Genomic DNA, 72,089 nt, shown 5'->3' with positions numbered 1-72,089 from the left:
CTCAGCCTGGTCCAGTCCACACAAGAGACCCACGACCTGGACGCTACGGTGCTAATAAGCAATGGTCACATAAACACCACCCTATACTCGAAACCTATGGACCGTTATTCCTACCTACATGCCTCCAGCTTTCACCCAGATCACACCACACGATCCATTCTCTACAGCCAAGTTCTACGATACAACCGCATTTGCTCCAACCCCTCAGACAGAGACAAACAACTACAAGATCTCTATCAAGCATTCTTACAACTACAGTACCCAACTGCGGAAGTGAAGAAACAGATTGACAGAGCCAGAAGATTACTAAGAAGACATCTACTACAGGATAGGCCCAACAAAGAAAATAACAGAACGCCACTAGCCATCACCTTCAGCCCCCAATTAAAACCCCTCCAATGAATCATCAAGGATCTACAACCTATCCTGAAGGATGACCCATCACTCTCACAAATCTTGGGAGACAGGCCAGTCCTTGCCTACAGACAGTCCCCCAGCTTGAAGCAAATACTCACCAGCAACCACACACCACACAACAGAACCACTAACCCAGGAACCTATCCTTGCAACAAAGACCATTGCCAACTGTGTCCACGTATCTATTCAGGGGACACCATCATAGGGCCTAATCACATCAGCCACACTATCAGAGGCTCGTTCACCTGCACATCCACCAATGTGATATATGCCATCATGTGCCAGCAATGCCCCTCTGCCATGTACATTGGTCAAACTGGACAGTCTCTACGTAAAAGAATAAATGGACACAAATCAGATGTCAAGAATTATAACATTCATAAACCAGTCGGAGAACACTTCAATCTCTCTGGTCAGTCAATTACAGACCTAAAAGTCACAATATTACAACAAAAAGACTTCAAAAACAGACTCCAACGAGTGACTGCTGAATTGGAATTAATTTGCAAACTGGATACAATTAACTTAGGCTTGAATAGAGACTGGGAGTGGATGGGTCATTACACAAAGTAAAACTATTTCCCCATGTTTACTCCCCCCCCCCCAGCCCCCCCACTGTTCCTCAGACGTTCTTGTCAACTGCTGGAAATGGCCCACCTTGATTAGCACTACAAAAGGTTTTCTTCCCCCCCTCCCCCCCCGCTCTCCTGCTGGTATTAGCTCATCTTAAGTGAGCACTCTCCTTACAGTGTGTATGGTGACACCCATTGTTTCATATTTTCTGTGTATACAAGTCTCCCCACCTTATTTTCCACTGAATGCATCCGATGAAGTGATCTGTAGCTCATGAAAGCTTATGCTCAACTAAATGTGTTAGTCTCTAAGGTGCCACAAGTCCTCCTTCTCTTCTCCAAAGTGTTATTCACACTTAGCTCTCCGTCCTTCACCCTCCTTTCCCAGCAAACTAAGCTGGAGAATACAGGCCGGAAGCAGGAGTCAAAGAGCGAAGGTAGAACGTGAACTAGAGTTTTTCACACGGGAATCTTGCCACAGTTTGCACTCACCTAAAGAAAGGACAAATCGTACTTCTTGAACACACTGCTTCATTTCCAAAGTGTCTGGGGTTTCTGAATACCAATGCCACGTTTTGCAGGAAGCAGGAAATGGGAGTCACTCGTCCTAAATTCACAGGCAGAGCGTGGGAATCCTCTTTACAGACTCTAGTGGATTCATCTTTAGCCAAACTCCAAGTTACTTGCACTTGCCCATTCATAATAAAACATCCCGTGTACAGAGAGTGTCTCAGTTAAAGAATTCCCTTTGAAAAAAAGAAGGAATCGTGGTTTTCTGAGCGCACTGAAAGTTAACACCACCGGTGTCTGGTTCATTCCTGTGTCAGACAGTCATTCTGCGCCTCTGTGTTTCGATACATTTGTTCCAACTGAAATCAAATTCAAGATTACAACAGGACAGAACACAACCTGTCCCACAAGCCGTGTCACCATGTAGCATCGCATCATCTTCCTTCCTTCGGCCCACGTCTGCGAAAGACAGACCATTAACTAAGAGGGGAAAAGTTCAGGGGAATCATTTCACATATAAGTTTTGAAAGGGCCAGGCCTAGAATATCACAAAAGAAAGTGTGGAGAGAGCTAATATAGACTGACTGCTCCCTTCCAGCACAGCTGCCCTCACTACACACTTCACCACAGTGACACAGCTGTGAAGTGTTGAATCCTGGTCCATTCAGCTCAAAGGCAAAACTCCCGTTGATGCAATGGGACTGGGATTCCGTCCCCAGTGATGGAAAGATGTGTCAGACTCATAGCACAGGGACAGAACTGTTTGCCTTGCAAAATGAAGGATTTCAGGATCTCTCAATACTTCTGCATGTCGCTCTATGAGAGAGAGAAAGAGAGAGAGAGAGGACAGTAAAGGGAAGGAGAGAGAGGGAAATGCAGTGGGGCATCAAAGGAATATCCCATACTTTTCTTACTCAGGTAGGCCTATCTATCCTTGTTCTCTATAGGTTAAATTCAACCCTAGGCAGATATGTCAATACAAAGTTTATAGACCACTTAATTCCTCAATATTGAGTTGAAGGGATTCAAGTGGTCCAGAGATCTGCCTATGGGCCCTCGGAACAGTAGGAAATTTAACCCACAAAATCATAGTGGTTAATAAGTTTTTAATTGTGAAACGAATGAACCATTGGAACAAGTTATCAGGGTAGTGGTGGATTCTCCGTCACTGATAATTTTTAGATCAACATTGGTAGACATTTTTCTAAAAGATCTGCTCTAGGAATTGTTGGTGGAAGTTCTGAGGTGTGTGTTACACAGAAAATCTGACTAGATGATCACAATGGTCCCTTTTGGGCTTAGAATCTATGAAACCTGTGGAGTAAAACTCAGGGAAATATCAGTTATTTGGGATTGATGTTCATGTCTCTCTTATGTAGAGCGATGCATGCAAATTATCCCCTTACATTTCCTGTTTAAAGCCAGCGATTCCCCTGACCCTGCAGCTCTGGGGTTCAGAGTCCGCAGCCGGTGTCTGCCCAGAGACCAGCCAAACCCCACCAGAACTCTCCCCACAGTCGGGAACATGGCACTGTGGTTATTTTTCCTTCTCATTGAAACAGCTTTCACAGGTACATCGATTTCCCACAGGGTTTGTTACAATCTCACTTGGGAGCCAGGGTCTCTAGGAATCTCATTGTGTCTATTTTCAGGGACTTTTTCACAGTCTCAGCTGGTGGAGTCCGGAGGGGATGTGAAAGAGCCCGGAGACTCTCTCCGCCTCTCCTGCAAAGCCTCCGGCTTCACCTTCAGCGATTACTGAATGAGCTGGGTCAGACAGGGCCCTGGGAAGGGACTGGAGGGGATCGGGGAAATACAGCCAACTGCAACTACCAGCAACTACGCACAGCCCTTCAAGGGCCGCTTCACCATCTCCAGAGACAATCCCCAGAACCTGGTGTATTTGCAGCTGAGCAGCCTGAGACCTGAGGACACCGCCCTGTATTATTGTTGGAGAATCCCGCAGTGAGCACAAAGCTCGTGCGGACCGGACGAAAACTGATTTGGAAGCGGGTGCAATCTTCCCAATGGACAGCAGGGGTCAGTAGTGCATTACAATTCAAAGATGTCCTAACGCCAGTAACACTGGAAGGAACAGGTCTGAATAACACCTCAACATGAAGAGGGAAGATTTGGAGAGAAGGGCAGTTGACAAACAAGGGTGGAAAATGTGGGTAGCCCAATGTGCAGCAAAGCACGGGATGGACTAAGATCTAAGGTAATTCAGTGATTTACAGGGTAAAGATTATAGGGCTTCTTCTTCTTCTTCTTCTTCTTCTTCTTCTTCTTCTTCTTCTTCTTCTTCTTCTTCTCTTCATCCCTAAGCATCTTTACAGGGAGCAGTACAGTGTCACCATCCACGTCTGCCTCTCGGTCTGACGGACCCTGACAGTATTTGCCCTATCGGTATCCTGTCCTCTGTTTGTCGTCTACAGTGTCACCATCATTTCAGTCTCTTTGATTGCAGCGAATCCTGCTCCCTGACTTCACATCCTATACTCCTTCCATCTTCTTCATTGGTCTGGAAATCATGACACCTTACACGGGACATCTTCCAAAGAAATCTCACCTCTACTGCCTCCAGCCTTCTGATCTCCGCTTCTTTCAATGCAGCTGCTTCTAGACCACACCACGTCGTGCTGTTTGCAGACTGCTTTGGTGCATTTTCGCTTGAGTTCCAAATGTCATGTTCGTAGGGCACATAGACAGCACATATTGTGAGACATTTCATATGCATCAGTAAAATAAGATAAATCTTCAGCTGGCCTCGAGCTTTGTCCTCCCCTTAGAGCACCGGCCATAGCAGTTCAGCCAGTGATTCCGGTGTGACACCCAGAGCTGCTATCAGGGGGCTGCAACAATTTGTATCGTGGGGGTGCTGAGAGCCATTGAACCGAACTTTCCCGTGCCTCAGTTTACACGGTTATAAGCACTGGAGAGAATCACGTTTCCTTTCTTTGCCTGAGAGCCATGGCTGGAAAATCACGATGTAAGTGTTGGTGATATTATCAATAGCATCAGCAGAAGCTAAAACAGCACCAGGTGGACAGGACTCTCTGCCTTCCACGTCCCATCCTCAGGCTCAAAGGGCACCGATTGGTGCTTTGATGAGCCAATGTCCTGACTAATCTTCTGCAAGACCCTTTACTCCCACCACCGGGCCCAGGGAAATCAATGGGGTCACACACACGGGGAATAAAGCCCGCAGGATTTGATTATTTCATGCCCGCATACGGATCTGCACAGGAATATTTTGCTAGTCTTGTTGCTCACCGGGGTGTGTCATTAAATCAGAATTGCTGAGTCTCTGTAGGAATCATCCTCATTAGCTCTGGCTCTATGATAACTCCCTTCCCTGTTTTGCAAACACTTGCACGGAAATTTCAAGCCACAGCGGCAGAATTGTCGGGACTCAGGTGTGTGTACACAGGGCGTCCTCCAGCGAACACGGGACTAACCAGCCGGTGGTTCTGGGTGTGTTTGTTTGTTTCTCTGACTTTCATGGGCTTCCCATCAGTCTGTAGCAGGGCTGGAGTATTTACAGCGCACTGCCCACAACAACGTAGCGTGACTCAAGTTACCCAGCTCAGAAACCAGTCACATTTCCCCTGGTAAGGAGAATCCACCCGATGAGTGGCTGGAAATGTTCCCGTGAGGTTCTGAAAACACCCCCGGTCATTGCCATGATCTTAGGAGGCTAAGAGATATTCCTCCATTTTAGGCCGTCTCATGGCCACATCCCATGGCATCTGGGGACCTCCTGGTCTTTCATGAGTTTGTCCTCACAAGAGCTCTGTGAGGGAGGAAAGGGCCGGAGTGTCCGAGGTGCGGGTGGGGGCCTGAAACACAAGGGGACACGTCACACTTGCCCAGGGTAACCCAGGGAGTCTATGGAGGAAAAGGGGGATGGATCCCCATGCCCGTAACTCCAGGCTGGATCCCTACCCACTGACGTCTGACTGCGCCTCCCTGAATCCCCAAACCGAGCTTTTCAGAGGCCGCTCTTAGGGAGCTTGTCTCTCTTATAAGGAGGGGGATATGCAAATAGTAGTGACAGGTTCCTGTTTAAATCTGTCCCTCTCAGTGCCCGGGCTGCAGCCGGAGGGACAATCCGCAGGCCCTGGGTCTCTGCAGTTACCGGCCAAAAGTCTGAAAACTTTCCCCGACAGCAACGCGGAAAATGACACTTTGGCTCCATTTGGTTTTCTTTGTAGCGGCTCTGGAAGGTAATTTATCCCCCGTTAATACACAGGAGGGGTCGGGTATCTGGGACTATTGCGGCCGCTATCGATGTGGGGTGGGACACTTCTTTCTTCTGTCGTCTCCCACCGACTGATGTACAAAGTGCACCGTGTGGCTGGTCTCCCACTGTTCCCTGTTCACTTTCCACTGAACCCGGGGCTAATGACTGGTTTCATGTGGCGACTGAGCTTTAATTCCAATCTGCCATTTCCCTTCTCCCCCAGGGGCCCGCTCGCAGGTGGTTCTGACCCAGTCGGGGCCAGCGCTGAAGAAGCCCGGAGAGTCCCAGAAACTGCAATGTGCCACCAGCGGGTTCACTCTCAGCAGCACCTGGATGGGCTGGATCCGACAGGAGCCGGGACAGGGGCTGGAGTGGCTGGCTTGGTATTACAGCGAGGGAAGCAAGTACTACGCCTCCTCGGTCCAGGGCCGGTTCACAGCCTCCAAGGACAGCACCAACTTCTACCTGCAAATGACCGGCCTGAAGCCCGAGGACACCGCCCGCTATTACTGTGCGAGAGACACAGTGACACCAAACCGGTTTGTGATCGCACAAAAACCCAGGCTGCGGAATCGCCCTTCTCCCGGCGGCCGCGCGGGGGCAGCAGCGACACCCCCCGCTTCGGGCTCGGGCAGGAGACCCGGCCCCCGGGGGAACGGGACACAAACCTCCCGCCAGTTTAACCCTTCCGTTCCCGGACTCTGAATGACCCATTTCCCTACCCCAGAGATGGAGGCGGGGAGTGGAAATGGGCCATGCAGGGTCCGGGCGGGGCTGGGGGCAGAGATCACCCGGCGCCGGAATAAACCCTGCTCCGCTGCGCCGGGGGATGGGGCACCGTCGGGACTTTCCAAAGAGACTCGAGCATTTTTTCCATCCATTTGACAGCTGGAAATCACAGCCCTGGTGTGAACGGTGCAACTCAGGATCCTGCCCACAATACAGTGCCCCCATGTCACAGAGTTACCATGGAGATAAACGGCCCCGCCCCTCAACCCCCAATGGCATCACTCAGCCCAGCGCTGGCCCGCCGGGCATTGGGGACAGTCAGGGGGCTAAGGGCTGTGGACAGGGACACGGTGGGATTTCATGGGGTCGCTCAGGGTGAGGCGGCTGCCGAGGGAGAAGCAGAGGCCGGTGGGGCGGAGGGATCTTTAAAAAAGGGAAGAAGGAGGATCCTGGGAACTACAGGCCAGTCAGCCTCACCTCAGTACCCGGAAAAATCATGGAGCAGGTCCGTAAAGACTCAGTCCTGAAGCACTGACATGAGAGAAAAGTGATCAGGAACAGTCAGCATGGATTCACCAAGGGAAGGTCATGCCTGACTAATCTAATCACCTTCTATGATGAGATTACTGGTTCTGTGGATGAAGGGAAAGCAGTGGATGTATTGTTTCTTGACTTTAGTAAAGCTTTTGACACGGTCTCCCACAGTATTCTTGTCAGCAAGTTAAAGAAGTATGGGCTGGATGAATGCACTATAAGGTGGGTAGAAAGTTGGCTAGATTGTCGGGCTCAACGGGTAGTGATCAATGGCTCCACGTCTAGTTGGCAGCCGGTGTCAAGTGGAGTGCCCCAGGGGTCGGTCCTGGGATTGGTTTTGTTCAATATCTTCATAAATGATCTGGAGGATGGTGTGGATTGCACTCTCAGCAAATTTGCAGATGATACTAAACTGGGAGGAGTGGTAGATACGCTGGAGGGGAGGGATAGGATACAGAGGGACCTAGAGAAATTGGAGGATTAGGCCAAAAGAAATCTGATGAGATTCAATGAGGATAAGCGCAGGGTCCTGCACTTAGGACGGAAGAACCCAATGCACAGCTACAGACTAGGGACCGAATGGCTAGGCAGCAGTTCTGCGGAAAAGGACCTAGGGGTGACAGTGGACAAGAAGCTGGCTATGAGTCAGCAGTGTGCCCTTGTTGCCAAGAAGGCCAATGGCATTTTGGGATGTATAAGTAGGGGCATAGCGAGCAGATCAAGGGACGTGATCGTCCCCCTCTATTCGACATTGGTGAGGCCTCATCTGAAGTACTGTGTCCAGTTTTGGGCCCCACACTACAAGAAGGATGTGGATAAATTGGAAAGAGTCCAGCGAAGGGCAACAAAAATGATTAGGGGTCTGGAACACATGACTTATGAGGAAAGGCTGAGGGAACTGGGATTGTTTAGTCTGCAGAAGAGAAGAATGAGGGGGGATTTGATAGCTGCTTTCAACTACCTGAGAGGTGGTTCCAGAGAGGATGGTTCTAGACTATTCTCAGTGATAGAAGATGACAGGACAAGGAGTAATGGTCTCAAGTTGCAGTGGGGGAGGTTTAGTTTGGATATTAGGAAAAACTTTTTCACTAGGAGGGTGGTGAAACACTGGAATGCGTTACCTAGGGAGGTGGTAGAATCTCCTTCCTTAAAAGTTTTTAAGGTCAGGCTTGACAGAGCCCTAGCTGGGATGATTTAATTGGGGATTGGTCCTGCTTTGAGCAGGCGGTTGGACTAGATGACCTCCTGAGGTCCCTTCCAACCCTGATATTCTATGATTCTATGAGAGACAGGGGGGCACAAGGGTCACAGAGCGCAGCTCCCACTGAGTGAGATTCACCATCTCCAGAGATGTTTCAGAGTAACAGCCGTGTTAGTCTGTATTCACAAAAAGAAAAGGAGTACTTGTGGCACCTTAGAGACTAACCAATTTATTTGAGCATGAGCTTTTGTGAGCTACAGCTCACTTCATTGGATGCATACCGTGGAAACTGCAGCAGACTTTATATACACACAGAGAATATGAAACAATACCTCCTCCCACCCCACTGTCCTGCTGGTAATAGCTTATCTAAAGTGATCATCAAGTTGGGCCATTTCCAGCACAAATCCAGGTTTTCTCACCCTCCACCCCCCCCCCCCCCGACAAATTCACTCTCCTGCTGGTGATAGCCCATCCAAAGTGACAACTCTCTACACAATGTGCATGATAATCAAGTTGGGCCATTTCCTGCACAAATCCAGGTTCTCTCACCCCCCTCCCAAAAACCACACACACAAACTCACTATCCTGCTGGTAATAGCTCATCCAAAGTGACCACTCTCCCTACAATGTGCATGATAATCAAGGTGGGCCATTTCCAGCACAAATCCAGGTTTTGTGCTGGAAATGGCCCACCTTGATTATCATGCACATTGTGTAGAGAGTTGTCACTTTGGATGGGCTATCACCAGCAGGAGAGTGAATTTGTGTGGGGGGTGGAGGGTGAGAGAACCTGGATTTGTGCTGGAAATGGCCCAACTTGATGATCACTTTAGATAAGCTATTACCAGCAGGACAGTGGGGTGGGAGGAGATATTGTTTCATATTCTCTGTGTGTATATAAAGTCTGCTGCAGTTTCCACGGTATGCATCTGATGAAGTGAGCTGTAGCTCAGGAAAGCTCATGCTCAAATAAATTGGTTAGTCTCTAAGGTGCCACAAGTACTACTTTTCTTTTTTCAAATAAATTAGTAATACCCCGAAAGTTAAAGAGACGGTGAAATAATAAATGAGATTAAGACAGAGAATGTCTGCGAATGAAGGCTCTGTTTAGATGACCAATGAATGGTTAGGGAGGTGCCAGCCTAGGAATTCAGTGTCGCTTGGCTGAAGAAGGCACCAAGTGGAAACAACCGGAGGACCCCGGGGGAGCAAACTGGAATCCACCGGACTAACCCAAAGGATGAGAAACCTGATAAGCACCTGACAGCCACCATGGAGCTGTCATGACAGCCAGCATGATGAAGCAGCGCCCATGGACTGGCATAGGAATAAATTCCTATCAAAATAGACTCTGAGGACTGGGAACTTGGAGTCTGGTTCTGCCACCACCCTCCAGGAGCATCGGATGCGCGTCTAACAGGGCCTCCGCTCCAGTCTCCTGTACAGGCCGCCTGGCCAGGACTCTGTCAGGAGCAGCTTTTAGGCTGGTAACTATAACTACTATGCAGAACTTGCATGAATGAATGTATGTATGGATATGTGGATAAATAAGGAATAGTAGTGATCTAACATTGTGTGTTTCTATCTTTTTATTATATTTACAATAAATGCAGCATTTTGCCTTATCCCCATTTACAAGCTCCTGTTGGTCTTATTTTATTAGTGTAACAAAATGGCAGGGCAACAGTCTATTATTCCTATTAAGATTAATGTGATTTATTATATATTTCTATTCCCAGGTGCCCAGTCACAGATCCAGCCCCTGGACCCCCAAGCTTATGTGCAAAACCCGGAGACTCTCTCCGCCTCTCCTGCAGACCCACTGGGTTCACCCTCAGCAGCTACTTAAGGAGATGGGTCCACCAGGCTCCCGAGAAAGCACTGGAGTGCATAGGAGAAATATACCGAACTTCAACTACCGTCAACTACGCACAGCCCTTTAAGGGACAAAAACACACACTCGGGGAAACGAAAACAGTTAAGCACTAACTAGTAGGTGATTTTTACTTGCTTCTCTCAGGCATGAGAGAGTAGTTCCTCCTCCTGTTCCAAGTAAAGTCAATTGTTATTTTGTATTATGACCCGTAGGAGCCAGGGTCATGGACCAGAGCTCTATTGTGCTAGGCACAAACACAGACCAAACAGCCCCAGACAGCTTATGAAGTCAGTGTAAGACAACAGATGGGAAGAGACACATGGGGGCGGGGACAAGGAACCACTAAGACAATATTGATCAGCGACCTCAGCAAAAGAGCCCCCTAACAGTCAAGTATTTTTCTAAGCTTCATGGGAAAGATGTATTTTAGGGGAGCTTTGAAGGGAAACACTGAGGTAGCTTTGCCCAAGTTCCCCCCACCCCTCCCCTCCCCTCCCCTCCCCTCCCCTGCCCTCCCCTCCCCTCCCCTCCCAAGGCAAGGGGCAGCCGCGGGGGAAAGCAGAACTGTCCTTCTTTAAAAAGTTAACAAATGGACAAAGGAGGCTCAGGTAGGAAGATGGGAATTGTCACAGTGGATGAGAACAGGCACCGAACGAGTCCATTCCCCTGCCTCCTCTAGCGGTAAACACCAGCTGCAGGAACGTTGCAACGGGCAGTTCTGGAATAACCTGAACACAGGAGAATTTTCCTCTGGACCTCTCCATGTTTGTATATTGGTTTCTGCCATAAATCAGTTTAATCTGAACAACGCAAAGCCAATGTTATTAATAGTGGCATCTTAGACCAAGACAGAAGGGGGGGGGGGGAGCATTACAGTGAAACCTAAAGCTAGATCTAAAATTATCAAATGTTAGAACACTTATGAAGATTTTTAAAGGGTTATTCGCCATTAGCCTTTCCCTTATTTTAGCTCATGCGCACAGAGCACCCGCTGGAGTCGCAGGGACATGGTCAATTCTCAGCAAATGTTTGGTGTTCTGAGAAGTCAAGAAAGAGGCACCGGGAACGAACCCCGGAGAGCCATTTGGACCTCAAGCGGCAACGTAGATTGCACGGTCATCACTAATGGGGAGGTCTGTCACCTGCCCTAAAGTTCATGGGCAGACACAGTTACTGTGGTCGGTGACCCTGTCTGGGCCTAGCTCCGAGCCAGCTGCGTGGCCTGCCAGTGGATTGAAAGGGGAGAGTCGTGACGGCCCGCAGCGAGTGATTACAAACATTCTCTAAGGAACGGGCATACCCACAGGTCTTGTAGTAAGAGCGGAACAGCTGAAAGAGAAACAGCTGCCAAATCCAGGTGCGTGTCAATAGCCACTATTGCCACGCGATTAATTTAATCTAGGAGAGGTGTTTTAAAGCGCGCCTCACCTCGGTATCTCTGCGTCTCACATTCATGAGCGAATCTTAACGTAGAGAAATAAAATTCCCATTGGACAAGCGGGGAAACAGTTTCAATGAAACCTTTCAATGACCTGAGAGCCTAAATCCAATTTTTAGAAGGGGCTTAAATTTCACAGCCTAAATGCCAGAGACAGGGATTAGGGTTTAGGTTCCACAAAAATGTAATTACCCCAAACCCGACTCCCTGAGGCTCCTTTGATTTCAGGGGGATTTGGGTCAGGGCGCTACCCCTCCCCCTCCCTCATCCTTCTCCCAGAGCCGGAGGGCAGCTCATGAGATCAGCCGGGGAAGGCGTTTGACGTGTTTAGTGGGGAGCGGGGCATGCAGGCCAGGGAGACAGGGTCCTGTTCAAATCTCTGCCGCTGTCTGCCCAGGCTGCATTAGCAGCACAGAGGCTTTGTTTAAGTTCGTCACCCTCTGTGTCGTGCTGTTAAACTGGCCAGGAATCCTCAGGAGGGGAAGGGGGCGGGAAGGGATGGAAGGTTTTTAAACAGTGTTTTTGATTCGGTTTCTCCCCCTTGGTCCGAATTACCCATGGCATCCATACTGCATCACGTCAAGGCCAGATCATGAGAGCAATGCCTCTGCTTGCCCTGACCAGCGGATGTCTGGATTCTGCTGTCAGCCCAGCTCTGCAGCCTGGCGGGAACCAGGAGTTGTCCCCGTGTACCGAGAATTCTTCTTTGCAGCCGAACTAGTCCAACGTGCACTGTGATAACTGGAACCGGAGCAGCCAAACAAATGCCTCATTTTCCAGCTTTGTGGATGAGAGAACTGTAAGTGAAGATTCTAATGATGACCTTAAACCAGCTGCCTCAGGAATCTGCCAAGAACTTTGCTGAAAATATCTTCCTCATCTTAACCAGGGAGGAGCTAAGACGTAACCCACATCTGCCCAACTCTATTCGAATGACGCTCCTTCTGATCTGACAGCTCCGGCCTTGCCAGTTTCATCTAGAACAATTCACAAACTTGGGACCTAATCCTGTAAACGCTTCATCATTTGATCAATCCCATTGAAGACTGTCAGGGTTCCCTCCTCACTCTGAACTTTGGGGTACAGATGTGGGGACCTGCATGAAAGTCCCCCAAAGTTTATTTTTACCAGTCTAGGTTAAAAACTTTCCCAAGGCACACTTTTTTTCTTGTTCTTGGATGCTATGGCTGCCGCCACTAAGTGATTTAGACAAAATTCAGGAAAAGGACCACTTGGAGTTCCTGTTTCCCCAAAATATCCCCCCAAGACCCTTCACCCCCTTTCCTGGGGAGGCTGGAGAATAATATACTAACCAGTTGTTTACAAAGTGAGAACAGATCAAATCCTGGTTCTTAGGAAGCTGAAAATCAATTAGGTTCTTAAAAGAAGAATTTTATTTAAAAAAAAGTAAAAGAATCACACCTGCAAAATTAGGATGGACGATAACTTTTCAGGGTAATAAAAAGATTTAAAACACACAGGATTTTCCTCTCAGCTTAACTTCAAAGTTACAAAAAGAGGAATAAACCTCCCTCTTAGCATAGAGAAAATTCACAAGCTAAACAAAAGATAATCTAACACATTTCCTTGCTTTACTTACGATTTTTGTAATCTTAGAGGCTCATTTCAGGTATGGTTTCAGGAGATGGCTTTTTCTGCCCTGGTCCCTCTCTGTCCGAGAGAACCAGACAAAGAGCACAAACAAAACCTCCCCCCACAGATTTGAAAGGATCTTCTTTCCTTTTTGGTCCTTTTGGTCAGGTGTCAACCAGGTTATTTGAGCTTCTTAACCCCTTACAGGTAAAGGAGGGATTTTAGGCTACCCTTAGCTGTAGGTTTATGACAAAGACAATGGGACTATTTGCATGTCTATGTACCACTTTTGTGGTAAGAGTTTCAGGAGTCCGTTCTGTTCCTATAAAGGAAGTTGAATCTCCCATTTAAATGCAATGTTTGGGTACAATACCATAATGCAGTTTAGGATTCAGCTCTACTTAAGATTTGTCTTTTAATAAGTCATACATACGCTGAAATGACTCTTCACCCAACTCCCATATTCCATATAAACAGACTGAAATTCTACATATTTGGAGGGAAAGTGAGTAGTTAAGCATGTTGATGCTTGTATATACAAACACCCATTTCATCCCTGTACTGGAAAATATAGCTGAACTTAATTTTTGTATGGAATTTGAAAAAAGTTTAACAGCCCTGATTGTTTTCTGTGGTAATCAGTGTGAACCTGGAAAAATTACATGCCTTCTAAGAGAAAAGAATCAGTCCACATTTACTGGGGAAAAAAAATTCCTTCCAACTGGTGTTCAGAAGAGTGCTACAAGACACATACATGACCTCATGAGCAGAGGGCGGAGAGGATACCCTCCCACATTATGACCAGCAATAAGAATAAGAATAAAATCTCAAAGAGGCAGAGGTTCACAGATTTGCAAACCTAAAAAGCTGTGTTATGCTTTAAACCACCTCAGCCCATGCCAGGTTTATGAACATTAGAAAGTTAACTGGAAAGGAACACTGCAGCCCATTAACCTGAATGTGGGCCAGCCAGTCTGCCCTCATGGACTAAAGGTGCAGTCACACCTGAACAGCTCAAAATTAACTTTGCCCTTTTAGGCTACATGGAGAGTCCTGTCACTGGCTCCATGTCTGTTGTTACATAAAATAAAACTCCAGATAAAGATAAAAAAGATAAAACTCCAGTGGGGCCTGGTGCTGGCACAGAGGGTCTCAGGTAAGTGGTGTGATTTTTCAGAATCTCTTTTGGGAGTAGTCATGCAGGTGAAATAGCTGGTACTTATGATTATGCTATTTCTATGCATGTCTATTCATCTTGGTATCTGAAGTTATGAAAATTAGCTATGTTTACTACATGTTTGCTCCTGTGGTAACGCCCACAAGATATTGATCCAGCACATGAAGGGAAAGTTGAATGGACACTGAGCTCACAATGAACCCTGAAAAATGCCTGTCTACACTTAATGGACTTTTGGTGAATGTTCTAATAAGAATATGGGTGGGGGTGATGGACATGTAACTTTCCCATGTGACTCCAAACACCATCTTTCACAGTGAGAACAGATTTCCCTTTACTTACCCCTTGGCAGAAGCTAAAAGGCCCTGGCCTCGAAACCTCCCCATTTTACCTCTTTTCTGCTCCACCCTCTGGACTATGAGCATATACTAATGGGAGCATTCTAACCAAGGGACTGAGGACTTGAAGGTAGTCTGGAGCCTTCATATTTCCTTGACCCATTGTGGGGCATTGCACTCCACATGATTTTATAAAAAATATGCTAATGAGTATGAATATAATGTAAGTGGAATATGCTTTCTGCAAAAGGTCTCTTGTAAGGTATCATTACAAAGCTTATAACCTACTGAGTGTGGTCATCCTATTTGTCTAAATGCATCACTCTTCAGAATTGTGCTTCAATTTAAAATGGTATCCTGGATAGAGATGGGTTTAAACAAATTCTTACATGCTTTCATGAATCAAGGCCTAACAAATTGTACTAGGGTTCCCCTGAAATCATTTCCATCCTTGAAAATCATCCACAGACCTGCCATCTCCCTTAAGCAATTTGGAACATCCCAACCCTGCACTGCTATGGGATTTTACATTACAGTCTTTGCAACAGATTTCCCACACTTATATATTACTGAGCTGTGTGCCTGAGTGCACTGTATCTTACCTGAGAAACAACAGGTCCTCCACCAATTAGAGAGTGTGAGACTGAGATTTTCAAAGGAACCCAAAGTTGTGAAGTTCCAGCTCCCTTGGGATTTGAGTGTTTGCCTTGCTTAAGACCTTTTAAAAAATCCACCCTGCGGCATAAACACAGCCGCAAGGCAGAGCTTTTAAGGTCTATGTATTGTTGTTTTTGTATTATTTTATCCAGCATTTCCACAGAAACGTTAGTTTGACATTTTTATCTATATTATTGCCTATTTATAGTGGGTGTTGAAAATAATAGGAATGGTAATACTAAGAAGAAGAGTGATAGAACACTTCTATGCAACTGAATTGTTTTATTCATATCATTAGTCCCACTCAAAGCAAGGCAAGTACTCTCAGTTGCAGAGGCCTATAAACACCTGCAGGATTATAACCCTAATCTGTAGATTCTTTCAGGGTGCCGACTGTCCATTCTTACTGTATGACTTAGCCCAGAAGTCCGAAAAACTGAATTCTGCTAAAACATTCTAAGCAGGCTAGGCGGGGATCCACACCCAACTCTCATTCATTTTAAGGTAGTAATCTAATAATAATTCTGTCTCCTAGTCCAGCATTGCAAGGAAGAATTTCAAACATAGGGGCTGGAATTAGGGGTTCTGGCTTGAAGGTGGTTCCTTTATATACAGAGTTTACAGTTTGGCTCAATGTCTCTCAGCACCCCCACTATAAAAACTGTTCCAGCACCCCTGGTTTCAAATGAATATTTGCTCCCCATGTAAGATCTGATCCGATGTCAATCGCAGTCAAGGCCACATCCCCTCTGATTTCAGGGAGGCTTGGGTCCGAACGTTACACACATTCCCCCTTCCTTCTCCTGGAATTGGAGGGCAAGACATTTGATTGCTCAGGGAAGGAGTTTGTGTCTCTTATAAGGAGCGGGATATCCAAATAGGGGTGACACTTTCCTGTTTAAATCTGTCCCTCTCTCTGTCCAGGCTGCACTTAGAGAAACCATCCACAGCCCCCTGGGTCTGTGCAGTTACCAGCTGATCCCCTGAGACCTTTTCCCTTCAACTCCAGGGAAAATGAGACTTTGGCTCCATTTAGTGTTCCTTGTAGCAGCTCGGAAAGGTATCTTCTCCCCTGGGAACCATTGGCAGGGCAAGGGAGCAGTCTATTATCGCTATTACGATCAATATGATTTACAATATCTTTCTATTCCCAGGTGCCTGGTCGCAGATCCAGATCCCAGAGTCCCAAACTAATGTGCAAAAGTCTGGAGACTCCCTCTGCCTTTCCTGCAAACCCACCGGGTTTCTCCTTCAGCAGCTACAGGATGAGCTGGGTCAGACAGGCCCCTGGGAAGGGACTGGAGTGGATCAGGGAAATACACCCAACTTCTACTACCATCAACTATGCACAGACCTTCAAGGGACGCTTCACCATCTCCAGGAACAACCCCAACAACCTGCTGTATCTGCAAATGGCCAGCCTGAAATGCTAGGACACCGGTCAGTATTCCCTGTTCTGTTCATTCCCTCTGGGGCACCTGGCATTGGCCATTGTTGGAAGACAGGACACTGGGCTAGATGGACCTTTGGTATGATCCAGTCTGGCCGTTCTTATGTTCTTAAAATTTGTGGTGAACCGACACTAGGATTTTGTACACCATAATTTTGTTGCTGTTTGCGCAGACCATTGAATGGTGCTTCTGCAGCACATCGTCTGTCCTGAACAATTAAAGACTGAACTGCAATGCATAAACACATGCGCTGCGGGACTAGATAAAGCTTTGGTTTTGCTTCCTGACTAATTTCAGGATCCTTCCTCTAGACCTGGTGGATCAATCTGAATTCTGCTGTTTAGGATCCTGCCCAAAGAAAAGACCAGACCACAAGAATATCTGGCATACCCACAAGTCTTTGCATTGAGGGGGAACCAAGGTGAAAAGCTGAAATAGAGACAGCTGCCAAATCCAGCTGCCTATTAATAGCCTCTATTCTACACGTGGCTAATTCAATCTAGGCATTTTAAAGCCCCCATCAATGCTGCATTTAGGATTCCTTAGTGAATCTTAAGGTAGAGAAATATAATTCCCATTGTGCAAATTGGGAACAGTTTAAGTGAGCTGGGAGCCCAAGGCCAACTTTCGATAGTAACTTAAATTTAGGAGCCTAAATCCCAGAGACAGTGATTAGGATTTCGGTTCCCAAGTCATTTAGTTATCCCAAATCCGACTCCCTGGGGCTCCTCTGCCAATTCTCGCTGAATAATCTGTGTTGCTGAAAGACAGCACAGCCCCACTGCAGGGGTCATTCTGCACTGAAGATGATGGTGATGATTGAAAGGACTGCAGCTTCCTTTCTTGCTTTCTCTCTTTTCTGCTCACTCCATTCTTCCTCAGTTTCTGCTTTGACAGCCCATTTCCGAAGCTATTCAGGACCGGGTTCCCAAATTGTGCTGGACTCCACACAAACACGTGGGACCGAATCCGATGTAGCTCCAAGCCACTCAAAAATCCCCTGGGGTTTCAGTGGGATTTGGGTCAGAGCGCTGCACACATTTACCCCCCTCTCCTGGAATCGGAGGGCAAGAAATGAGATCAGCAAGGGAAGGAGTTTGTGTGTGTTATAAGGGGCGGGATATGCAAATCAGGGGGACAGTTTCCTGTTTAAATCTGATCCTCCCTCTGCCCAGGCTGCACCCAGAGAGACAATTCGCAGCCCCCTGGGTCTGTGCAGTGACCAGCCAGTCCCCTGAGAACTTTCCCCTCCAGCACCAGGGAAAATGAGATTTTGGCTCCAGTTAGTGTTCCTTGTAGTGGCTTTGGAAGGTATTTCCTCCCCTCACACCCATTGGCGGGGCAGGGGAACAGTCTCTTGTTGCTCTTAATACTAATGATAATTTCATTATGTTTCTATTCTGAGGTGCCCGGTCCCAGGTGCAGCTGGTGGAGTCGGGAGGGGATGTGAAGAAGCCTGGAGACTCTCTTCGCCTCTCCTGCAAAGCCTCCGGCTTCACCTTCAGCAGCTACTGGATGTACTGGGTCAGACAGGCCCCTGGGAAGGGACTGGAGTGGATCGGAGAAATACACCCAACTTCAACTACCATCAACTATGCACAGCCCTTCAAGGGACGCTTCACCATCTCCAGGGACAACCCCAACAACCTGCTGTACCTGCAGATGACCGGCCTGAAATCCGAGGACACCGCCCGGTATTACTGTGCTAGGCACACAGTGAGCAGAAAGCTATTAAGCAGGAAGCAAAAACCGAGCTGAAATGGTAACAACTCTACCAACACTCTGCAGAGGGCAGCAGTGAATTAAAATTAAATACTGTTATAGTAAATTATTTAAGGAGTCAGTATTAAAGGGCATGTTTGTGCACATATCAGCATGTAAGTATTTAGGGATTTCTATGTGTTTTAGTAACATGAGACAAATATTCTTTCAGATCTTGAATAGCCACGGACATTACTGAGAATTAAGTGTGAAGTTAAATCCATGGCACTATGAATTGTGCTGAAATGGATAAGGTGTCCTGCACAGAGATGGGGTTAAGCAAATGCCTAAGTGCTTCCCTGAATGAAGGCCTAAGAAATTGGTCTAGGGTCTAGATGAAATCACGAATTAATTTGCATCTTTGAGAATCATCCCCTGCCCTACTATCTCCCTTAAACTCTTTGGAATATCCCAACCCCAGACTGCTGTGGGATTTTACATAACAATATTTGCAAGAGATTGCCCACACTTAAATATTGCTGAGCTGGGCTCTGAGCGCTCTGTACCCCGCCTGAGAAACAATAGGTCCTCAACCCATTAGAGAGTTTCCTCCCGGTTTTCAAAGGAACCCAAAGCTGTGAGGTTTCCAACTCCCATGGGATTTGAGAATTTAAACTGCTTAAGCCCTGGTCTACACTAGGACTTTAGGTCGAATTTAGCAGCGTTAAATCGATGTAAACCTGCACCCGTCCACACAATGAAGCCCTTTATTTCGACTTAAAGGGCTCTTAAAATCGATTTCCTTACTCCACCCCTGACAAGTGGATTAGCACTTAAATCGACCTTGCCGGCTTGAATTTGGGGTACTGTGGACACAATTCGATGGTATTGGCCTCCGGGAGCTATCCCAGAGTGCTCCATTGTGACCGCTCTGGACAGCACTCTCAACTCAGATGCACTGGCCAGGTAGACAGGAAAAGAACCGCGAACTTTTGAATCTCATTTCCTGTTTGACCAGCATGGCAAGCTGCAGGTGACCATGCAGAGCTCATCAGCACAGGTGACCATGATGGAATCCCAGAATTGCAAAAGAGCTCCAGCATGGACCGAACGGGAGGTATGGGATCTGATCGCTGTTTGGGGAGAGGAATCCGTGCTATCAGAACTCCGTTCCAGTTTTCGAAATGCCAAAACTTTTGTCAAAATCTCCCAGGACATGAAGGACAGAGGCCATAACAGGGACCCGAAGCAGTGCCGCGTGAAACTGAAGGAGCTGAGGCAAGCCTACCAGAAAACCAGAGAGGCGAACGGCCGCTCCGGGTCAGAGCCCCAAACATGCCGCTTCTATGATGAGCTGCATGCCATTTTAGGGGGTTCAGCCACCACTACCCCAGCCGTGTTGTTTGACTCCTTCAATGGAGATGGAGGCAATATGGAAGCAGGTTTTGGGGACGAAGAAGATGAGGAGGAGGAGGAGGCTGTAGATAGCTCACAGCAAGCAAGCGGAGAAACCGGTTTTCCCGACAGCCAGGAACTGTTTCTCATCCTGGACCTGGAGCCAGTACCCCCCGAACCCACCTAAGGCTGCCTCCTGGACCCAGCAGGCGGAGAAGGGACCTCTGGTGAGTGTACCTTTTAAAATACTATACATGGTTTAAAAGCAAGCATGTGAAAAGATTACTTTGCCCTGGCATTCGCGGTTCTCCTAGATGTAGTCCTAAAGCCTTTGCAAAAGGTTTCTGGGGAGGGCAGCCTTATTGCGTCCTTCATGGTAGGACACTTTACCACTCCAGGCCAGTAACACGTACTCGGGAATCATTGTACAACAAAGCATTGCAGTGTATGTTTGCTGGCATTCAAACAACATCCGTTCTTTATCTCTCTGTGTTATCCTCAGGAGAGTGAGATAACATTCATGGTCACCTGGTTGAAATAAGAAAAGGAGTACTTGTGGCACCTTAGAGACTAACCAATTTATTTGAGCATGAGCTTTCGTGAGCTACAGCTCACTTCATCGGATGCATCCGATGAAGTGAGCTGTAGCTCACGAAAGCTCATGCTCAAATAAATTGGTTAGTCTCTAAGGTGCCACAAGTACTCCTTTTCTTTTTGCGAATACAGACTAACATGGCTGTTACTCTGAAACTGGTTGAAATAGAGTGCTTTTCTTCAGGGGACACTCAGAGGAGCCCATTCCTGCTGGGCTGTTTGCCTGTGGCTAAACAGAAATGTTCCCTGCTGTTAGCCACAGGGAGGGGGGAAGGTTGAGGGGGTAGCCACGCTGTGGGGGGAGGCAAAATGTGACCTTGTAACGAAAGCACATGTGCTATGTATGTAATGTTAACAGCAAGGATTACCCTGAAAGACTGTAGCCACTGTTTTATAAAATGTGTCTTTTTAAATACCGCTGTCCCTTTTTTTTTCTCCACCAGCTGCATGTGTTTCAATGATCACAGGATCTTCTCCTTCCCAGAGCCTAGTGAAGCTTAGAAAGAAAAAAAAAATGCACTCGCGATGAAATGTTCTCCGAGCTCATGCTGTCCTCCCACACTGACAGCACAGACGAATGCGTGGAGGCAAATAATGTCAGAGTGCAGGAAAGCACAAAATGACCGGGAGGAGAGGTGGCGGGCTGAAGAGAGTAAGTGGCGGGCTGAAGAGAGGGCTGAAGCTCAAATGTGGCGGCAGCGTGATGAGAGGAGGCAGGATTCAATGCTGAGGCTGCTGGAGGACCAAACCAGTATGCTCCAGTGTATGGTTGAGCTGCAGCAAAGGCAGCTGGAGCACAGACTGCCACTGCAGCCCCTCTGTAACCAACCGCCCTCCTCCCCAAGTTCCATAGCCTCCACACCCAGATGCCCAAGAACGCGGTGGGGGGGCCTCCGGCCAACCAGCCACTCCACCACAGAGGATTGCCCCAAAAAAAGAAGGCTGTCATTCAATAAATTTTAAAGTTGTAAACTTTTAAAGTGCTGTGCTTAATGTGCTGTGTGGCATTTTCCTTCCCTCCTCCACCACCCCTCCTGGGCTACCTTGGTAGTCATCCCCCTATTTGTGTGATGAATGAATAAAGAATGCATGAATGTGAAGCAACAATGACTTTATTGCCTCTGCAAGCGGTGATTGAAGGGAGGAGGGGCGGGTGGTTAGCTTACAGGGAAGTAGAGTGAACCAAGGGGCGGGGGGTTTCATCAAGGAGAAACAAACAGAACTTTCACACCGTAGCCTGGCCAGTCATGAAACTGGTTTTCAAAGCTTCTCTGATGCGTACCGCGCCCTCCTGTGCTCTTCTAACCGCCCTGGTGTCTGGCTGCGCGTAACCAGCAGCCAGGAGATTTGCCTCAACCTCCCACCCCGCCATAAACGTCTCCCCCTTACTCTCACAGATATTGTGGAGCACACAGCAAGCAGTAATAACAGTGGGAATATTGGTTTCGCTGAGGTCTAAGCGAGTCAGTAAACTGCGCCAGCGCGCCTTTAAACGTCCAAATGCACATTCTACCACCATTCTGCACTTGCTCAGCCTGTAGTTGAATAGCTCCTGACTACTGTCCAGGCTGCCTGTGTACGGCTTCATGAGCCATGGCATTAAGGGGTAGGCTGAGTCCCCAAGGATACATATAGGCATTTCAACATCCCCAACAGTTATTTTCTGGTCTGGGAATAAAGTCCCTTCCTGCAGCTTTTGAAACAGACCAGAGTTCCTGAAGATGCGAGCGTCATGCACCTTTCCTGGCCATCCCACATTGATGTTGGTGAAACGTCCCTTGTGATCCACCAGAGCTTGCAGCACTATCGAAAAGTACCCCTTGCGGTTTATGTACTCTGCGGCTTGGTGCTCCGGTGCCAAGATAGGGATATGGGTTCCGTCTATGGCCCCACCACAGTTAGGGAATCCCATTGCAGCAAAGCCATCCACTATGACCTGCACATTTCCCAGGGTCACTACCCTTGATATCAGCAGATCTTTGATTGCGTGGGCTACTTGCATCACAGCAGCCCCCACAGTAGATTTGCCCACTCCAAATTGATTCCCAACTGACCGGTAGCTGTCTGGCGTTGCAAGCTTCCACAGGGCTATCGCCACTCGCTTCTCAACTGTGAGGGCTGCTCTCATCTTGGTATTCATGCGCCTCAGGGCAGGGGAAAGCAAGTCACAAAGTTCCATGAAAGTGCCCTTACGCATGCGAAAGTTTTGCAGCTACTGGGAATCGTCCCAGACCCGCAACACTATGTGGTCCCACCAGTCTGTGCTTGTTTCCCGAGCCCAGAATCAGCGTTCCACAGCATGAACCTGCCCCATTAGCACCATGATGCATGCATGGGCAGGGCCCATGCTTTCAGAGAAATCTGTGTCCATGTCCTGATCACTCATCTGTCACCTCCTCGCCCGGTATCGCTTTGCCAGGTTCCGGTGCTGCATATACTGCTGGATAATGCGTGTGGTGTTTAATGTGCTCCTAATTGCCAAAGTGAGCTGAGCGGCCTCCATGCTTGCCTTGGTATAGCGTCCGCACAGAAAAAAGGCGCGGAACGATTGTCTGCCATTGCTCTGACGGAGGGAGGGCCGACTGACGACACGGCTTACAGCGTTGGCTTCAGGGAGCTAAAATCAACAAAGGGGGTGTCTTTACATCAAGGAGTATTTCAGGCAGGACTTCACGGAGGGTTCCAATAAGAAATGGTGCACCTAAGTTATTGTTCTTATTGGAACAAGGAGGTTAGCCTGGCCTCTGATTGATACATGGCTAGATTTACCTCGCTGCACCTTCTCTGTGAGTGACTGCAGTGTGACCTAGAGGAATGAGTCCCCTAGACAGGGGAGGGGGGGAAGCAAATGAGTACAAAACAAATCTGGTCTATTTCTTGTTTTGATCCACTCCATCTATCTTTTACATCTTTGGCTGGCAGCAGATGGTGCAGAAGGACTGCATGCCATCCACATCTCATGGCTGCTCGGCAGAAGATGGTACAGTACAACTGCTAGCAATCCTCATCTCTTGCCTGCCTGGCAGAAGATGGTACAGTACGACTGCTAGCAATCTGTATCGCCTGCCTGCTCACCATAAGACGGTTCAATAGGACTGACTGCAGGACTAAAGAGAATGACCTGGTCAAGTCACTCTAAATTAAGTCCCTGCGCCCATGTCTGTCCAGGCGCTCCCAGCCGACGTGGCCAGGAGCACCTCGGACACGACAATGACAGCTACCAGTCGTACTGTACCATCTGCTGCCACAAGGCAAGGGGTTGCTGCTACTGTGTAGCAAAGCCGTACCACGTCTGCCAGCACCCAGGAGACATAGGGTGACGGTTACCTGAGCGGGCTCCATGCTTGCCATGGTATGGCGTCTGCACAGGTAACTCAGGAAAAAAGGCGCGAAACGATTGTCTGCCCTTGCTTTCATGGAGGGAGGGAGGGAATGGGGGCCTGACGATATGTACCCAGAACCACCCGCGACAATCTTTTAGCCCCATCAGGCATTGGGATCTCAACCCAGAATTCCAATGGGCAGCGGAGACTGTGGGAACTGTGGGATAGCTATCCACAGTGCAATGCTCCAGAAGTCGACTCTAGCCTCGGTACTGTGGAAGCACTCTGCCGAGTTAATGCACTTAATGCACTTAGAGCATTTTCTGTGGGGGGACACACACTCGAATATATAAAACCGATTTCTAAAAGACCGACTTCTATAAATTCGACCTTATTCCGTAGTGTAGACATACCCTAAGTTAATACCCTTTAAAAACTCCCCCCATATCAGAATGCATAAACACAGGGGCAGGGCTGAGCTTCTCAGGTCTGTGTATTATTGTTATTTTTTACTATTTTACCCAGCGTTCCCATGGCGACTTTCATTTAGCTTGTTGACACTTTTATCTGTATAATTCCCTATGTACAGTGGGGGTTGAAAACAATATTGACACCACCATGACGACGACGAGTGATACAACACTTCTGGGCAACTGAGTTTCTTACAGTTAGCCCCACTCAGAGCAGTGGGAGTTACTGTGTCAATCACAGTTACACACGGGCGTACAGACACCTGCCGGGTTATACTCCTAGGCTGGAGATTCTTTCAGGGTACCGCCTGTCCATTTTCACTACATGATTTAGCAGAGTTTAGCTCTGAGCTACAACAGTCAAAGCAGGCTGGGGGTACCCACACCCAACTCCCATTCGTTTTAAGGTGCTAATCTAATCATAATTCTGTCTTGTCGTCCAGCAGTGCAAAAAAGAGTTTCAAACATAGGTGGTGAAACTAGAGGTGCTGCTCCAAGCCTGGCTTGAAGTGGTTTCCATCACATACAGGGTTTCCAGTTTGGTTCAATGTCTCTCAGCATCCGCACTATGCAAATTGTTCCAGAACCCCTGCTTTCAAAGGCTTGCCTCCTTCTTCTTAGAGAAGAAGAAAAAGACGGTATCAGACATTAGTAATAGTACTAACCCCTAGCATTTATAGAGAGATTTCCATCAGGAGGTCTCAGAGCACTTCACAAAGGAGGGTCAGGGTCTCTATCCCAACTTTACAGAGAGAAGTGACTTATCCAAGCAACCCGGCAGACCAAGGAAGAAACAGCCCGTGTCCCATGGCCCAGTCTAGTACTCTGTGCTCTAGGACACAGTGGCAAGGGACTCACAAACTGAGAACAGACAGAGTTCAGCAGCAGGTGAACAATCAAGGGTGCATTTTGTCTGTCGGAGGCAGCAAGCATCCCTGAAGAGATCACTTCAGAAATGAGCCTATCAGAGAGACTCTAACTCTCCTTCTCCAGCTGAATATCTTCTTCCTCCAAACCCGTCTCCCAGAGACCTGAGTTTAATGAGGGTTGCGGTCTGTTGTGTGTTTTTTAAAGAGGGAAGATGCAAATTCAGTGTCTCGGGGCCCTGCATAAATCTGGTGTCTTCTGGACGGCAGAGTATGAAAAGGGAGCAGGCCAAGGTCTTTTGCAGTTACCGTCAGAAACCCCTCTAGCATCAGCAGCAGGATATCGTGGCTGAATCTTCTCTTTGCCCTAGCAGCCCTTCCAGGTAATTCTCCCCTCCCTCGCCCCCAACATTGGCTGGAGACTCCAGGGAAGGTTTTACATTCCTTCCCCAACCCAAAGCACAGTGAAGTGTCTGGGCATCTTTCCAACGGCTTCTGTGAGCTTTGGATCAGGTCTTGTATTAACATGATTCTTAATAGCCTTTTTCCTTCTTCTTTTCCCCCAAGATGTGCGGTCCCAGGTTCTTCTGGTGGAGTCTGGAGGTGGAATTCAGAAGCTGGGGGGATTTCTCCCCCTCTCCTGCAAAGCCTCCGGGTTCACCTTCAGCAGCTACCACATGAGCTGGGTCCGTCAGGTGCCCGGGAAGGGCCTGGAGTGGGGCTCACGGATATACAACCCTGCTAATAGCCACTGCATGTTTTACAGCAATGCGGTTAAAGGGCCATTCACCATCTCCAGAGACGACTCCAGCAGCCTGGTGTATCTGCAGATGAACAGCCTGAAAGCGAAGGACACCGCCCGGTATCACGGTGTGAGAGACACAGCGATCAGAAACCAACTGCCGTGAATACAGAAACCTCCTCCTCGAATCCAACCAGCTCCCAGCGCCCTCAGAGAGCAGCAGATACAGACACAGCAGAGCAGTTTAGACACCAAGAAACCGCCAGTAATGGATCTGGACTTCAGTCACCTCAAAATGCGCCTTGGCAATTAAAGACTCGCTATGCTGAGAGAATAGAGAGGACTTTTCTGCATTGCCAGCCACTAAGTAATAGAATCCACCTCAGCTGCTATTGATCATTAGCTTTCTGCCCTTCAACCTGCCTTGTGAACATGAACTAAAAGGAAGAAATGCGAGTGTCAAAAACCTACAGCTAAGGGTAGCCTAAAATCCCTCCTTCACCTGTAAGGGTTTAAGAAGCTCAAATAACCTGGTTGGCACCTGAGCAAAAGGGCCAATAAGGAAAGAAGATACTTTCCAATGGGGGCAGGGGTGGGGGAGGTTTTGTTTGTGCTCTCTTTGTTGTTCCCTCTGGTTACTGAGAGAGAGAGACCAAGCCCTTAACCCAGCTCCAAATGAAATGATACATCTAAAATTACAGAAATTGTATGTAATAGCAAGGAAATGTGTTAGATTATCTCTTGTTTTAGCTTGTGAATTTTCCCTATGCTAAGAGGGAGGTTTATTCCTGTTTTTGTAACTTTGAAGCTGAGCCTAGAGGGGAATCCTCTGTGTTTAAATCTTTCTATTACCCTGTATAATTACCTTCCATCCTGATTTTACAGAGGTACTTCTTTTACTTTTTTCTTGATACTAAAGTTCCTCTTTTAAGAACCTGATTGATTTTAGTGCCCTAAAAATAAAGGGTCTGGTCTGTACTTTTCTCAAAGGCAATTGGTTGGTATATTATTCTCAAGTGTCCCCCGGAAAGGGGGTGAACGTGTTTGGGGGGATATTTTGGGGAAATAGAAACTCCAAGTGGTCCTTTTCCTGAATCATTGTCTAAAGGGTTGGTGGCGATACTCTCCAAGGACAAGGGAAGGATTCATGCCTTGGGGCAGTTTTTAACCTAAGCTGGTAGAAATAAGCTTAGAGGGTCTTTCATGTGGGTCCCCACATCTGTACCCCAGAGTTCAGAGTGGGGAGGGAACCGTGACAGCCAGAGACATTATTTAAAGAGCCTGTTTGCCAGATGCTGGGAATGGGTGACAGGGGATGGATCACTGGGTAATGCCCTGTTCTGTTCATTCCCTCTGGGGCACCTGGCATTGGCCAATGTCGGAAGACAGGGCAGTGGGCTCGATGGACCTTTGGTATGACCCAGTCTGGCCGTTCTTATGTTCTAAAAATTCGTGACAGACCCTACCTAGAATTTTGTACACCATAATTTTGTTGCTGTTTGCACAGACCTGCAGACCGCTGAATGGTGCTTCTGCAGCACATTGTCTGTCCTGAACAATTAAAGTCTGAACTGCAATGCATAAACACATGCACTGAGGGACTAGTTAAAGGTTTGGTTTTGCTTCCTGACTAATTTCAGGATTCTTCCTCTAGACCTGGTGGATCAGCCTGAATTCAGCTGTTTAGGATCCTGCCCAAAGAAAAGACCAAACCACAAGAATATCTGGCATACCCACAAGTCTTTGCATTGAGGGGGGAACCAAGGTGAAAAGCTGAAACAGAGACAGCTGCCAAATCCAGCTGCTTATTAATAGCCTCTATTCTCCACGTGGCTAATTCAATCTAGGCATTTTAAGGCCCTCATCAATGATGCATTTAGGATTCATCAGTGTATCTTAAGGTAGAGAATTATAATTCCCATTGTGCAAATCAGGAACAGTTTAAGTGAGCTGGGAGCCCAAGGCCAACTTTCGATAGTGACTTAAATTTAGGAGCCTAAATCCCAGAGACAGTGATTAGGATTTCGGTTCCCGAATCATTTAGTTATCCCAAATCCGACTCCCTGGGGCTCCTCTGCCAATTCTCGCAGAATAATCCATGTTGCTGAAAGACAGCACAGCCCCACTCCCTCAATGCCCCACTAACCCTGCAGGGGTCATTCTGAACTGAAGATGCTGGTGATGATTGAAAGGACTGCAGATTCCTTTCTTGCTTTCTCTCTTTTCTGCTCACTCCATTCTTCCTCTGTTTCTGCTTTGACAGCCCCTTTCTGGAGCCGTTCAGGACCGGGTTCCCAAATTGTGCTGGATTCCACACAAACACGTGGGACCGGATCCCATGTAGCTCCAAGCCACTCAAAAATCCCCTTGGGTTTCAATGGGATTTGGGTCAGAGCGCTACACACATTTACCCCCCTCTCCTGGAATCGGAGGGCAAGAAATGAGATCAGCAAGGGAAGGAGTTTGTGTGTGTTATAAGGGGCGGGATATGCAAACTAGGGGGACAGTTTTCTGTTTAAATCTGAGCCTCCCTCTGCCCAGGCTGCACCCGGAGAGACAATCCGCAGCCCCCTGGGTTTGTGCAGTGACCAGCCATTCCCCTGAGAACTTTCCCCTCCAGCACCAGGGAAAATGAGATTTTGGCTCCAGTTAGTGTTCCTTGTAGGGGCTTTGGAAGGTATTTCCTCCCCTCACACCCATTGGCGGGGCAGGGGAACAGTCTCTTGTTGCTCTTAATACTAATGATAATTTCATTATGTTTCTGTTCCTAGGTGCCCGGTCCCAGGTGCAGCTGGTGGAGTCCGGAGGGGATGTGAAAAAGCCCGGAGACTCTCCGCCTCTTCTGCAAAGCCTCCGGCTTCACCTTCAGCAGCTACTGGATGAGCTGGGTCCGACAGGCCCCTGGGAAGGGACTGGAGTGGATCGGGGAAATACACCCAACTTCAACTACCATCAACTACGCACAACCCTTCAAGGGACGCTTCACCATCTCCAGAGACAACCCCAACAACCTGCTGTATCTGCAGATGACCGGCCTGAAATCCGAGGACACCGCCCGGTATCACTGTGCGACAGACACAGTGCGGGGAAGCCGGTCTGAGCTCAGACAAAAACCTGCCCTCCCTGGCTAAGGGCAAACTCTCCGCTGGCCGGGCTGGAGTTCTACAGCTCGCAGCGGGGAGAGCCGTGAAATTAATTACTCCTCTCCTGAGCTGCCTCTCTGAGGCTCTCTGACACACAAATGCAGACACTGACGAACCGCACTGTGAGAAGAGATCAGCCCGCATCCTTACCTTGTCCCTAATACACTCTGTGCCCCTCACTCCACTGCTCCCCGCCTTCCCTCACCCCCTCCAGCTCCCAATAGCCCAGGCTGAGAGAACCAACAGGAAAATATATGAATGAAAGCGTTATTTAAACGTCCCCCCCCCAACAGCCAGGCTGATGGTTTCCAAGCTGCTCTAGAGATACGCACACCTCATTCCTATTATAACCCCTCGGGAGCTTTGGGAAATCTCAGCCCGGGCAGATAGGTTTGAATTCCGGACGGAGCCCAGGAGCGCTCGACAGGGGCTGTCAATATGTGTTCAGGGCTAGATCCACAAAGGGAATTCAGCACCTAACTGCCGCCTTATGTGCCTAAATCTGACATGCCACCGAGACTCTCAAAGCCTGCACCCTGTAGGCACCGAAATCCCTTAGGTGTCTAGCTGGTGGCATGTACTGGGCCAGAGAGAGCAGGAAAGCGATTCACTCGACAGCTCAGTGGTCAGGACACTCTCTGGGATTCAGGAGGAGACTCAAGTCCCTCCGCTCATGAGTCTTTAATTGCTTATAGCAAGTGCAACAGCCTCGCAAGAGCCATGGGAAACAAATGTTCTCACAATTCAGGAGAAGCCTCGTGTGAGCAAGGTCATTCCTACACATATGCTTTGATTCTCTTCCCATTGAAATCAATGGCAGAACTCCTATGGACTCCAGTGGGAGCAAAAACAGACACACAGTTTAACTGTTGTGGTATCCTTCAGGACATAGAGCCAATAAGGGTGCGGTATGATTAATAATGCATGTAATTACTTTGAGAGTTATGGGAATGAACTTTCCAATACATTTATGATTCTTAAAGGGCTGTTTTCATTTGCAGACTTTGTCCATTCCATTGGCCCGAGGAATGTCTAACAAAACTCTACAGGCAAAATAATCATAGAATATGCAGAAATGTGTGTTGTCTGTGTCCACAGATCCTGGGCTCTGGAGATGAGAAAACACCCATTCTCTAATTATGAATTTTACTGAGTATATTTTGGAAGACGACCATAAATGTGGAATTTTCTGTTACACCTTGTGAATTGATTTTGTTAAATGTGTTAAGAACACGCGAGCCATGGCTGGTGTAATGAGCGTATGTGCAACCCTCGTATTTTAAAAAAAGAAATCCAGTCGAAGAGACTTGGAAGCTTGCATGGAAAAACTTACAGAGAAAATCCTAAAATTGACCGAGTGGATGAATTAATTGGGAACAAACCAAAAGACCCAGCAAGCTTGAGGCTGCATTGATTTATTTTCTGTGCATTTCAGAAACCATGAACGTCTTTCAATTTCCAGCTTTCAAGGACTCGCCCGGAAGAACGCTTTCAGTTTTCCCGTGTGGAATTGCTGCATCTCAACTGCACTTCTTTTTCACAAATCTGTTCTTGTCAAAGAAACAGCCCTGTCCCCTTGCGAGCTTAGCCCTGAACATTTCATTTCCTAGAACCCCCGCTCCCGAAAATCCCATCACTACACTCACATTCCAGAAAACATATACCGAGGGAAGAGAAATGGAGAGAGCAGCAGGCAAGGAGAGCAATAAAACCGAGCTTCCTACTGTCGCAGGCAGTGACCATTCCAGCCAGAAGTAGGGAACAGACCGTGATACCCTTAGGTTGACTGAACACTGCACTCTGAATAACCCTTCTGGGGGGAGAAAATAGGAGCGGGTGTGTAGGTATTTCCATATGGTTCAGCAACATGGAACAAATCTCCCCCACCTTATGTAGCCCATGGCGCGGCTCAGAGACCCAGTGAGCTGCTGTCTCCCTTAAGGTGCCTTCAACATCCCAACCCCAGCTCACAGATTTTACAAACCAATGTCTGCGAAGGGTCGCCCACCCCTAAAGGAAACGGAGCCTGGCATCTGAGCGCACTGCCTCTCACCTGGGAGATAACACCCACTGCCTGACTGAGCAGCGTCCCGCACCATGGCGCCTCTTGGGCTACGACTCTCACAACAGCAGAGGGGATCCTGACCCACAAAATTCCCACTAACGTTAAGGTGCTGGTATAACAATAATAAATAGAATTCTGTCTTCTCTTCCAGCATTGCTAGAAGGAGTTCAATAAACTTTCTCCAATTCTTCTAGCAGAGCTAACAACACCGAGCTATTCTACAGAGGTTTCCCATACATAGATCTCTAAGCCCCGACAAAGGAAGGTCAATATCATTTCCCCCATTTTATAGACACACAGATTGAGGCACAAAGGGTGTAAGTCTCTTGCCCAAGGTCACGCATCATAGGAGTAGCAGAGCCAGGAACAAACCGCCAGATTCTCAAGGACCAGGCTCATGTCCCCCGACAGATCACACTGCTCCAGGGATCTCAGAAGAGCAGAGGGATAAGTAGACAGGATTTAGGGGAAGGTGAACAATCAATAAGGAATTTTCTCTCGAAAAAGCAACTAGCGCAACTGTGAAAAACACTGCAGAAACTATTCTGTGAGTGCAGTTCTGACTCCTCTTTTTCCCAGATAACCCACTACACCCACCTCCAGGAGGCTGAGTTTGCTGAGGTCCAAGAACTGTGTCTTATAAAGAGGAGGAGATGCAAATTCAGTGCCTCGGGGCACTATAGAAACCCTGTGATCTCCGGGACCCTGCAGTGTGAGAAGGGAGGAAGAACAAGTCCGGGTGTCAAGGTGAAGTTCCCACCAGAAAACCCTCCTAAACAGCAACATGCGACTGTGGCTGACCCTCGCTTTCTTACTAGCAGCCCTTCCAGGTAATTTTATCCCCTTCCCCGCTACACGGACTGGAGACACCGGGGGATGCTGCACATCCCTAACCTGACCCAAAGGGCAGTGAAGTCAACGGGAACCTTCCTGCTGCTTCCAATGGGCTCTGAGCCAGGCCCTGTGTGAACGTGATTCTCATTCTTTCCAGGTGTCCGGTCACAGGTCCAGCTGGTGGAGTCCGGAGGAGGGATTCAAACCCCTGGGGGATCTCTCCGCCTCTCCTGCAAAGCCTCCGGATTCACCTTCAGCAGCTACTTCATGAACTGGGTCCGTCAGGCTCCCGGGAAAGGACTGGAGTGGGTCGCACAGATACGCAATCCTGCTAATAATTTAGCAGCATATTACAGTGATGCGGTGAAAGGGCGATTCACCATCTCCAGAGACGAGTCCAGCAGCACGGTGTATCTGCAAATGAACAGCCTGAAAGCCGAAGACACCGCCCGGTATCACTGTGCGAGAGACACAGCGATCAGAAACCTCCTGCGGTTAGCACAGAAACCTCCAGCGCGAATCCCCCTCCCTCTCCGTGCCCACAGTCACCGCCAGAACAGAGCCGTTCAGACAGGAACCCAGAGAGTGTGAAGCCTCCAGTCCTTTATCCGGGCTTCACTCCTCTCAAAATTCACTTTTATTATCAGAGACCCGCGGTTCCGACAGAACCGAGACCGCCTTATACATTCCCTAGGAATACAGAAAGAGATTCCTTCTCCCAAGTGGGATTAACACTTAGCTCTCCGTCCTTCCACCTGCCTTACCAACAAACTCAGCTGGAGGAGACGGGCAGGAAGCAGGAGCCATGCAGCCAAAGGTGGACCCTGAACTTTAGAATTTTTCACACCGGGATCTTGCCACATTTTGCACTCACCTAACGAAGGCTGAATTGTGCTTCTCGAACACCCTGCTTCATTTGCAGAGCGACTGGAGATCCTGAATAGCCAATGCCACGTTCTGAAGGAGGGGGAAATGGGGGTCACTCATCCTACATTCATAGGCAGACCGTGGGAATTCCCTGTACAGAGTCTAGTGGATTGATCTTTAGCCAAACGCCAAGTTTCTTGCTAATGCCCATTCATAATAAAATACCCCTTGTACAGAGATGGTCTCATTTTAAGAATTCCCTTTTAAAAAAATATCGTGGTTTTCTAAGCACACAAAAAATTCCCACCACTGTTGTCTGGTTACTTCGTGTGTCAGACGGTCATTCCTCACCTCTGTGTTTCAACAAATCTGTTTGTACTGAAATCACATTCAAGATTACAACCGGTCAGAATATCACCTGTCTCACAAGCGGCGTCAAAATGTAGCATCCCATCATTTCCCTTCCTTCGGCCCACTTCTGCACAAGGCAGCCCCTAATTAAGAAAGGGAAAGTGCAGGGGACTCATTTAATCTGAGAGCTTTGAAGGAGCCAGATCTGGAGCATCACAAAAGAGCATTGAGAGCAGGGGTCGGCAACCTATGGCGCGTGTGCCAAACAGGGCTCGCTGCTGCCTGCCGGGTCCCAGCCCCCGGCCCGCTCAGCCCCTGCCGAACCCAGGCCGGACCCCGGCAGGCAGCAGCGAGCCACTAACAATCCTGCCCGCCCTGGCCTGCTCTTCTCCGCTCCCACCCTCCTCGCTGGGGGGCAGGGTGAAGAAGCTTGGTGCTGCCGGCTACTGCGGCAGGGCAGACGAGCTCTCCCCTCCCCCACCTCTTCCCCCCGCCCTGCTGGGTTCCTGCCCCCCCCCCGCCGCCCCCGCCGCGTATCAGCCGATGGCCCTTGGAGGGAGAGGGAGAAGCTGAGCAGCAGCCCACTTGCTGCTTCCGGGAGGAGGTGGAGAAGAGGTGGGGACGGGGCCTTGGGGAAGGGATGTGGAATCAGAGCATATCCCTTCCAGGCCCCTGCCGTGAGCCTCACTGGGCACGGGGCTGGGAGCACCCCCATGATCCTAGCCCACACCCACACCCCCAGCCCTCTGCCCCGACCCCTACACTCCCCCCCCACCCCTGCCCTGACCCCTACACCCCCTCACACACTCCCAGCCCCCCCAGCCCCCATGCCCTGTCTCCTGCACCTGCCACACCCCATGCCCTGACTCTTGCACCCTCCACATTCCCACCCCCACCCTGAGCACCAAACAGGAGCTCCTGCATACACACCCCCACGTTCCCACTTGCACCCCTTGCACCAAATGGGAGCTGCCCAGGTAAGCACTCCACACCCAGACCTCCTGCCCCAGCCCTGAGCCCCCTCCCTCATTCTAGCTCTATACCCCAACCGCCAGCCTGCTCCTTCACCCCCAGCCCTGTGCTCAGTGCACTCCCACCCTCAGCTCAGTGCAGAGAGAGAGGAAGAGAATGGGCTAGAACCAGGGAGAAGGTAGGTCCCCACTCTATGTGGGCAGGGCCGGGATCCCAGACCGGCAGTGGGCTGAGCCACTCAGCCCACTGCTGGTCTGGGGTCCCAGCCGCTGGCCCCACTCAGCCTGCTGCCGGCCTAGGTGAACGGAACCCCAGGCTGGCAGCGGGCTGAGCAGGCCGGTGGCGTAAGATCAGAATTTTAATTTCATTTTAAATGAAGCTTCTTAAACCTTTTGAAAACCTTGTTTACTTTACATATGACAAGAGTTTAGTTATATAATATATAGACTTCTAGAGAGAGACCTTCTAAACAAATGTTAAAATGTATTACTGGCACGTGAAACCTTAATTTAAAGTGAATAAATGAAGACTCGGCACGCCACTTCTGAAAGGTTGCTGACCCCTGATTTAGGGATACCTCTGGTTACGAGCAAAGCTTTGCAGAGGGCTCTGGGTGTCTTTCTGTGACCCTTACTTGGCTCACACACACACACAGAGACTAAGTCCTAGACAGCCACCTTTGTGGCTTTTCTGGCCTACCTGAAGGCATCAGAACTATTTGAAAATAAAGTTCAGATCCAGCACTCAATTCACCCAATTCCAGAGCCTATAGTCAATTCTCCACTGAAAACCCAATATGGAGATTTAAAAGGTCTCGTACCTTTTACATGACGCCTTGGGTTTGGAGGGAAACGGCCTGCAGTCCTCTAGTCATGGATGGTATACGGTGGATCCTGGATGAGTCCCCAGATTGTTGTAGAAAACGAGTCACACCATCTGTTTGGTTCAAACAGTCTGAGGTCCTTTTATTTTGAATACAAGCATGCAGGAAGAAGGAGACAGAGATGGCCACACGCAGGTGCCACCCTGGTCTCTCTCTGTCCTGCCCCTATAATACCAGTCTTACATAGTTTTTTTACATTAAAGTTAAATGATACATTTCCTTAATTTTTTATCACTCAAGCATTGTTAATAAAGCCTCATAAGGAGCCAAAGTAAACAGTGTCATCATTAGCACTGTGCTGATGCACGTCGTTATTATCAAGATCTGTGGTTTGCTTGTGGCAGCGTTTTGTCTAGGGGCTTTAGCAGGTTTGGCGGGGGCGGGGGGTTCATATAATGGACAGCTAGGGACTTGAGCTCGGCTAGAGGTTGGCCTAGTTCATTATCTGGGTCAAAATACCACAGCCCCGCATATGCAAATGCTCTTAGCGCAAGCAAAGTCTTACAGGATGCCGGCCTGCAGGCCTCTTGAGTTACCGCTCTTGCCTACACTGCATACAGTGCATAGATCTTGCACAGAGTGGGATGGGGTCAGGTTCAACAGCAAGGTTAACAGCAATTTCCCCCACACCCTCACCCAACGATACATCAGTAGGTTTCCCTTCATTAAAACTTGACCATGAAGAACAGCTCAACACATGAGATTTTGACAGTTGGTGGTTTTTAAAACATTCATTAGCCCTAAGCCAATTTCTGAACCCCTTATCACTAAATGCTGGGTCAGTGTGACCTTTGTTTTCTGCATCATTAGAGGAGAAGAAAAGGAAGTAAAAGCAAAATGCTGCATCCTTTGATGGGCTATAGTCTAACCACCTAGACTTTTCATACCAATCAGACTGAAAACTTCTTTGTTTATTCCCTATTTTACTTCTAGGAAACATGCTCAATCTAGGCTGATAAGAACCTCTAGATAATCGAGACTGGTTTCAGAGTAACAGCCGTGTTAGTCTGGATTCGCAAAAAGAAAAGGAGTACTTGTGGCACCTTAGAGACTAACCAATTTATTTGAGCATGAGCTTTCGTGAGCTACAGCTCACTTCATCGGATGCATACCGTGGAAACTGCAGCAGACTTTATTTATACACAGAGAATATGAAAAAATACCTCTTCCCACCCCACTGGGTAATAAGCTATTACCAGCAGGACAGTGGGGTGGGAAGAGGTATTTTTTCATATTCTCTGTGTATATATAAAGTCTGCTGCAGTTTCCACGGCATGCATCCGATGAAGTGAGCTGTAGCTCACGAAAGCTCATGCTCAAATAAATTGGTTAGTCTCTAAGGTGCCACAAGTACTCCTTTTCTTTTTATAATCGAGACTGGCATTCTAATCTATTTTTTGTAATATCCCAGACCGGGTCATCAGAGGGAATGTCTGATGGCTTTGAATAGGAGCGACACTGACCTGAGCTAAGGGATGAAGTCTGTTCCTGGTGGTCATTGCTCAGTTCATTGCACGCACTGGAACTGGTGGCGGCATTCTCTTCATGTAAGTTCTTAACCGAGGCGTCCGAGCTATTTGCACTACGATCAGCACGTTCATTATCATTCAGTTTGTCTGCTCCTTTTCTTCTCTTAACAACGAGCCGATCCATAGTTTAAAATTAAAAGGGGGTATCATACAGTTGAATTAAAACGTAAAGCCACGGGCTTGTTATGCTATTTCAGCAGCGTACACGTGACAGAGATTACAAACACTGTAGACACGGCGCTAGGCACGCCTGACGCGGCCCCGTATATAGGTCAAAGAATTTTCTAGAAGAGTAGTCGGAGGGGGAGGGAGGACCAATGGTCATGTGACGCTGCAGTAGTGGGGACGCATGCGGCGAGCGAACGCGGGCTTTCTAGAAATTTCTACCACATCTATACTACGCAATTTGGCGCTTATTGCATAATACAACAATCCATACTTTAAAACTAAAAAAGTGTATCATGCGATTAAATTAAAACACAAAGCCACTTTTTTTTGAGATATTAGGTCAGGGGTGGGCAAACTTTTTGGCCCGAGGGCCACGTCGGGGTTGCAAAATTGCATGGAGGGCGAGGTAGGGAAGGCAGTGCCTCCCCAAACAGCCTGGCCCCCGTCCCCATCTGCCCCCTCCCACTTCCCATCCCCTGACTGCCCCCCTCAGAATCACTGATCCATCCAACCCCCCTATTCCTTTTCCCAATTACCCCCACCAGAGACCCCCCCACCCCTAACCACCCCCGCAAGATCCCACCCCCTATCTAAGCCCCCCTGCTCCTTGTACCCTGACCGCCCCCTCCAGAGACCTGCCACCCCCCGCCCCAACCACCACCACCCCTGGGATCCCACACCCTATCTAAGCACCCCCGTTCCCTGAATGCCCCCACGCCTGACAGACCCTTGGGACTCCCCCACCTATACACCCCCCCCCATTTCCTGACTGTCCCGCCCCCCCGCCCCAGAACCTCCACCAAGGACAGGCCAAGGAATCCTTCGGCAGCTGCTTGGCCTTCTACTGTAGATGGACCACTTGCTCCTGGTGCCCCATTGGTTTCCAATGCCTGGGACTCTGTTCTCCTTCTCCGTGGACATTCTTGGCAAGTATGCCCTGCCCTTTCACAAGTGTAACAAATGTACCCTCCCTGCTTATCCTTTAGTGGGGTTCTTCAGGATCCTGGTGTCCTTGGATACTTTGGCATTTTAGTGGAGGTTTTCCTTTCATCACCTCAGTCATCACTTTCAGATGTTGGACTGCCAGCTTTTGGACAGCTTCACTTAATCTTTCCAGTGTTAACTGTGTTTGGGGCAAGGTCTTTTCCCCAGCACTTGCATTCACTAGGCCCCCACTTCATTTACAGGACTTCGGCATGGGCGTCTCTGCCACAGGAACTTCCTCTTCTTCCGACCACATAATGACAGCCAGACTCAGTTAATGGAATTTCTTACTGGGCTCTTCCTTAAACCTCCTTTTAATGTCATGGTGGAAGGAATCATCCTGGAGCCCCAGCACCAACTGCTCTTTCAGAACCATATCTGGGTCTGGAACTTGTTGAGAGTCTCGCCTCTCCACTTTGCTCATTCTCTCCTGGATCTCATATGCATATGCCCAGACAGTTTCACCAGGCTCCTGCTTGCTCTCAAATAACTCCTTTAGTCTGGGTCCAATAGGTACCTTTGTGACAGATTAAGTTACCAATCTGCCTGAGGCGTCAGGTGATCAGCTTGAGGCCGCAGGATCATTAGGCGAGGAGATGACGGAGGACACCAAGTGACTGAGTTTAAAGCTTTATTAATGAAATAAAGTAAAATAACAGAGGAGAGTGCTGGGGGTTCCCCACATCACTCAGAGGAAGGAAGGAAGTATTCATGCCCCAGCCCTAATCCAATTTCATACTCAGACATGCACTACCCGAAGCTGGCCAAGCCCGGGTGTAACGTACGAGGAAGCGGGGGGATCGGTGGATGGGAATTGTGTCCTGTGCACAGGTTGTCCAGGGTCCACTGTTGATCTCAAGCTTGCTTCAGCTCTCAGGAAGGTTTTAAGTCCCGGGTTCTTCTGGGGGGTTTTGCCCAGGGACCTTTGTCCACCGTGCTCTTTCTATCAGTCCAAACCGGCCTTCCAAGGCTTTCTTGGCTTCCCCAAAATACATCAGGGCTTCAGGGTTGTTACGTTCCCATTCGCTCACGTTTGCATTCTCACTAGTTTTTGCAATCCCCTGCAGTCTTGTTCAGTTTACTGCTCTGTTCTCACAGCTGGTTGGGGTTGGAATCCAGACCCCCATCTTTCTTGGCATCAGAGAATCTGCTTGGGTACATTGGCCTTGAGTGGCTGGAGTCAGCTTCTTTTCTTTGGACCTAACTGGATCGTTGAGTGAACCTGTTCCTTTCTCCCTTCCTCCCCTTTTGGCCTCTCGCAACCTGCAAAGGAATCTTTCACTCCACACTCAGGCCTTCAAGCCCTCCCAAAATCCTTTCCCATGCATATGCGTATATAGGCATCAGGGATATACAATGCTGGTGCTTACCCAGGAGACCTCATGGGGGGCAATTTTATCGTGCCTGGGACATTCCCATGAGGCTGTTTTATTGTGACTGTGACACCTTGTCTCCATACACTTCTAGGAGGAGTTCAAATACCTTTTCCACATCTTTCTTGTCTGCCATTGCCATGAGCTTAACCGTGGCCTTGGCCCTGGCCCTTGAGGTGTTCCTCTATGAAGTCCATATGATCCTCTTCAGGTACCCTTCGCACACACAGAGTTGCCTTCACACACTTGACTCACTCTTCTACTGTAATGTCTCCTGGTCTTGTTGGGAAGCCACCAAACTCTGTGACTTTCTGCTCCCATAGGACATAAATAGTAGGGGGTTTCTGAGCTTCTGCTGCCTGATGGTCTATTACTGCCTTAGCCAGTGATAAGGCTTCTCTCTGTTCTGTTCTAGCTTGTTGTAATGCCTCAGCTTGGTCTGATCATCTGCGCACAAGTTCAGCAAAGTGGGCCCATAGTTCTTCAATTCCAGCCATAGTCGGGTTCTTGACCAGGCGCGGGAATGGACCAGCTACTGTGGGGAAGTTTCCTGGCTTATACACTACCCCCGTGAAATGGGCTAGTGAAAGGATTTGAGACCGCACTCCAACTACCTTTACCCCCTTAGCTCCGCCGCACTCTGAGAGACCCAGGCAATTCCAGCTCACACAGAGGACGGGACCCCCCTTGCTGAGTTTACAATCTGAGTGTAAATGGGAAGTGGAGTGGGAATGGAAATATAAACAGGAATATAAATATCAACTGTGCATAATAATCTTCCTTCACTGTTGCCTGAATCCTCCTCGACTCTTCCCTAAAAGAAAAACGCACAGACACGCTGCTCTTGGCACAATAATATCAGGGAGACTTCACTGCAAAACTTAACTCTGTCCTCAGACTCCCCCCAAGACCAGCTCCTCTCACCTGCACCCACAGGCGGGCCCCCAGACCTGCTCCAAAGCACGAGCCAGGCTTGCTCAGATCACGTTCCTAGTGTCGTGGATCATTTCAATGTAGCCGGTCACTGCCGGGAAGGGAAGGGAAAGGGGCTTCCCTCCTAAATCCCTCCCAGCGTCATGGGAAATCTTCCGTCTCCAGCGGGGGCCCAGCCCAATGGATCCCTGAGACAAGACTTCAGGCATCCCCCATCCCCGACACTGACCCCCTGACCGGACGTTGCATGGCCCTTATGTTTGTGGAACCGGGCTCCAGAGCTGAGTCCCCCCAATCCCCAATATCAGGTCAAAAGGAGAGACCCTCAGTTCCCATGCGAGGAAATACAGTCCCTGCAGGGAGCTGTTCATTCCTCCCAGGGTCCGAAAGTGTCAGGAGGACCCCAGAGCCCTGTGCCCGGCACTGCACAGACACAAAGGACGGGACACTCTGACTCCTGCAGCCGGAGCCCGAGGCCGAGTCAATCCGATCACTGACAGCAGGAGCGTGTGTCTCTTATAAAGCGGGGCATGCAAATGAGGAGACAGTTTCCTGGTTAAATCTGAGCCTCCCTCTGCCCAGGCTGCACCCGGAGACACAATCCGCAGCCCCCTGGGTCGGTGCAGTCACCAGCCAGTCCCCTGAGAACTTTCCCCTCCAGCACCCGGGAAAATGGGATTTTTGCTCCTTGTCATTGTCACTCTAGCAGCTTTGGAAGGTATTTTCCTCCTCTGAGAACTGGCAGAGTAAGAAGAATATTGTGTTACCGCTGTTCTTATACCGATATTAATGGCCTGTCTTTATTCCCAGGTGTCCGGTCCCAGACGCTGGTGGAGTCCGGAGGGGGTGTGAAGAAGCCCGGAGACTCTCTCCGCCTCTCCTGCAAAGCCTCCGGGTTCACCTTCAGCAGCGCCTACATGAACTGGGTCCGCCAGGCTCCCGGGAAGGGATTAGAATGGGTCGCTGTTATATACCCCGGTGGGGATAGTACTTACTACCTCGATGCAGTGAAAGGGCGATTCACCATCTCCAGGGATGACGCCAAGAGTGAGCTGTATCTGCAAATGACCGGCCTGAAGCCCGAGGACACCGCCCGCTATTACTGTGCGGGAGACACACAGTGACACCAAACCGGTTTGTGATCGTACAAAAACCCAGGCTGCGGAATCGCCCTTCTCCCGGCGGCCGCGCGGGGGCAGCAGCGACACCCCCCGCTTCGGGCTCGGGCAGGAGACCCGGCACCCGGGGGAACGGGACACAAACCTCCCGTCAGTTTAACCCTTCCGTTCCCGGACTCTGAATGGCCCATTTCCCTACCCCAGAGATGGAGGCCGGGGTGTGGAAATGGGCCATGCAGGGTCCGGGCGGGGCTGGGGGGGCAGAGATCACCCGGCGCCGGAATAAACCCCGCTCCGCTGAGCCCGGGGATGGGGCACCGCCGGGACTTTCCAAGGAGACTCGAGCATTTTTTCCATCCATTTGACAGCTGGAAATCACAGCCCTTGTGTGAACGGTGCAGCTCAGGATCCTGCCCACCATACAGTGCCCCCATGTCACAGAGGCACCATGGAGATAAAAGGCCCCGCCCCTCAGCCCCCCGATAGCCTCACTCAGCCCAGCGCTGGCCCGCAGGGCATTGGGGACAGTCACGGGGCGAAGGGCTGTGGACAGGGACACGGTGGGATTTCATGGGGTCGCTCAGGGGGAGGCGGCTGCCGAGGGAGAAGCAGAGGCCTGGGGGGGGGGGGGCGCAGGGGGCAGGAGGGTCACAGAGCGCAGCTCCCACTGAGTGAGATTCACCATCTCCAGAGACAATCCCAACAACCTGCTGCCTCTGAAAATGACCAGCCTGAAGCCCAGGGGCACCGCCCGCTACCACTCTCGGTTCCCGGGCAATGTGTCTCCTCTTCCTGCCCAGAGCCCCGCTGGGCTGCGGTGCACAGATCCCTCGCTTCATCTGTGAACTCCAATCCGGAGTGAGTCCTGTTCTGAGTCGCTCTCCCCTCGGAGACCTGGCACGTTGGCTCTCCCGGGTCCCATCCCTGTGCGTGTGGGAAAGACCACCGGAATATTCATACCGAGACTCAAGCTATAGCCACTAGATTATTCTTCCGTCCCCAGGCTGGGGAATAAACAAGGAGTCTTTACACTGGTGGCTGTTGTAGATCCTAGACGGGGAAGAGAAATTTGATCACGGGCTCTTCAGTCTGGCAGACAAAGGTACAACAGGATCCACTGCTGGAGGCTGAAGCTAGACAATGTCCAGCTGGAAAGAAGGTGATTTTTTAAAAAGACATTGAGGTGAATTAACCATTGGAACAACTGATCAAGAGTCACTGTGGACTCTCCGTCACTAGCAAGTGTTGCCTCTATGATTCTGTGTCTTTCAGAAAATAAACTAATGCAAAATTCATCGAGGGAGATTTAGGTTAGATATGGAGTGGGGGGGAGGACTTTCTAAGGATAAGCATATCTAACTATCCGCATTGGAACCGGTTACCTAGGGAGGCTGTGAAATCCCCAGCACCGGAGGTTTTTAAAAACAGATGAAGAACCAGGGGTGGTCTAGGTATATTGAGTCCTGCCTCAGTGCAGGAGGGTCGGCTCGCTGACCTCTTGAACTCCCTCTTCCAGCCCTACCTTTCTAGGATTCTCTGAATTTCTTGTACTGTGTGACTGAAGCAGAAGGCAGTCAGAGTATTTCACTATCTTTAGTGACTTTCTCCAGCGCAGGATCCCATTAGGGTATTCGTAGTGAAGTAGATCACTGTGGGATCCCCCCTCTCTAGCACAAGGATACACACCGGGTTCTTCAGGTTTCAGGCTGCTGATGTGCAAATGCACCAGGTTACTGGAGGCGTCTCTGGAGACGGTGAATTGCCCTTTCCCTGAGTCCAGGTCATAGGGGGTACCTGCACTATCTATGCTGGAGACCCACTCCAGTCCCTTCCCAGGAACATGACGGATCCAATCCAGCCACTTGCTACTGATGAAGAAGCCGGAGGCTTCGCAGGAGAGGTCGAGAGGGTCTCCGGGCTTTTTCACATCTGCTCCAGACTCCACCGGCTGGACCTCTGACAGGAACTTCTGGGCGGAAGTATTGTGAATCACATCTGGAATTTTCAAAGGGTAAAGTCAAGGGGAATTACATACCCCATTACCTAAGTCCCCTTCAAAAATGTCAATCAACATTCCAGTAGGCCCAGCTCCAAATCCCACTCAGACCAATGGATGTCCTCCCCTTGCCTTTTATTGAACTTTGCACCAGGCCCATAAAGCACAATATTCCCCAATATCTCCGGAAAATGTGAGAAACCATAATTCCTTTAAAGGCCACTAGACTGAAGAGACAATTCAGCCAGAATATGCTGTTGATGCTGGATAAAGTGCTCATGGTGTCTAGGCATTAGCTGCCCAGACCCTCCTTGTGTCCAGCCATGCAGGTGCAGACCTATTAAATGACTTAGGGAGGGCATTAAGGATATGCATTGGCTTTTTTTTTTTTTTTTAAATAAGCTATGTTTTGAGCTCTACCCCTCAAGCTATCTTAGGTATTCATATTGTCCCCATTACTGTAGTGTTTGAGCATTTAGGGCAGGGGTGGGCAAACTTTTTGGCCCAAGGGCCACATTGGAGGGCAGGGTAGGGAGGGTTGTGGCTCCCCAAACAGCCCGGTGCCCACCCCTTATCCACCCCCTCCCACTTCCCGCCCCGACTGTCCCGGTCAGAACCCCTGACCCATCCAAGCCCCGTGCTCCTTCTCTGACTGCCCCGAAGCCTATCCACCCCCCCCCCCACCGTCCCCTGACAGGCCTCGTGGGACTCCCACCTCTTATCCAATCCCCCCTGCTCGCTGTCCTCGACTACCCCCTGGAACCCTCTGCCCCTTATCCATACCCCTGGCTCCCCATCGCCTTCCCATGCCGCTCAGAGTGGCAGGAGCTCTCAGCCACACTGTCCATGCTGCCCAGCTTTTTCAATTTATCAAGATCAGTCGTGAAACCAGTTTTTTCCCCCCCTTTTCAGTATTAATTCTGGCTGAGATTTAATAAAAAGAGCCACCTAAAGGCATTTAGATGCCTGGTTTTTATTAGGAAGAAAGGCAGTTTTGGAAATCTTAACCCAAGTAAACTGGAAACCTTTCCCTATTGTTACCTCCTCTTCCCTCTCTCCTGCCCCTTTGTTTGCTGCCTGGCTTTAAAGACTTTTTGAATTACCTCGTACAAATTAAGTAAGGCTACTGCTTTTTTAAGAGCCAGGGAACATCTCCTTCTCAGACACACACTAAATATCCTACTTTGTGCTGTCTATCTTCATCTGTTCCATTGGAATTCTGATTCAAAAATAAATACCACGTGTTTCATTGTTCACTCCCTGCTGGCAGCGCTCTCAGGTAAGAACTTCAGAGGCACCTGGGATAAAAGAAGGAAACAAATTCAGCCAAAATGAACGTTCAGTTCAATCTTTGATTCTCCGGAGAACTGAAGAACCTGCTTAGATGCTTTGCTGAATCACAGACTCGATCTTTAATATTTGTCTATTTGCAGGTGTCTGGTCACAAATCCAGTGCAGCCAGTCCGGAGCAGAAATTAAACAGCCAGGAGACTCTGCAAAACTCTCCTGTCAAGTGTCTGGCTACACGTACACTAGCCACGGTAGGCACTGGACACGGAGGTCTGCGGGGAAAGGACTGGAATGGGCGTCTTCAACTACAAACGGGGCGGGTGACACCACATACTACACAGACTCGGTCAAAGGGCGATTCACCATCTCCAGAGACAACACCCAGAACCTGCTGTTCTTGCAAATGGATGGGCTGAAGCCGGAGGACACAGCTGTGTGTTACTGTGCCAGACGGGGTGAACACAGGGTCGGAGAACGTACCCTTGTTCACTCAAAAACTCCTCAGTGGGAGATTCCAGGTCATCTCTCCACCAGATAGCAGCAGTGGCCCACATTAGGAGAGGCCAGGGAAAGACCGAACCACAGCTCAGAATGACACCTGTCCTGTATGCAGGATCATCTCTTTAATGACAGCACTGGATAAAACATCGTTCGTGGGGCTAATGGGAGAATGCTTTTCTCTCCCGCTGAAAATTTCATCTCTCTTTTTATTGAAAGTTTCTGCAAAAAATTCAACTTTCTGTTAATGAAAAGGTTTATTTAATACTGAGGAAAGCAGACACTTTCTGGAAACATCTTGGTTTAGCCAAAACCCCAATTCTCTTAAAGTTTTGGGCCAGGCCTAATTATTTGCCCTTTTTCCAATAGAAGGATTCTGCTTCAGTAAGACAAGGAGTGGACAGACAGACATGTTTAGATTATTCTTACCTCTTCTTCCTACTCCCCCACACCTATCCCTTACTTTGTGTCCTTCCCTTCTTGCATCTTTCCTTTGACCAAGTCCCTGATCCTTCAATGGAAGTCAACAGGGCTCCAGAATTTGGAGCATCTTGAAGGGTTGAGATAAAGGCCCTGATTCAGCAAAGCACTCTGCTTCGCATTTCCAGAGAAGTCTAAAGGTCCACATCCAGCGGGATAAAAGCCCTGTGGCATGACTGTGTCTGGCCTAGGTCAGCTGTCTGGGGCCAAGGGACTAAAAATTGCTGTGTAGGAGTAAGGCTGGAGCCTGAGCTCTGGGATCCTCCATCCTCACAGGGTCCCAGATCTCAGGCCCAGCCCAAGCCTGAATGTCTCAACAGCCATTTTTAGTTGCTTGGCCCCAGCCACCTGACCCAGGCCAGCAGTGGCTTTATCCCTATGTAGACAAACCGCAACAGAGTGAGAAACCCAGATCCTATTGAACATAAGAGCTGCCATAATGGTTCAGACCATGGTCCGCATTGCCCAGTATCCTGTCTGACAATGGCCTATACCAGAGCTTCAGGGGGAGTGAACCTAACAGGGCAAGTCTGCAGTGCTTCATCCCTGTCTTCCACTCCCAGCTTCAGGTAGTCAGAGGTTTAGGGTCACCCCAAGCATGGGGTTGCATCCCTGAGCATTTCAGCTAATTGCCATTGATGGACTTATCCACGAATTTATCCATTTTTAAGCAGGTTATCGTTTTGGCGATCAAACCATCCCATGGAAATGAGTTCCACAGGTTAGCTGTGCATTGCATGAAAAAGTACTTCCTCTTCTTTCATATGAAACCTGCTGCTTATTAATTTCATCTTCAGTGCAATGGAATTTGTTGGTGTATCTCCTTTGTGATTTTTCGAAAATCTCAACCACTGCTAAAATTGGTGCTTAAAAAGGTATGTACTAGTCTGTCTTGTCTCTTTAGGGTAGGTTTTTTCAAAGGGGCCAAAGGGAATTAGGCACCCAGTCCAATTATGGGATTTCGGCACCTAGCTGTCCTTGGGTTCCTTGCAAACCCTAATCTTAAATTTTCGGGGGGAGAATTTCAAAGGCCCAAAGTGCATTGAAATTAAAAATCCATGTGAACTGGCTGCTTAGCTCCCATTCATGCCTTTGACAAGGCTCCCTAAACTCCTCACTGCAGGTTCTTCCGAGGGGTGCACACAGCACTTTACACAACGGGGTCTCTGTTTTGGTGAGGGGCCCTGGGCACTATTGTAAAAATAACCATCTGATGCTCTTCCCCCTCCAAATCTTTTGTTACTCCTCATGTAACTTGACTTCGTACTTCATCATTCCATTTTCCCTGCAGCACATGAGAACAGCAGAGACACCTGGTGGGAATTTAGTTCACGAGGAAGTCCAGGCAACAGGGAATTAGACTGGGTCTTTCAAAGGGACTGAGGGAATGCAACACACAGACTGCCTTGAATTTTAGAGAGCGGGACCTTTTGAAAATCCATTCTTAAACCTAAACCATACAAAGATCTAAGCATTTGGGGCTTGATTTCTAAAGAACACCAATGGATTGCACATGGATTGGTCTGTAATCTGCACCAGAAGGGTCTGCAAACGTTCTGTAATGCACTTTAGCATAGTACTATCCTCCATGAATTTATCTAGTTCTTCTTTGAAGTCTAGAACAAGGTTCAAAAGAGACCGAGATAAATTCATGGAGGCTAGGTCCATCAATGGCTATTAGCCAGGATGGGCAGGAATGGTGTCCCTAGCCGCTGTTTGCCAGAAGCTGGGAATGGACGACAGGGGATGGATCATTTGATGTTTCCCTGTTCTGTTCATTCCCTCTGGGGCACCTGGCACTGGCCACTGTTGGAAGACAGGACACTGGGCTAGATGGACCATTGGTCTGAACTATTGTGGCCATACTTGTGTTCTTCCTGTTTCAGACAGAAATCAACCCCCTGCAGAGCACATTACTCCACACTGTAGACAAAGCTCCTAGTTAAATTTACTCCTACGAGTAGTCCCATTTAAATTAATGAGATTACTCACATGCGCAAAGTGCAGCACATTCCTAAATCTCTGCAGGACGGAGAGGGAGGATGGTCCAGTGGTTAGAACTCACCTGGAATTTGGGAGACGTTGCTTCAACTCCCCGCTCTGGTAGCGAGTTCCTGTGTGACCTTGAGCAGGTCACTTTAGCTCAGTGCATAGGTGGGGAAACTGAGGCAGGCAGTAGGAATGATACCCCCTATTTCAAAGACGCGCATGCATCACAGACTGTGAGATGATCAGAGTCTACAGTGATGGGGCCATACAAGTAGTGGAGAGAGAAGTTCGTGGCAAACCTCGCTCCCTGGGCCGGACTGCATGGACCTCTCTGAGTTGATCATGCAAGTGCCCAGCCTTACTCCTTCTGAGTGTCTGATTTTATACATTGGAGGGTGGCACAGCCTCCCTATGCAAATGAAGAGGGAGCCCCTTTTCCCTGTTAAAAGGCAGGGACTGGCCCTCAGTGGATGCTCTTTGCAGTAGTCGCTGTGTTCTGTTGCCGCAGGGATCTTGAGAAGAATAACCATGAACTGTGGGTTCAGTTTTCTCCTCTTGTTGGCAGCTCGCCCAGGGAGGTGAATTTCACTGGGACAAGGAAAGGGGGGAAAGCAGAACTAGTCACAAGAATTCTCACCCTGCTTCTTTCTCCACAGGGGGAAAGGCCCAAATCCAGCTGGTCCAGTCTGGTGCAGAGGTGAAGAAGCCGGGGGAGTCTGTGAAGGGGTCCTGTAAAGGCTCTGGTTGTACATTCACTAACTATGCAATCTCCTGGGTTCAACAGATCCCCGGGAAAGGGCTGTCTGATATCGGCTGGATTAGCACGGATACAGGGGCACCAACCTGCAGGGAGAACTTTCAGGGGAAAGTCACCCTGACTCTGGACAAATCGCTCAGCACAGCCCTTCTGCAAGCGGGCAGCCTGAAGGCTGAAGGCACTGCAGTGTATTATTGGGCCAGATACACACACAGAGAAACCGCATTCGGGGTCGTTCAAAAAAGGGAACTGGATGAAATGTACAGCCAGTGGGATGGCAGGAAGCAGGGGCTTCTGCCCGCAGGGGAACAGTTCTAAGGGCGACGCTGAAGAGCACAAGCCAGAGACATGGAACAGGGTCCGGGTGCTGGGAAATACAAACACAGTCACTGCTTGTATCGCCACCGCGCCCAGCAGCCCCAGAGACAAATGAGGAGCCTTGTGCTCAGCACTGCCCCAAGCCCGCCCCCGGAGCGGGGAAACACTGCAGGGGGGTGCGATGGCGGATTTTCAGTTTCTTTTACCTTGCCAGTGATGAATACAAACAGCCCAGGGGCCAGGGGTTAATACACTGGTTAACAACCCACCGGACAAACACCGCAGATACTGAACAGAAACACGTCCAGAGGGCGGCAGCAGCCTTCCACAAACGCTTTAAAACACGGGCTCTTTTCGGAGGGGCAACGGGAGTGAGCGGGGAGCTTGGATGGCACCAGCTTGTGCTGGAGAAAAGCGGTCCGGTGCACAGAGCGGCGCTGAAGACGCTGGAAAGCTGGTCTCTCTCGCCAGCAGCAGCTGGTCCAGGGACAGGGACCGCCCACCGATGTCCTGGGAGCCACACGGCTACAGCAGCGCTGCGAACAATTCACGTTTTATCCGCCTCCGCTCTGCACTGCGGCGCGTATCCTCAGCGCTGCGGAGCCCACGGCCCAGGTGGCTTCTCTCCTCCTGCTGCACCCGGGAGGCAGCGCTCCCGCTCCGGACCCCGAGGCGAAAGGTTCCCATGAACTTTCTCCCGTTACCTGGGGCATTCCGAGCCATCGCAGGAGAAGTAGGGGGCAGCCAATGAAATTGAAAAGGGCAGCGCGTATTGACATGACACACCATGTAACTGAACTGTGGAGTCCATTCTCAAGACAAGTCATCGGGGCCAAGAACTTAAGAATGTTCAGCAAAGGACTGGATATTTACATGGGTATAATATTCGGCGTTATAATACAATTGAAAGGGTCATTAAACCTCAAGCATCAAGGTTCAAGCCAGTCTCTATTCTAGATCAGGGGTGAGATGTGCGGGGGCAGACTGGCCCACTTCCGCCTCCAGAGTTCTTACATCTTCCTCTGAAGCGTATTATTGAGCATTGCCAGAGAAAAGGTAACAGCCTAAATGCACCTTAGATCTGACAAGTCTGGGACGTATGTCTCCCAACACCCTCTGGTGTCTGCGCACCTCACAATCAAAGCTCATTTATCAAAGCCTCTGAGCAACCCACCCCGCAGAGCCCATGCTGCGAAACGCATCTCAGAAGGAGCGGCTCAGACCCCTCCATTCCCACTCACACGGACTGAATTTTGACCCTTGCAGAACTGAGCCTTTTAACGCACTTGTGGGACAAACAATTGCAGCCACTTAGCTCCTACCTGCTCCAATGCTGTCTACTGCAGCCGGTGCCGGTGGGCAGAGAAAGCCAGATCCACAGCTAGTGTGAATCAGCCCAGCTTTCCTGGAACCAGCGGGCCAGGCGCTCAAATGATGTCAACAGGTGTGACTTCATTGAAGTGAACGGGCCAGATCCCATTCAGCCTAAATCAGCGCTGCCCAGTTAACGTCAGCGGGTGGCCATGCAGCCAGTGTCCATCCACCAGAGTTCCGTTGAAGTCCATGGGGCAGTGGTAAATCAGCAGAACTGGATTCTTGCCACTTTCCCCTCATTGAAATGCTTTTCTCAGCCTGATCTTGGGTTTCAAAATTTCTATCCTACTGCCCGGCTCAGTCGTGTGCTGACCAAGCTCCTGTTCCACATTCAGAAGCTGCCGCTGGCAGGGAAAGAGGAAGATTGCGCAAGAATTACCCAGCAGTTTGTACAGCAGCCTACGTCTCTCTGGGTTTGTAGCACTGTGCAGAGGTGGGCAAATACCCAGAGAAACGGCCTAGAGCTGCACTGATTAAAGCACTAGAAAAGCTCTGGCTCTCAGTGCTCTGGGTGCAAAAGAAAAACAATTGGTCATTCCCCAGGATCCTCTGCTTGTGTGTCAGATGAGAAGACCACAGTACAAGGAAAATCTGAATTCTAAATTCTCTCCCTTTTGAATGAATAGTAAATCCTCTGTGGAACACCATCCCCCGCCCCCACAGAAACCCAAATGATACAAATTAAACTAACTAGAATTATTTCATAAAGCTGTTGGCTTTCCTTGAAATTCCACCTGTCTACTAGTTGTTGGGCTGTTGGATTTGGAGTCAGGAGATAGGGATTTTTTTCCCAGCCTCTGTCACTCACCTGTTGCTGGGCCACTCCCTTCCATGACCTGGGCCTCTATTTCTCCTTGCCCCGCTTTCCTTATTTACAGTGGGATTTTCAAAGCCCAGTAAAAGATCGGGATTCTCAATTCTTATTCATTTGGGCAACCACATCCCTTAGGAGGCTTTGAAAAAAATCTCAGCTTGGTAAGAGCTTTGTGCAAAGGATGGTCTCACAGAGCCGAGGCCTGACACTCGGCTGGATCCTCTTGGTGTTATTGTAACACAAACAATATTACCCTGAAACCTTTTCTATCAGTGACATGACAATTCCACCATTCTGAGCTCAAGCTTAACTTCACTTTTTCTATGTAGATAGTTACATAGACCCCATCAACCCAATATCACAACACCTCAAATATCAATCTATCTTTATATCCCTGAACCCCTGAGACATGATATCTCCTTTTTAGAGGTGGAAACCTGCAGCACTAAGGCTCAGATTTTTCAAGGCATCTCCGTATTTGATCATGAGATTCAGGCTCCTAAATCGATTAGGCATTGAACCACTGAATGAAGCATTGACTGACACCTTGAAAACTCTCAGCCTAAATACCTTGAACTCTCTGGTCTGTAGATGCCTCAAGAATCAGAAAGGCACCTTGTGGGATGTTCAGAATCAGCTGAGTGCCTAACTCCCATAGATTTCAATAGAAGTTAGGTTCCTTCATGGTCTTAAAAATCTGACTAGCTACTTATCTGCTTCTTCATTTTTAATAACCGGGCCCCAATAGATAAAGGCTGGGATTGGGAGATGCCCTGAGATTTAGGTGTCCAAATTGCACTAAAACAACAAAATGAAATCTGTGTTCCTAACTCCTTTAGGTTCCTTTCTTAGAGTCAGAGACTTAAGGGCATAGTCTGAGCTCCTGCAGAACACAGGCCAGAGGATCTTTACCAGTTTGACACTCTCAGCCTGTCTGATTCTAGGCTAACAATTGACTTCCCATTGCAAATTATACCTGTGCCAGAAACTTTCACCCTTATCACGACACTGATGTTAACCCTTTGAGGTTGAAGTGCCAGTCTCTGTGTGGATTCCTTTCGGCCTGGTGTTCTATTTCAAGCATCAGTTTGTAAAGGTGTGAATGAAACAAATACAATTATTTTCCTGCAAGTGTACGTGTAAACCAGCCCTCAGTCCAGTGCTTTAACCACAGCCCCATCCAGTTTCTCTTTATACACCACAAACAAACCATGCAAATTCACGGAGGAAGCCTTCTGTTTAAAGCCAAGGCCGCTAGAGACACTTTCCAAACTACACCCCTTTCTGGGTCTAGTTCTCTTCATTAATCATCATGCTCTCCTTATGGAGATCTCTTCTCTTCCTCTCTGCTCTCTCAGGTGTGTTCCTGTTCCCTAGAGTCATATCAATAAACAGTTAGGTTATATATTGTACTATGCACTGGGGACATTACTGGTATTTTCTGTGTTCCCAGATGTCTGGTGTGATGTGGAGCTGGTGGAGTCCGGCGGTGGATTCAGAAACTCAGGAGAGTCCCTAAAACTTTCTTGCAAAGCCTCCGGGTTCACTTTCAGCAGCTATTGAATGGACTGGGTGCGTCATGCCCTGGGGAAAGGGCTGCAGTGGGCAGCCAGCATTTGGCAGGATGGGGGAGATAGCTACTATACAGACTCGGTCAGAAGGCGAGTCACCATCTGCAGGGACAATCCCAACAACCTGCTGTATCTGCAAATGAGCGGCCTGAAGACACTGCCCGGTATTACTGTGCGACAGACAGACAGTGAGAAGAAATCCACGCACAGCCATGCAAAAACCCCTGGGACAGCACAGAGAAAGGCTGTCACTCGCTCACCATTAAGAATGAGATTTTTCCAACTGCCTAAAGAAGTTATTGGGGGTTCTCAAACTTCATTGCACCGCAACCCCCTTCTGACAACAAAAATTACACTTCCCAGACGGGGGGACCAAAGCCTCAGCGAATCCGAGCCCAGCTACCCCAGGCAGGGAGGCCAAAGGTTTTCAATCCTATGCAGGGGGCCTGTAATCTGAACCCGGAGGCTCAGGGATGAAACCGAAGCCTGAGCACCCGCGGCACAAGGTCATGGGGCTTGGCCTGTGGCTTCAGCCCTGGGATTTGGCCCCATGCCCCAGCAAGTCTAACGACAGTCCTGGCAACCCCATTAAAATGAGGTCGCAACCCCCTTTGGGGTCCTGAACCACAGTTTGTGAACCACTGACTTATATGCACAATTTGCAATTCCAGGTCACATTGGTGGCTTTGAAATTCTTAACCTAAGTGGCCAACTACAAGACAAGTTGGCATTCTTGGTAACACTTGACATTGCTTAGTTTTTCTGTACATTCATAGGATGCACACAGACATTCCTACGTATTTAATACATTCAAGAGAACTCCTGGGATTCATACAAGTGAGGGCATGGTCATGAGGTCACAAGCATCTAGTGTTACCTCCTGTTTGTATAACACAGATATATAACATCTATCACCTGTTCACATCAAACCTTCTCATTGCTACCGTAAGGAGGTGGGATGTGAAGTCAAGCTTCCAGATAACAGTAGCGAAAGGCACTTCAGAGAGAGAAATTTCTTATGAATAGGACGATGGATGGATTTTTTGCAATACAGTGAAAAATCTCTGGAAGAAGTTAGAAAACCAAATCAGACTTTAAAGAAACCCCCCTACCCCATGGTTTACAGGAGACAAAAATAACCAAGTTACATAAATCTAAAGGAAGAACAGGGAGAAATCGTTTCTGTGTTTACCAAAGGGACAGACCCACATGGGGGCAGCAAAGAGTCATAATAGCTTTAAAAGAGTTTCTTCCCAAAGACTGAACCTGGGAATAATCACAAGAAATTGTCCGCAGCACCGAAGGCTGGAATTTTCAAAGTCAGGGTTTGCCCACCCACATCCCTTTCAAATCAATGGGAATTGAGCATCCAGCGCTCTTTGGAGGTTTTGGAAATCACAGCTAACATACATATTTCACCAGTGAAGAGGGCTGGTGTTGATACATTCATTGATAGTGGGTTATTTTGGTTTCCTATCCATTGGGTGTTACACTTTGGTAACCCACTATTAGGCGCCTTAACACACAAGTTTACCAATTATCTGTCAGCTCACACTGAAGTCCCCCCTGAGGTCAAAGTGACTTTAGTGTTTTCCTGGATTGGGGCCCAAATTGCGTTAACATGCTCTAGACTCCTCCAGGACTGTGTCCCTCTAAACTCTCAGGTCATTTATCTGTAACGGCGGGTGAAGCCGAGGTTTAGTCAAATTATTTAGCAACTCCCACATGCAAATGAAGTATGAAAACTGACTGATAAAGGCAAGCAGGAGACCCACACGGAAGAGCCGCCAGCAGAGGAAGGGTCATTGCTTTGCAGCCCGCCAGGTTATTGTGGAGAATGGAAATGATCTGTCTGGGGTGGTTCTTCTTTTTAGCAGCTTTCCCAGGTAAGTGGATGAACCTACAGGTGTCTGGTTAGGACGGCTGGGCTAGGCTAGGGAAGATAGCTTTAAAGCTAAGACGTAGCAGTGGGATTCAGAGATTCTGGATTCAAATTCCTACCTCTGAACAAATCACAGTGTGGAATTTTAAAGCCCCCTAGTGGATTTGGATACCCAATTTTCATTCATCTTGAATGGGAAGTAGGTGTCCAAATCCCTTAAACAGGGGGATAACTGTACTTCCCTACCTCACAGGAGGGTGGTGCGGGTGAATTCATTATTACATACAAGCAGATCAGAAATGGTTGAGAGGAGGACAACAGAAGGACTTGGAGAAACCTGGGAAGGAGAGGAAAAGAATGGCATTAACTGGGTTTTTACTGTTGTTTATTTACAGGAGTCAGCTCCCAAATCCAGCTGACCCAGTCTGGGGCAGAAATCAAGAAGCCTGGAGAGTCTGTGAGGGCGACATGTAAAACCTCCGGATACACCTTTACCAGCTATTACATTAACTGGGCACGGCAGGCTCCCGGGAAAGGACCGGAGTGGATAGGATACATCAATCCCAGTAGCGGTGACACTGGCTATGCCCAGGCCTTCCAGGGGCGATTCACCATCACCAGGGACACCTCCATGAGCACGGCCTATCTACGGCTGGGCAGCCTGAGAACCGATGACACAGCCAGGTATTACTGTGCTAGGCACACAGTGACACAAACCACATCTACAGCAATTCAAAAATCCTCAGAGAGAACCCAGGTCTCCGGCCAACACTGGAGCCTTTAGTCCCTCCAGAGAGCATTTGCCAGTGTAAACAGACAGGGGGTAATTCCTCCCCAAATGGCTTAGGCTCCTAACTCACTTAAGCCTCATTGTAAGTAGATTTTTCTCCTCTTTCCAAAGTCACTTCTCAAAATATGAATTCGGCTCCTGTGACACAGTCACCTGTCACAGCAGCAAAACTGCCCTGGGCTAATGGCCTAAGCACCAGACTATGGGGTATTTTGGGGAGGGGTCTTTCAATCTCTTCTGTTGAAGCTGTTCCACTGTGAATAATTTAATACTTATGAGGCCTGAAAAAGAAAGGGGGTGTCTGCACCCTAATATCACCCTCCCTTTGATAATGGAAGATATGTGCTCCAATCCCTGTCCCAATTCAGGCCGGGCTGGGTGGAGCAGGGAGAAGGGATTTAACTGGTTCAGCCATGTCCTAGGCAAGTGCTCTAACCACTAGGCTAAAAGTTAAGGGAAGCACCAACAAATCCTTCTCTGGCATAAGTGGTTGTGGGGAAGTGGCAGTTCAGTAACAGCTTAGGCACCTAACTCCAGGAGAGGGCCATGAATCCCAACCGGGGTGAGGCACCTAACTCTCTTTCACTGGTGGGACTTAGGAGCCAACCCCTCCTCAGCATTTCCTAGTGGGTAGGTCAGACAGCTCCCCGCTCAGTGCGTTTTCTTTTGCAGATTCCCCTTATCAAGCCCCTAAATCTCCTCTAGACATGCATCCTTACCTCTAGGGCAGCCCCACCTGCCCAGATGGAGAGTTACAGGAGACTTTTCCACTCACATCCCTCTGGTGGCCATTTCTCAGCAGCAAGTGTCTCAGGCAGTGTCTTCTCCAGGTTCTCCCACTGGGCCTCCTGGGTCTCATCCCAAGCCCCACAGCTGTTCAGTCCCATTCCAGGGGGCAACTCTGAACCAAAGGTCTTTCCCCATCCCACTCAGCTTCACTTCAGTTCCTCCTCTTAGGAATGTAGAGGGCCCCTAAGCTCCTCCCACTGAGAGCCCAAGTGCCATTTAAACTAGCCTTCTACCCTTCATGGCCTTCTAGTTCACTCCCTGGTCCTCACAAACCCTACCTCAGGGCTCCATCCCACTCCAGTAGCTCCATTTTCTGGCCACAGCCTGTCCCCAACTAACTAAACCTTCCTCCAGCAACTCCACCTAGATCCCCTCCCTCTAGGCCTCTCCTAAGCTCCCAGCTCTATTGAAGCAATGCTCAACTCCCTCACCACCACAGCTGGGCTCAGTCTTTCTAATGAACCCCCATTACACCCAGCTGGAGTCACTAATGAGCTCCTATGTTTTTTTGAAACAGAAAGCAAGTTTATTGGTAACGCTTACAGAATTACCAAAGGAAACAAAACAACTATGCAACAAAACAATGCAATCAGAAGGTATAACACAGCAGCTTTCAGGAGGGAGAAGTGTTTTGGTTTTTTTTTTTTTTTTTGAAACAGAAAGAAACACTTCTCCCTCCTGAAAGCTGCTGTGTTATACCTTCTGATTGCGTTGTTTTGTTGCATAGTTGTTTTGTTTCCTTTGGTAATTCTGTAAGCGTTACCAATAAACTTGCTTTCTGTTTCAAAAAAAAGAAGCCCCCCCCCCCCCCCCCCGCTCTAGGCCACCAGGTAACTCTGGAGGGTGGAAGACCACGAGTGTCGAGGAAGCCCCCCCGCTCTGGGCCCAGGCTAGCCTGAACACTTCTCCCTCCTGAAAGCTGCTGTGTTATACCTTCTGACTGCGTTGTTTTGTTGCATAGTTGTTTTGTTTCCTTTGGTAATTCTGTAAGTGTTACCAATAAATTTTCTTTCTGTTTCAAAAAAAAAAAAAAAAAACCTCAGGAGGGTGGAAGACCACGAGTGTCGAGGAAGCCCCCCCGCTCTGGGCCCAGGCTAGCCTGAACACTTCTCCCTCCTGAAAGCTGCTGTGTTATACCTTCTGACTGCGTTGTTTTGTTGCATAGTTGTTTTGTTTCCTTTGGTAATTCTGTAAGTGTTACCAATAAATTTTCTTTCTGTTTCAAAAAAAAAAAAAAAACCTCAGGAGGGTGGAAGACCACGAGTGTCGAGGAAGCCCCCCCGCTCTGGGCCCAGGCTAGCCTGAACACTTCTCCCTCCTGAAAGCTGCTGTGTTATACCTTCTAATTGCGTTATTTTGTTGCATAGTTGTTTTGGTTTTTTTGGTAATTCTGTAAGCGTTACCAATAAACTTTCTTTCTGTTTCAAAAAAACAAAAAAAACAAAAAAAAACCCACTTCTCCCTCCTGAAAGCTGCTGTGTTATATCTTCTGATTGCGTTGTTTTGTTGCATAGTTTTGCTTTACTTCTTTGGTGATTCTTTGTAAGTGTTACACAAATAAAATTCTTTTCTGCTTCAAAAAAAAAAAGTCATGGGCCAGGCAGAGCCCAGCTTGCTTCAAAAGGCCCCATCAACCTGTGACATCTGCCCTGTGTTTCATAGGGGATGTGGGGGCCTAACTCACGGGGTGGAATTACACTGGCTGGCATGGTCTTAAGGTCTGGAACTCCAGGCCTCACATTAACTCCCCTTTGTGGGTCAAGCCCCTAACGAGGCAGATGGGCACTTACTGGAATATTCACATGATTGATCTATGGTCTTAAGAGATTTAGGAGCACAGGTCTGATTGTAAATCCAATCTACCCATGAACTTTCACCCAAACCCCTTCATTGATTTGACATCTTTATGATTTCAGTGCCCGTCTGGGTGTGGATCCCACATTCCCAATTCAAAGTGTGTCCTGCTTCAATCTTACTGCACTTTTGGAAGGTGTGAATTTAACAGAGGAGGTCGTTATTTCACTGTAAATTTGTGAGAAGACTAGCCCTGGCCCCAGGGCTTTAACCACAAGCCCATCTGGTCCCTCTGCCTGCTTGAAACAAAATACTGTAATTTCAGCCTTCTGCTTAAAGCCTGAGCTCCTAAAGACACTTTACAAACTACCTCCCCTCTTTCTGAAGCCAAGAATCTATTTCTCTTCATCCATCACCATTATCAGGAGCTCCTTCTCTGGATTTCTTCTTTTCCTACCAGTTCCCTGGGGGGTGTTGTTCTTCCATAGAAATATTTCCAGAAAGAGAGTTAGAATGTACTTATTGTATGTATGCCTTGGGTACATTACTTGCATGTTTTTGTGTTTGCAGATGTCTAATGCGATGTAGGGCTGGTAAAGGACTCAAAAAAACCCAGGAGACTCCTTAACAGTCTCCTGCAAAGAGTCTGGGTTCACTTTCATTGGCTACTGGATGAAACGGGTACCTCAGGCTCCAGGGAACGGGCCGCCGTGGTTAGCTGACATTAAGTAGGATTCAAGTGAAACGTACTCTGCAGACTCAGTCAAAGGACAATTCACCATCTCCAGGGAGAATCGCAACTCCCTGCTCTGTTTGCAAATGAGCAGATTGAAGCCACCGCCCTGTATTACTGGGCCAGGGACACAATGAGACTAAATCCGCCCAGGTGCAGACAAAATGCCCAGACAAAAACTCGCTCGGTGCTGCACCGGGGAACTTTTCACTGGCTCACGTTAAGAATAAGATTTCCACGCTCCCTGAGGGAGTTCAACGCACACTTTGAGTTTCCAACTCCATTGATTGGCTTTGAAACTTCGCCTCGGTGGCCAACTGCTAGGCAAGTTCTCATTGTTGGCTATGGCTATAGTTGCTTGCTTTGACTGTTCATTCAGACAGCAGAGAGCAAGACGTCTGTCCATACAGAACAAACTGAACAGGGCTTCTTCGAGTCCCACGCTCCAAACCGAGAAATGAACATCTTGTCCGATCCCCTGCACCACACCTCTTCCGCGGGTTCAGGTAAAACCTCCTTCCTCTGCTGCTGTGACAGGGATGGCTCTGGGATCCTGAGCTGCCAGATTACAGTGGTGACAGACACAAACAAGAGGGAGAGGGAAAGAGAAAGGGAGAGAGATTTTCCATGGTTTAAGATAAATCCCCAGAGTCACTTTCAAAATCTAAATCAGCATTTAAAGAAAAACAACGACGGATATTTTCTGACTGACAAGACACAAAACACTCTCCAACATTAAATAAAAGCGAAAGCAAGGTCCGGGGCAGCAAAATGTCCTGTGTAAGAACGGAGAGAATTTTTTCATAAAAAGTGAACCCGGAACCACTCAAGAGGATTTTCTCCTCCGATACATAAGGCAGGGATTTTCAAAGCCAGGATTTGGTCACAAACCAAAGCTGTGAAAAGATTGGAAAGTAAGTACCTGGCATTCCCAGGGGGTTGTGGAAATCACAGCTCACCTACACATTTCAGCAAAGAAGGATGCTCATGTTCATAGCTTCAGGTAGTGCTTTTTTTTTTTCATATCCATAGGTTATTTCAGTCTAGTAACCCAATGTCAAGCATCTTAACATTCGGGCTTCCCGTTCATCTCTAAACTTACACTGAAATCCCATTGACATCAGCATCTTTCATGCTTTCCTGAATGGGGGCATGAATTCCATGCAATGGCCTCACGATTTCCATGATTCTGTCACTCCGGGTTCTGAGGTCGTTTATTTGCCAAGCTCGGTGCAGCTGCGCTTTATTCAAATGCCTTGGCAATGACCACATGCAAATGAAGTCGGGAAACTTCCTGATAAAGGAGAGCGACTGAGCCTCACTGGAAATCCGCCGGGGCAGCCAGACAGTTCACAGTCGTTGCACCACACAAGGTGGTTGGGTAGAATTGAAATGGCGTGTCTGGGGCTCCTTGTCCTTTTGGCAGCCTTCTCCGGTAAGTGGAGGAAACTGATAGGCAGCGAGCTCGGACAGCAAGTGTAGCAACGGATGGTTTTCTGGTTAAGATAGAATTATTGAGTGACCCTGTATCTGTCACATGTGACTTAAAACCAGTCATGGAATGTGAAAAGTTACCTAAGGGATCTGAGTGCTAAATTCCTGTTGGTTTTACTAGGAGCTAGGTGTCAATATCCCTTAGGCATTTGGAAAATCCCAGGCTGAATCTGGGTGTGACTCAGTTTCCTGTCGGTAAAATGGGGTAACAGCACATCCCTACCTCAGCAGGGTGATGTGGGGATAAATTCATATGTACACCAGGAGCTCAGATAATTCTATGGTGGGGGGGGGGGGGAGCAATAGAAGGATAAATCTGGGAAGAGAAAGGGGAAAAGAGAGAGAAATTAATCATATTTTTCTTCCTTATTGTTACTCCTTTTCAGGTGTCAGGTCCCAGATCCAGCTGACCCAGTCCGGGGCAGAAATCAAGAAGCCTGGAGAGTCTGTGAAGGTGACATGTAAAACCTCCGGCTACACCTTTACCAGCTATGGCATGCACTGGGCACGGCAGGCTCCCGGGAAAGGACTGGAGTGGATCCCAGTCCCAATCTATCCCAATGATGGTGGCACTGGCTATGCCCAGGCCTTCCAGGGGCGATTCACCATCACCAGGGACACCTCCATGAGCACGGCCTATCTACGGCTGGGCAGCCTGAGAACCGATGACACAGCCAGGTATTCCTGTGCTTGGGACACAGTGACACAAACCACATCTGGACCAATTCAAAAACCCTCCAGTGAGAGAACCCGGGTCTCCTGCGAACACTGCAGCCCTCAGCCACCCTGGATAACGGTGACCCCTGTGAACAGACTCTGGGTAATTATCCCCTAGTGACTTAGGATCAGTGAAAGCTAATGGGATTTAGAACCTTAAGTGCCTAAATCACTTTTCAAGCTAGGACTCTGTTCCCGGGACAGAGTCAACATTAACCGGAGGAGAAGGGGACCAGAACAATCACAGCCCTTGGAGAAGCTGGGTGTGCCAGGAAGCATGTGTCTGCCACAGGATCGGACCCGTTGCCGGGGCGTTGACCCCCTGCCTTCGCCCACAGCTCCCGGGAGGGAAGGGAGCCCGACTATTAGACCCTGTTAGCGAACTTCGCTGGGAGTGAGAGGAGACTAAGGACCCCCCCAAAACAGACGCCTTTAACTCCGTCTGTGGGAGGAGAGGGAGCCCTGGGGAAAGAGGGCTACCCAGGGAGTGCTGAGGAGGGAGGTGTGACGAAGTGGGACTCTTCTTAATGTTTCCTCTGAATAGTGTGGGGGTGCCTCAGTTTCCCCTAGGCAGTTCTTAAGTATCTAGGTGGTGGGGTAAGGGTGTATGATCATTGCAGAGCCCTAGAGGGCCGGTGTGTGCAGGAGTCTGGACACAGAGAATGGCCGACACCCTGTTTCCTGGCCACTGATGGCCTGGGCCCTTCCCCCCTGGGAGGTGAGAGCTAAAGGGTTGGAGAACAAAGGAATCAGGTGACCACCTGGCCCGGGAAAGGAACAAAGCCCAGAGGAGGAGGGGCTGGAGGGAGTTTCAGTTTGGGGCTGGCTGGGACATGGAGTGAAGTGCAGACGTGGTTGTCTGGCTCACTGCCCCCCAGAATGGACCCAGCTGAGGGGTCCCGTTCTCTGCACCTGCAAGCTCTGTTTTAGACCATGTTCCTGTCGTCTAATAAACCTTCTGTTTTACTGGCTGGCTGAGAGTCCAGTCTGACTGCGGAGTTGGGGTGCAGGACCCTCTGGCTTCCCCAGGAGCCCCACCTGAGTGGACTCACTGGGGGGAAGCGCACGGAGGGGCAGAGGATGCTGAATGCTCCGAGGTCAGACCCAGGAAGGTGGAAGCTGAGTGAGCTGTGTGATCTGCAGACAGGCTGCTCACAGAAAGGCGACTACCCCAGAGTCCTCACTGGCTTCATGGGGAGCAGTTCCAGAGCATCGCCCAGGGACTCCGTGACAGGAGGGCAGAAGGGGCGGGTGGGTGGCGAGGTCTATGGGCCCGTGGTGCCTGGACACCAGGAATATTCCTGGCCCGGGCCGGCTCCAGCACTTTTTGAGGCCGGGTCTCTCCCTCGGCCCCGACTTCAGCCCCCGGGTGCTCCCCGGCGGGTGATTTAAAGTGGCCCCAGGGCCCCCACCCACCACCGGCAGCGCAGCGGAGCTGAGCGGGGTCCTGCCTGCTCGCTCCACTGCCTGCGGCCCCTGGGTGGGGTGGGGCGGGTCTGTTTCCTTGCGCGCTGCTCCCGCCCCAAGCGCCCCTGCAGCTAATAGGAAACCCGGCTCCCCCTGCCTAGGAGCCCCAGATAATCGCAGCACCCCCCACCCAGTCCCAGAGCCTGAACCCCCACCCCTTTCCCACACACCCCCTCCCACCCCAAACTCCCTCCCAGAGCCTTAGGCAGGTGGGTGGTGGAGTTTGTGCGGGGCGGGCTTGGGGGGGGGGCAGGCTCTGCGCGTTCTGAGCACCACCAAAATGTCTACAAACCTGCCGCCCGCCTCCCCTGAGACGAGGGGTGCTTAAAGACGGCCAGGTCCCTGTGTGCTGCCCCAGCGAAGAGAGGCAGCCCCGAGAAAGCTCGCACTGACTTTGGGCTCACAGGCGGGGGCTTCCCTTCTTCAGGAGAACAGGGACACCTCAGAGGAAAAAGACTTTGAATTCACTGAGCCCTGAAAACTTAGGGGGGAAGTGGGACTCAGAGCCACTGAAGGGAAATCCGAGTGAAATAAACACCCGGACATTTTTAATAGATCTGCTCCATCTCCGTCTTTATGTTCCCCACCACTTCTGTGGGGGGCAGGGCGTCTTGTTTTACCAGTGAGTACCTGAGAATGGTCCCTAACTCCCTTAACAAATAGTCCCCGAGTGGCTAAGTGTTTTCCCCATGAGGAGAGGAGACACAATCTAACCCAGTAAAAGGACATCGGAGGCGAGGAGACAGGAGCCGTCACTGAAATGTCACACTTCTCAGAGCAGCCAGTGGCCGGAATTGCAATGGAGATGAAGGGAATTAGGTGCCAAAATCCCAATGAAACCAAAGGGGATTTCGGTGTGGGGTTTTCATAACATCCAGCTGCCTCCGCAGTACAAGTCCTGTTTTCCTCTGCCCCTCTGGAAATCACCGCCCGTGTCTGCCTGTTAATGACTCTTTGGGGCTGAGATTTGAAACCCAAAATACTGTTTCGATCAAGGGGACCCAGCTACACTAATCTACTCAGCAGCTCTGAGAAATCCCGGTCTCTTTAAACATCAGTTATACAGCTGTGCGGACACACTGTGGGGGTCTGTCTCACACACCCTAAGGGCGTCCAGGGCCCCATAATGCCGGGTGCCGCACTTCGCCCTGGGGACAGGCAGTCCCAGCGCTGAAGGGTTCACAATACAAATACTCCAGGCAGACACCAGCAGAGGCTCAGAGAGTTGACGTTACACCCCAAGGTGAACCAGCAGGTCCACTGGAAAGGCTGGGAGGAGAACCCAGGGCTGTTCTTTAGATCCCTTGTTTACAGATCATCCCTGAGGCCACCTTGGCCCACGGATATTGTACAAGTATTGGATTTTGGGAAGGGTTTCTGCAGTGTGTGTGTGATTGTCATAAATATAAAGGGAAGGGTAAACCCCTTTGAAATCCCTCCTGGCCAGGGGAAAGCTCCTCTCACCTGTAAAGGGTTAAGAAGCTAAAGGTAACCTCGCTGGCACCTGACCAAAATGACCAATGAGGAGACAAGATACTTTCAAAAGCTGGGAGGAGGGAGAGAAACAAAGGGTCTGTGTCTGTCTATATGCTGGTTTCTGCCGGGGATAGACCAGGCATGGAGTCTTAGAACTTTTAGTAAGTAATCTAGCTAGGTATGTGTTAGATTATGATTTCTTTAAATGGCTGAGAAAAGAATTGTGCTGAATAGAATAACTATTTCTGTCTGTGTATCTTTTTTGTAACTTAAGGTTATGCCTAGAGGGGTTCTCTATGTTTTTTAATCTAATTACCCTGTAAGATATCTACCATCCTGATTTTACAGGGGGGATTTCTTCATTTCTATTTACTTCTATTTTTATTAAAAGTCTTCTTGTAAGAAACTGAATGCTTTTTCATTGTTCTCAGATCCAAGGGTTTGGGTCTGTGGTCACCTATGCAAATTGGTGAGGCTTTTTATCCAACATTTCCCAGGAAAGGGGGGGTGCAAGTGTTGGGAGGATTGTTCATTGTTCTTAAGATCCAAGGCTCTGGGTCTGTAGTCACCTAGGCAAATTGGTGAGGCTTTTTACCAAACCTTGTCCAGGAAGTGGGGTGCAAGGTTTTGGGAAGTATTTTGGGGGGAAGGACGCGTCCAAACAGCTCTTCCCCAGTAACCAGTATTAGTTTGGTGGTGGTAGCGGCCAGTCCAAGGACGACGGGTGGAATATTTTGTACCTTGGGGAAGTTTTGACCTAAGCTGGTAAAGATAAGCTAAGGAGGTTTTTCATGCAGGTCCCCACATCTGTACCCTAGAGTTCAGAGTGGGGGAGGAACCTTGACAGTGATCGTAATAGTTGTATCAATATGCTCCCCAGACTGGACACAGTTATAGCTGCAGAAATGTGCCTTATACTGGGATTTTGCATTTTCCTTCCCACCCAAGAACAGCCACACTAGCTGAAGAAACTTTATATTGATTCATAGACTCAGATTTCAAGGCCAGAAGGGAAGATCTTCATAACTTACTTAGCCCTCCTGTGTAACACTGGTATGTCTGTGTCCATATTAGGGGAGGAGTGTGTTGTACCCCCTGAATTATACCTTTATAGTTCCAATGATACACCTTTTATGTGTAGACAAGTGCTAAGATTCTCAAAGCTGTCTAGGGGATTTAGACTCCAAGGGATAAATATTCAAAGGCACAAATGGCACTTAGGCACTAACTCAGTTGTAAATCAATGCGATTTTGATGCCCAAGCATTTGTAGCTTTGAAATAGCCACCTCAAGTCCCCATCGATTTGAAAGGGAACTGGGTATCCAAATCCCTTGGACAGCTCAGGAAAGTTCAGCCTCTACATCTGTTTTGTGTTTCCCTTTAAATGCTAATTCTTTACCTTGAATCCCATTTTGAATATTTTACCTAAATAAACTGCAGCTCACAATAGAATCGGGGCCTTCTCCTGATGTGGTACTGCAAGAGATTTAATTAAAAATAAATTAGGATGAGGTCTGAGAACCAGAAGAACGGCAGATGCCAGATCCAAGCACAGTTAATGCGTTCTGATTCCTGTTCAGCTCCTTGGAGCTTTTGAGGAGTCTTTGATGTTGAATATGCAAATAAAGAAATTAAACTGTTTAAACTTTGCAATGGGAGAAAATCACCATCAAAAGGAGTCACCTTGCTTTCCCAGGTGGAGGGTGTTGTAGAAACAACCATTAAATATTTGCTACATTTTCTGTTCCTGCTGGCAGCCTTCCCGGGTAAGTGAATTGCAGAGAGATCTGGGGTGTGGAGGAGAAAGGAGAGCCAACAAGAAGGGTACTCAGACTCATGCATTCTTGTCCCGTAACTGCAGGTGTCTGGTCCCAAATCCAACGGGTCCAGCCTGGTGCTGAGATTAAAAAACCTGGAGAGTCAGAGAAGCTGTCCTGTAAACCATCTGGGTACAGCTTTACTAGCCACTTGCTCTCTTGGATTCAACAGGATTAACCCAAATAATGGAGGAATTGGCTATGCCTACAAATATAAAGGGTGATTCACTCTCTCCAGAGACAACTCCATCAGTACAGCCTATGTAGAGATCAGTGGGCTCAGAAGTGAAGACACCACCATGTATTACCATGAGAGCAGCACAGCAAAAGGAAACCCAGTCAGAGTCATGTAAAAACGGTCTGCAGAGGAAAACACAATCTCCTGAGCACATGGGAGACCCTGGGGCAGCAGGAAACAGGAGTCTGTATTCTATTTATACTACTCATTGCACCCTGTAACTGGAAATGTATCTGCACACCCCAAAAGTGAAACACAAGCACTGTGGTTTCCTACCAAAAAGTGACTTAACAGGGACTGATTTATAGAAAGCACCAGGCATCCATTGTGACAGATTTATGTTATTAATTTGCCTGGAGCATTAGGTGATTAGGCTGAGGTCCCAGGATCGTTAGGGGAGGAGATGAAGGAGCACACCAAGTGACTAAGTTTTAAAGCTTTATTAATAAAATAAAGTAAAACAACAGCGGAGAGTGAGGGGTGCTTTTTACCTTACTTAGAGGAAGGAAGGAAGCGTTAATGCCCCAAGCCCTACCCCCCTTTTATACTTACACACACACTACCTGGGGCTGGCCAAGCCGGGGGGTAACCTAAGAAGAAAAGGGGGAAGGGTGGACGGGAGTTTTGTTCTGTGCACAGGCTGCCCAGAGTTCGCTGTTGATCTCTGACCTGCCCTGGCTTTTGGGAGGATTTTTAAGACCTGGGTTTTTTGGGGGGGCCTTCCAGTTCAGGGACTTCTGTCCCCCATGCTTTTTGTACCAGTTCAACCCCGCATTTCGCTGCTTTTCGCCACTTTTTTTTTAAAACACACCTGCTTTAGGGACGCGAGATGGCTTTTTTTTCCTTGCTGACCTTTTACAGCCCCTGCACTTTTGTTTAGCTGATTTTTTTTTTACAGCTCTTTGTGGTTGGAATTCAGGCCCCCGTCTTTCTTGGCAGGCAGCCGAGAGTCGGTTGTGTGCTGTGGCCTTGGGCTGGAGTCCGGAGTCAGCGTCTTATCTTTGGATCTAGATGGAGCACCGAGTTAACCCATTTCTTTTTTCCTTTCTCCCTCTACGGCCTCTCATAACTGCAAAGGAACCTGTTACTTTACCCTTACACTTTTAACCCTTCTCAAAATGCCTTGTGATGCCTGTGACAGCATTAGCAACGTACAATGCGGATTTGCCTTCCAGGGGTCCCCCTGAGGGATGGGGCCATTGGGTTGTGGCATCCCCCCCCCCACCCGGAATTAACATTGTGTTGTGAGGAGTCACCACTTAGGTTTTTACCCTCCCTCTGACACAGTGGCGAGGGTGACTGTTGGTTTTTTTACATAAGCAGCAATATATTACAAACACAATTGTCATGGTGACAACAATTGCATCCAGCGGCCGGGAGTGGCTTTTGACTTTATTAGTAACGTAGCATAACACATTCCCCGGTTGGCATAGATGCCCCATCCAGATGGCTGTGACAAAGGCAGCTTTTTCAGATGAAATGTGCATCGCAACACTGCGAAGGAGGGGGCATTTGTTTGGAACACAATTCATTGTTCCCGGCTGTGCGTCAACGGAAGGAAAACACTGGGTGTAATTTATGAAAAAATTAAACACAATATAACTAGAAACATTAACACAGCTTTGAATAACACAGGAGCCTTTAGTCCCTCCAGCGAGCATTTGCCCATCTAAACAGACAGGGGGTTATTCCTCCCCAAACGTCTTCGGCTCCTATCTTACTTAAACGTCACTGTCGGTAGATTTTTCTCCTCTCCAAAGTCAGTTCTCAAAATATGAATTAGGCTCCTGTGACACAGTCGCCCGTCACAGCAGCAAAACGGTCCTGGGTGAATGCCCTGAGCACCAGGCTACGGGGTATTTGGGGAGGGGTCTTTCAATCTCTCCTGTTCATGCTGTTCCACCGTGACTTAATTAATACTGATTTGGTCTGAAAGAGAAAGGGATGTGCTGGGGGTGTCTGTACCCCAAATGTCACCCTGCCCTTGACAGTGCAAGACCGGGGCTCAAGTCCCTGCTCCCGGATCAGGCAGAGGGTTAGGAAATGATCCTGGCTCTACCATGTCCTAGGCAAGTGCTCTAACCACTAGGCTAAAAGCTAAGGGAAGCACCAACAAATCCTTCTCTGGCACAAGGGGGTTTGGGCGTGTTTCTGAATGTAAATACCTGGGACTAACTCCAGGACAGGGCTGTGAATCCCAGCTGGAGTTAGGCACCTAACTCCCTTTAACAGGTGGTACTTGGACCCAACCCCTCCTCAGCATTTCCGAAGGGGTAGGTCAGGCAGCTCTCCACTCATTGTGCTGGCTTTTGCCAATTCCTGGATCAAGCACCTAACTCTCCTCTACAAATGGATCATTTCAGTGTAGCCGGTCACTGCTGCGAAGGGGGCTTCCCTCCCGATGCGATGGGAACATCTTTTGCCAATCCCTCTCCAGCGGATGACCCAGAACAATGGATCCCTGGCACACGACCCCTCTCCAGATACTGTCTCCCCTGACCGGACGTGGAAAGGGGCTCCAGAGCTGAGTCCCCCCAGTCCCCAATATCCCCTCACAATAGCCAGGCCCTCAGTTCCCATGCGAGGAAATACAGTCACTGCAGGGAGCTGTTCATTCCTCCCAGGGTCCGAAAGTGTCAGGAGGACCCCAGCGCCCTGTGCCCGGCGCTGCATAGACACAGAGGACGGGACACTCTGACTCCTGGCACCGGAGCCGTAGGGCGAGTCAATCCGATCACTGGCAGCAGGAGCGTGTGTCTGTTATAAAGCGGGGCATGCAAATGAGGGAGCCAGTTTCCTCTTTAAATCTCTGCCTCTCTCTGCCCAGGCTGCACCCGGAGACACAATCCGCAGCCCCCTGGCTCTGTGCAGTCACCAGTCAGTCCCCTGAGAACTTTCCCCTCCAGCACCCGGGAAAATGGGATTTTTGCTCCTTGTCATTGTCGCTGTAGCAGCTTTGGAAGGTATTTTCCTCCTCTGAAGACCTGGCCGAGTTAGAAGAATATTGTGTTACCGCTGTTCTTATACCGATATTAATGGCCTGTCTTTATTCCCAGGTGTCCGGTCCCAGACTCTGGTGGAGTCCGGAGGGGGTGTGAAAAAGCCCGGAGACTCTCTCCGCCTCTCCTGCAAAGCCTCCGGGTTCACCTTCAGCAGCTACGGGATGAGCTGGGTCCGCCAGGCTCCCGGGAAGGGACTGGAGTGGATCGCCTATATTTACAGCTCTAGCATATACTACAGTGACTCGGTAAAAGGGCGATTCACCATCTCCAGGGATAACGCCAAGAGTGAGCTGTATCTGCAAATGACCGGCCTGAAGCCCGAGGACACCGCCCGCTATTACTGTGCGAGAGACACAGTGACACCAAACCGGTTTGTGATCGCACAAAAACCCAGGCTGCGGAATCGCCCTTCTCCCGGCGGCCGCGCGGGGGCAGCAGCGACACCCCCCGCTTCGGGCTCGGGCAGGAGACCCGGCCCCGGGGGAACGGGACACAAACCTCCCGCCAGTTTAATCCTTCCGTTCCTGGGCAATGTGACTCCCCTTCCTGCCCAGAGCCCCGCTGAGTGCAGAGATCCCTCGCTTCATCTGTGAACTCCAATCCGGAGTGAGTCCTGTTCTGAGTCGCTCTCCCCCCGCAGACCCTGTATGTTGGCTCCCGCTGGGCCAGTCTCGGTGTCAGACTCACAGGCCAGCGTCTCTCAGTGTAAAGGGGACAAGAGCGTTGGGGTTCGCATCAGACCCAACGGGTGGAGAGAATTGCTCCAGGGGCAAATCCTCCGACAGTGTAAAGACACCGCAACTGCTTTCACTGGACTTGAGTTACTCCTGATTTACACCAGGGAGGCTCTGGCCCTTTCAGCAGACTGGGATGTTTATGGCATTAATGCAGGGGAAGGTGATTAGTTCATTATCACCGATGTGGGGCCCCTCACCGTGGCATCTCCGCCCTTCGCACGCGGTTATTGCCTTTATCCCCCAACACCCCCGGGAGGCCGGGGAACGATCACAGCCCCTGGGTCAGAGCGGGACTGAGGCAGAGAGAGATGGAGGCCGGGTGTGGAAATGGGCCATTCAGGGTCCGGGCGGGGCTGGGGGGCAGAGATCACCCGGTGCCGGAATAAACCCCGCTCCGCTGCGCCGGGGGATGTGGCGCCGCCGGGACTTTCCGAAGCGGCTCCTGGGTTGTTTTCACCAACTGCCCTGTGGAAATCCCGGCCCGGACCCTCCGCTGGTGTCAGTGGGTGGAGCTGAGACATCCCAACCCCCAGTAAAGTGCCCCCATGTCACAGAGTCACCATGGAGATAAAAGGCCCCGCCCCTCCGCCCCCGATGGCCTCACTCAGCCCAGCGCTGGCCCGCAGGGCATTGGGGACAGACACGTGGCTAAGGGCTGTGGACAGGGACACGGTGGGATTTCATGGGGTCACTCAGGGGGAGGCGGCTGCTGAGGGAGAAGCAGAGGCCCGTGGGTGGGGGGTCAGGGGGGCACTAGGATCACAGAACGCAGCTCCCACTGAATGAGATTTAGCCCCAGACTCCCCAAAGTCTTGTGTAACATTCCCATCCCACATTAGCTGTCAGCCAATTGTCACTGTCAAGTCTCCTATGGCTACAAAATGCTGAATCTGCTTCCCCTTGTCCTCAGAGAGTTTCTCAGATTCTGGTCCTGCTGCCAAATACTCTTGTCTCCCACAGTCTAACCCAAAGGCAATGAGGAATAAGGGAAGCTTTTCCCTGACCCAAGAACACACTGTGTCTGGCCAGGAAAGGATGTCTCGGGATTTGAGATAATTTTACTTCTTCCTTAGGTAAAAGCGCAAACATGATCCCCTAGCCCAGCCACCTCACAACACAGGATAAGGGGCCCGCTGAGTCCTCTTCTTCAAGACTGAGGGTAAAGCAAAGGGCAGGAGCTTTTGTCTTATAAGGAAGGGGATATACAGATAGGTCGAGAAATTTCCTGTTTAAATCTGTCCCTCTGTCTGCCCATTCAGCACCTGGAGACACAGTCCACAGCCCACTGGGTCTGTGCAGTAACCGGCCAATCCCCTGAGAACTTTCCCCTCCAGCAGCGGGGAAAATGAGACTTTGGCTCCATTTGGTTTTCATTCTAGCAGCTTTGGAAGGTATTCTCCACTCTTAAATGCATTGCAGAGAAAGGGGAGATATTGTATTCTTGTTCTCAGTACCATTTCTAAACATGTCCTTATTCCAAGGTGCCCGGTCCCACGTCCAGCTGGTGGAGTCCAGAGGGGATGTGAAAAAGCCTGAAGACCCTCTCTGCCTCTCCTGCAAAGCCTCCGGGTTCACCTTCAGTGATTATGAAATGAATTGGGTCCGTTAGGCTCCTGGAAAGGGCCTGGAGTGGGTTGCCCACATTCAAATCACCTCTATGTACGACGCTGATTCCGTCAAAGGTTGATTCACCATCTCCAGAGACAATCCCAACAACACGGTTTATTTGCAAATGAGCAATTTGAATACCGAGGACACCGCCGCCTATTACAGTGCAAAGCCCACAGTGAACCGAAACCGACAAATGATACTACAGAAACACCAGCTGTGGATTCCCCCTTATCCCATCAGCTGCAAAGGGCTACAGATCATAACCAATACCCCACTGGGCACAGGAATAGGAAGTGTCACAAGGCCCTGAGTAAAGTCAGGTTTTATCTATATAATTCCCAGAAAATATTCCATCTTGTTGCCCATTGCTCCATAGTGGGTGTGATCTCTGAACAAGTATCAGACAATGTATGAAACTAAAGAGAGACCCTCCCAGCCTTTTCTCGATTTTTCTGGCCACCCACCCAAACCCTGGGCTCCATACACCTACCCAGGCCCCAAATACTCCCTGCTTCCTGGTTTAAACCCCTTCAGGTCAATCCAGTATATGCAAAGTTGACAGCTCCCACTTCCTGGTTAAATACTGACAGTAGTACCTCAGACAAAAGAGCTGACTCACTGGGGACTCCCTTCCTGCCCCACCACCATGCTGTTTGCATTATGAAACTTCATTTGACTGACTGGACTCTCACGTCGAGTTTTTGAACATACAGTTGAACTATACTTTAGAGGACAGAGTCATCCCTGCCCTAACTCAAGGGACTGGCCCAGGAAGTTAATTTGACACAAATGAAACCCACCTACATCCCCTCTAACACCTAAGGAATGTAAGAGCAAAGTGGGTGCAAATCATTCCTCCCTCCTCTTTGCACAGCTGGGAATGGCCTCATAAGGTTCACATCAAGGCAGAGTCAGGCCCCCGACCTTTTTAACTTAATTATTCACTATTCATATCACTTTTCACCAATTGCTTTCCTCTCTATGGTGTCTTTTCTGCGATTGTCCTGACCCAATCGAATCCAGCAGTGAAAAAGTTGGAGATGCGCTGTTGATGGATGTAAGGTGACCCTCTACATCATGCCTTGGATCCAAAAGGCTTTCGGGAAGACGTGGGAGTGGACACTTTACTGCCATACTTCCTATACCAACAGCTACTGGCCTACAACCCTGGGGGAGGGAAGGGGGAGGGGCTCACAACCTCCAAAGACAGTTTCATCTGTATTTACACATCAGCAGTCTAAAGGACATGCACACAGAACAGTTAGCTCTCTCTCTCTCTCTCTCTCTCTCTCTCTCTCTCTCTCACACACACACACACACACACACACACACACACAATATTCTTACTGAAAGGCAGCAACTTTATAGTACTTTATTATTGTTCACAATCCAGACATCCTAACA

This window comes from Lepidochelys kempii, chromosome 13 (genome assembly GCF_965140285.1).
Source record: "Lepidochelys kempii isolate rLepKem1 chromosome 13, rLepKem1.hap1, whole genome shotgun sequence".
Taxonomy (NCBI): Eukaryota; Metazoa; Chordata; order Testudines; family Cheloniidae; genus Lepidochelys; species Lepidochelys kempii.
This window is presented reverse-complemented; position numbering follows the sequence as displayed.